At 26.5% G+C, this 72,089-nt stretch overlaps 1 protein-coding gene across 1 annotated transcript; it reads right to left on the bottom strand.

Moving 5' to 3' along the window:
- Nucleotides 1–23,937: 23,937 nt before the first annotated feature.
- LOC145849174 (putative ATP-dependent RNA helicase DHX34) lies at nucleotides 23,938–50,965 on the bottom strand. Its single transcript, XM_082954273.1, has 21 exons — nucleotides 50,912–50,965; nucleotides 49,429–49,595; nucleotides 49,152–49,226; nucleotides 48,643–48,829; nucleotides 47,862–48,046; nucleotides 46,923–47,040; nucleotides 45,452–45,673; nucleotides 45,083–45,208; nucleotides 43,401–43,591; nucleotides 39,648–39,717; nucleotides 37,690–37,854; nucleotides 36,125–36,302; nucleotides 35,600–35,793; nucleotides 33,119–33,232; nucleotides 32,710–32,819; nucleotides 26,783–26,924; nucleotides 26,484–26,612; nucleotides 26,020–26,220; nucleotides 25,099–25,327; nucleotides 24,616–24,786; nucleotides 23,938–24,435 (listed from the first exon to the last, which is right to left on the bottom strand). The coding sequence occupies exons 1-21, from the start codon at nucleotides 50,954–50,956 to the stop codon at nucleotides 24,068–24,070; spliced, it is 3,387 nt and encodes a 1,128-aa protein (XP_082810399.1). The 5' UTR covers nucleotides 50,957–50,965; the 3' UTR covers nucleotides 23,938–24,067.
- Between the last annotated feature and the right edge of the window lie 21,124 nt (nucleotides 50,966–72,089).

Below are 72,089 nucleotides of genomic sequence, written 5' to 3'. Positions count from 1 at the left end.
TAATAAGTTAATTTGTTTAAATTTTAGGAAACTACTAACTAGCAGTTTTTTAGTTAAGTATTTGTTACTCTTTTAAATTCAACTTTGTCATTTTAAACGCATACAGTCTTAAACAGAGATTTAAGTATAAGTTATAGTTTAAATTTAAGCTATTCAGTTTTTGTTCTTCTGTATAATTCTTTTGTTATAACCTTTACAGATATGTTTAAAAACCTACTTAAAAAGGTTGTATAAAGCCATTCTATTTGAATACAAAACAACAGATAAGCAGTTAGTCATTATAGCTTTTGTCTCACAATCTCGGTAGTTTATACTTTATATGCTATTTTTTCAAGTTTAAAGCAATTTAAATAATAGTTTAAAAAGCTTTTTATTTAATAGAATAAAAATTCAGCACATTTATTGAATTAAAAGTTTTAAATGCATTTGTAACTTTTTTTTTTTTTTTCTATTTCTTTGCTGTAATTTCATTGAAATTTGACATTAAAAAAGTTCCAACTAAAAAAAAATATTAGTAATTTTTTGTAAAAGAATTTTTTTTTCTCACTTAAAAACAGTATGTAAGCTATTTCTATTTTACTAAAATGTATTTTTAAATAAGGAGTAAAACTTTTATAAAATTAATCTACTTTTTAAAGATAGTAGTATATGCTTGATTATTTGATTAATTAATTTTTTTTTGTATTTGTTTTAAAGCTTAGTTAAACAAGTTTTAGTGATAAGTTTTAAGTTACTAATTTTATTTATAAACAAGCTTATTATTTTATTACAATTTTTAGTAGCTAAATCTATACTGTTTTTACATTATGTTAAATAACATCTTAAAAATATTTTTAGTTAAAGTGTTGACTAATATTGTTAAAACATTCCACTCAGTTTTATGTATATTTTCACTAGAAATCTTTAATAATTGTCAGAAACATAAATTCAACTCAGTTAATGCTATAAAAAACAGATCTAGCAGTCATAAAAAACAGTCATAATGCTGTAATATAAGATTATCTAAATCTAGCAGTTACAAAAATATTTTTTAATGAATTTGGTCATGCATAAAGCACAATGACCTACTAGTCACCAGTACAGTATATTATGTAAATAACAACTCGCTTAGATAAAAAATATTTTCACTAAGAAAAGAGGCGATATCATACCTTTTTGGAAACTATGAATTTTGCATGAAAAATTGTCAACATCAATGATTATTGCCCAAATAAGGACAATATCGCTCTTGTTTGGAAAAACTGGTTTATAAAAAATTGCTGACACAAACTATGTCAGTAATCTTTATTTTGATTTTATTGTAAAATAAAACGGAAATTTAAAAAAAGCTGTAAATGTTGTTAAAATAAATAAATCTAATACCTTTAGTTTTTACCAATTTATAAACAATACCACTATTTTTTTTCCTTCAATACTTTTAGGAAGCAAACTTATAGTCAGAACTGTAATATTAAGAAAAATATTACCTTATAAACAACATATAATCTACAAAAAAAAAGTTTTTTATAAATGTTTATAAGCGTTTAAATCATCTTATTTAAAAAGATTTGAGCAAGTTAAAATCACAGGGTTTTTGGATAAAGTTTTGAATAAACCTCACTAAGTCTTCTTTTGTCAAGAAAAATTTTTAATTACTTTATAAATCAATACGCTTAACAAAACAAAATACTTAACACACATCAAACTAATCAGGTTTTAAAAATAAGTAAAACGACAATAAAACAAATATTGAAACAATTAGTATAGCTAGAAAAAAAAAACTTTTAACCAAATTAAGATTAGTTTGAAATCTTTTACCATTATAATCAACTCACAATTAATGTTTAGGCTTTTTTAATATTTTAACTGAAGCAAATGTTCTAGTAAAATGTCGAGCAGTAAAGAAATAACGCAGTACTTGAGTAGTTTGACGGAACATTTTAATGTGATCAACATTGCAGAAAAGCAGTACTCGGATGAATACAAAAGCGAGTGCGACTCGTGCGTGAAGCTCCACGAAAACTTCATCATCATTCACAGCAGTATTTTCAACCAAGTGCCACACTTTGTCGGCGAATCCAGCCCGCGATTGGGCGACCTCGAACGCACGGTCGACTTGACATTGGCCGATTTCGATTTCGATCTCGACGTTCTGAAAACGATACTCCAATCGCTGTACAAGAAAAGAATAACTTTCGACAGCGAATCGATCGTCGACTTCATAAACCACGCCGGCTTCCTGCAACTGGAAAACCTGTTCTCTTGCTCCTGCAACCTCCTTGTGGCGAACTTGACGCCTGAGAAAGCTGCGCTCATGCTGCCAAAGATAGTAAGCGGCAAGTACGACAAGCACAGAGACGTCGTTGAAGATTTCGTGGTGAAAGAGTTCAGCAGAGTTTGGAAGAGCTCCGACTTGCGCAGGTGGAGTGCGGAGGACGTGAAGTTTTACCTGCGAAGCGACAAGCTTGCGGTCAGCGGAGAAGCGGAAGTTTTCGAATTTTTGTTAAAGTTTGCAGAGGTCACCGACGAGAACACCGAGCGAGTCCTGCCCTTGGTGGATCACGTCAGGTTTGAGTTTTGCACGCATCAGAGCGTGATCGCGCTGATAAACAAGAAAGCTTCCACCCTCGTCGTTCACGGGGGAAAATCCAGGGCGGAGTTCTTGCAAAACATAGAAAACTTTAAAGAGTTTTTCGTACTCGACCGGCGCTCTAGCTTCTATTTAAAATGCTTGGATCGGCTTAATTGCGAAGAAGACCGCATGGCGGCGTACATGAGAGGAAAAGCGAGGAACTATTGCAAAGGAGCGTACATCATAGAAGAAGTGAAAAACGAAGTGAGCGGCGAGAGGTCGATGAACTTTAAGAGGTACAGCGCAATCGACTTCTCCGTCCAGAAGTTGAATCCTCCCCCGGTTCACGACCCGTCGTTCGCCAAGTACGTTTGCGTGGCCAACAAGCTGTACGCCGTCGTCGACAACTACCACGGTGAACGCACCGACTTGCACGTGCTCGACGAAAAGCTCAACAAGTGGGAGTTGTTCCCGCCTCTGATCGTGCCGCAGCGCAGGTTTCCCGCCGTTTGCGTTTTTGGCGGGAAAATTGTCGTGGCCGGCGGGAGGTGCAGGGTTGCCGCGTATCAGAGTCAAATACCGGTAGAAGTTTTCGATCCGCAGCAAAACGAGTGGACGCTGATCTGCGGCAGCTTCACTCCGAGCGAGGAGTCGTATTCGGCGGCGATGTGTGACGTCATAAAAGTTTTCGCTTCTCCCACGAAGTTCAAAGAACAGTACTTGTCATCTTACGTTATTCACCCCAACGACGACTTTAGGGTCGAAGAGCTGGTGTTCAGCAGGAATCAAAAAGTCAACAAGTCGGTGCTGAGACCCATCTACTCGAGCTTGGAGATCGACGAAAAATCGTTGTTTTTGAAAGGAGTGGAAGAAAAACAAGTTGTTGACAAGGCTAGCGCGTTAGAAATGAACACGAAAAACTTTGGTGTCAACAAGTTGAAAACGATGCTTGAGGGCGTTCAGATAAACTTGCTCGAAAAATCAAACGTAACGAAGCGTTACAGAATTGAAGGGGTGAAAGTTTCTGTGGATTTGCAAATAGCAAAGGTTGACGACTACTACATTGCCATGTCCACTGATTTACATTCCTACAGGGATGATGGTAAAAGTAAAGAGTTTGATTACAACGTGGTGAAACTGAACTTGTGCAATGACACTTTCAAGTTTGTTGAAAATAGCGAGTACAAAAGCAGAAAAACCGCTAACTTGACTCTGCTGGGATTTAAGTTAATCAGCAATGGATTCTATGACTAAAGTTCTATGAGTTTTTTACACTTGAACTATTATTGTATAGATTTTTTTATACTAAACCTATTGCTTTTTGAAAATTTTTGAATGAAAACACACTTTGTTTCCGATAACTTATCTTTTTTCAAGTTGTCTAAAAGTGTCAGAGCAAGTAATTTTTTTTTTAAACTTCAATAATAACTTTTTTTTTTGAATTTTACTTTAACACTTAATCCTTTAATATTGTAGTAAAAACAATGTACGATTTTAGTTTTCTTTTATAAAAAAGTATTTCTAACTTTTTAAAATTTTTTTATAACTTCTGTAATAAACAAAAAAAAATGTTTATATTTTAGTTCGATTAGTTATCTTACGTATTTAAATTAAATTGCTGAAGAGCTAGTGATAACCGTAACGTAAGTTAAAAACTTTTATAAAAGTTGTTTAACTTTTGTTTATCACGTGACAAGTGAATAATTTCTTCTAAACTTAATAATCATTCAAAGATTTCAACTTAAAAAGATTGTATCAAAATGTTTTCCTTTTTTTAACCCTAGTTTAACTACTTACAAAACCCTTTTTAATGGAGTTAGCAAGTTTTAAAGGTTAAATTAATTCAAGTGTGTTATAAAAATGTCTACCAAATCTTGTTTAAAAAGGCTTCTTAAATAAAATTGTTTGCTTTAATAACATCGCTGTAAATGTACTTGTCACTTATTACCGGTAATTTATGTAAGAAAAATAAATAACAATTTTAATTCAAAAGTTAAGAATATTTTTTATCACAAAGTTAATTTTATCACAAAAGTTATAAATATTTTTGCGAGTACGTTGACTATGTTTACTTAAACTTAAGCGATTTTTAATTTTTTAAAAAAATTAGTAGAAGAAGTCTCAGAAAGGTTTGAAAACAAAACAAACGTAATAGTAAGTTAGTCATATACGATAAATTTAATTAAGTTAAGTTTATGAATACATTAAAAAAAAATTGTTTAATAGTTAATAAAAAAACATTTCTTTACTACTTTCACCGTTATAAAACACAAAAGTCAGTTACTTTATTATTGCATTTATTTATATATGTGCAGTGTATTCATATTTTGACTGTTCACTCTTGCTTATTCTTTAAAAAAGTTCTTCATTCAAGGCATTAAGACGCGGTATTTTTGAACCATATTTTCCAGCAGACTTATACACGTAGCTCCAAAATGCAGCGTCTTTTGGCTTGATGTCTTTACCGTTGATTTTCTTCAGTTTCGATGTATACTTTGCGTTGGATTTCTTTCGATGCAAATGTCCATCGTTCTTAGCTTGAGATTCTAATAAATTTTAGTTTCATTTAGAACTTTTAACATTTATACTTTATGGTTTAAATTTTAAGTGTCAGTATAAAAAAAGGCTATAAAAAAAATTTGATAAATGAAAAAAACTAACCAGTAAGAATAATTTCGTTCTGTTCATTTGTATCAATATTTTCATAACCAGCATTCAGATCTAGCTGTAATGTAAAGCATATACTTTTATTTTTTCATTAACTATTTTATAAAAAATTCTAAAAAATTATGCTATTATTAAAACAATGAGAAATTATTATAAACAAAGTAAATGAGGCCAATTACAAAGGTTATGTTTTTAAAACTCACAGTATTGTCAGCGAAAATCCTGGATATCAAGAAGCAAATTGTGCAAAAAATGCCACTAACAGCAGCACAAACCACAAGAGTTACATTTAGCATGTAGTAGCCAGTTGTTTTAAATAAAGTCATTCCGAATATGAAAGTAGTCTTAGATTTGATAAGTATTGTCTTGGATATGTCAGCAAGTATGTTTCCAACTTTATAAGCAACAAATTTTGCGATCAAAACTTGTTTCTTGGTAGATTCACACACAGTAGATACGACATAAGTAATTGCTGATTGTAGTCTAAAAATATTTAACTCTTGATGATCTTTTATTGATTTGTATATCAAAGTTCTTGTTAAAAAGTCAGATTTATTCACATTAGAAAAGAAGTTGAAGACTTTAAAATAATTATTCAATACTTTAAAACAATCGTGTAAAATAATAAACTTACATATTATAAATTATTGGAAATGTATAAAGTCCCAAGGCTAATCCAGACAAAGCAGAGTTGATATTTTTGCTTGAATCTTCAGATTGTAGAGTTTTGATTTTATTTCAACATATTTTAATATCAGGGTCGGTAGAGGTAATTCTTCCTTGACTATTGGCTTAGCATTCATTAATTCAAGTAAATCTTTCAGGGAATAATCGAAAACCGATTTTGGTTTTTCTTCAGCAGCCATCTCAGCTTCCAAATGGTGTCTCAAAGTTTCAAGATAACCTTTATCTTCAACGAGCTTTACCTCAGGTTGAGTATCAACATTGCTTAATTTGTTTGGCAGATAAATCATAGCTGTAAAGCTAGTAATGGCCATTATCGCATAAAATTTCAGATTCATCTTTATCAAATGTATCTTAGAAATCATAGAATGTTTAATTTTGGTTTTTTAGCAAAATCAATATCTAGGTATGGTAAAAACGTCATAGATAAACTTTTAGGGAAAAATTAAACAATTTTAAATAAACATAACTTTGGTACATTTCTGAAACAGATAAGTACTTGATTTTAGAAATTTATTTCTAGGAACATTAAAAACAAAAATATTATATACTAAAACCGAGAGTTGGCAGCCTTTGATAAGTCGCGGGCAAATTTTACTAGTAAAAATTGATCTCGGGCTAGACTTTATAGAAAAAATTCTTCCGCGGACCGCTGTTGTTTTATGTTACTTTAGTAACTAATATAAAATATTTTACTAAACTACAAATTTGATAAAATAAGCAATGATTTAATTTTACAAACAGGTTCTCAAAAATTACAAATTTTTAAACACTACTTTAAATAAGTTTCAGTTTAAACGAGTTTTAACTGTTTTCAAGTATTTCAAAGCATAGCTTATTTTGGTATATTTATCTAATGTTGCGTGTTAAAAAAAAAAATTGTTTATTTAGAATAAAAAACTTAATAAGAAAGTACAACCAAATCTACTAGCACAAGCAAAGTTTTTAATTAAACATTATTTTTATTACATAAAAAAAACTTTTTTTTAAATTTCAGCTTTTTCCAGGAAGCCAGTCTAAACGCGCTCTTTAAGTATTATATTGTATACAACTTAAACTGTGACTTTACTAGGTTAATGTATAGCCGTAGTAATTTTGCATAATAATAAATTCAATAGAAATTTCAAGTTAACATTTTAAATCTTTCATATCATAAACTAATATTAAATTGTAAGTTCCATAGGAAATATTACAATATTTTTAAATTACTTAGCTTTCCGATACTTAAAACTGATTATCTATTTATGTTTATATACATAAAAAACTTGAAAATTAGTAGTAGTAATTGTTTTTATTTAATAAGCTTTAAAAAATTTTAAGAATTTACTTTAAATTATATACTATAAACTTTTTTTTATATAAAAAGTTTTATTATTGATTATAACTTGAGTTAATAAAGGAAGTATATTAAATTAAAACTTTAAGTGAAAGGTTTGACTTTGAGTTTAAAATGAATTTTATTGTTGGTAATTATTGATAGACTTAGCATAAAAAACTTGAAACTTGAAAGAAAAGTATGAAAGACGTTTTTTAAATGGTAGAAAGACAATTTTGTTTCGTTAATTATAAAGGCCTTGCAGTTATTATAAGAGTTCTTTATAAAAATATTTTATTTTTGCATCATTATACACTACTGGTTGATGCTTTATCTTGTGTCTATTTTAGAAATACCAATAATTTTTTTTTGTTTTTTTTTAAACTTTGTATTTTAAAGTGTTTGATTTTATAGACGTTAAATATACAACTTTTGTGCCAGATTTCAGTTTTTGTTTTTAATTGGTAGCACGGTTTGATAGATTATAGCTATAGCCATAAAGGAAATAAGTGTTAGTAAAAATAAAAGACCTAATAAAACTAAGTAGTATTTTAATTTCATCTTTTTTAGAACACTTATATCTGCTCTAAGCTTCTGATAGTAAAACGTTATTTTTATTTTCTACAAAAGATTGCCTACTTTAAATAGTCGTAAAGAATGATCATCGGCTGGTTTACTTCATAAATTAGTGTTTAGGTAGTACTAAATTTATTAAATGACTCACCACTTTTTTGTTAACAGTTATCAGTAATTTTATGTGAATCTAAGAGAAGTTTCTTCAAAACTTAGTAATTAAGGTTTGTTTTAGGGAAGATCAAACAAAAAAAAATCAAAACATGAAACATTTCATAAAAACAAAATAGTTTAAAATATTAAAAGACGGAAAGTTTGCAAGAATCTCAACATGACTAAAAAAATTTAATTACATAAAAAATCAACCATTGTATTCTATTTTTTATTGAACAACAAAAAAATATGCTCGAAATATTTGGTCCTAGGATCTAGTGCACAAAAAAACCCTTCGGTTATCGAGTCGCACAACTTGGATACCTTTTAACGTCTTGTCCAGGACAGTAAGTTGTTAGCTTAAAGGCAAATGTTTGATAAAATTTTAAACTTAATTGTACTACTTACTTTACAAATCTTGCAGCCTCTTTGTTAGTTATAAATCCAAACTTTCAAATGTTTTAAAAAGCTAATAGAGCCTAAAGTATATATCAAAGTAACTTATAATAAATTAACTTATAATGAGTTAGGTAAAACAGGGCGCACCATTTTTTATCCTACCAAAATGAATTTAAGGGAAGTACAGTAATTTTGTTTATTTTATCTAAGCTTTTATATAGTTTATACTTGTTGATTGTTTTTATTTTAACTAACTAGGTATGAGCAGCATTGTTTTGAACTGAAATAGATTATACATTTTAGCTATGAACAGTCAGTAAAAAGAGAGACCGCAAAAAGTTTGTTTGAAACTTTTAATGTCTACATAATGGATGTTGCATACAAACAATATAAAGTTAAAATATGTAAAAAAAGCAAATAATATTTAGCATGTTTAAGTAAAACTATATTGTGAGCATTAGATAATATAAAAAGGTTCCACTTAAGCTCTTTCAATCATTTTACTTAAACAATTTGGAACTTTTAGAAAACAGACATATTTTTTTTTTTATATATGTTTAAAATTCGTATGCAAGTTTTTTTTTTCGCTAAATTTTTAATTTTTTTCAAGATAAACAAGTTGAATAAACCTAAGAATATTATTAAACGTTTTGTTTTAATTTTTAATGTATTAGTAAATAAAAAAGAATTAAATTAAAATAAACACATATTTTTGTTATTAAAAAAAAATTATGTTTCTGTTTTTTTTTTAATTTGCAAGAATTACTCATTTAAGTAAATCTAAGAATCTTATCTTTAGTTATTTTGTAAGTATTAGCAATTCTGATATTAAAATTACCAAAAACATAAAACTTTGGTTTTTAGAATTAAATGACTACTATAAATATTGATGGGTATGTGAATCTAGCAATACAATATTATTATACTTTATTGAGAGACAAAAAAAGACACTCAAATTATTTGGACCTAAGACCTGGTGCACGAAAAAACCTTTCGGTTATCAAGTCGTACACTACGGATACCTTTCAACGTCTTGTCTAGAAAGAAAAAAAAAACAGTTTTTTGTTTTGTAATATTTCAGTTAATAAAACTTAATTAAGGTTTGCAAAAGCTCCTAGCTACGTAAACTTTTAGAGTATCATTGAGAGTTTTATTGTGTATTTTAAGTGACGCATAAAATAAAGGAAAATTGAATAAAAATCTTCAGTTTATTTGGTTTTTGCAACGTTTTAACTTTTATATCATTTATTGTAAGTTTAAAAGTTAAAAAGTTATTAATTACAATAAACATGGAGCTGTATTATTGTAACTAATTTTATTTATTAAATCTAAATTATTGTAACTAATTTTATTTTATATATTTAGCTTTTATTAAATGTATTTAAACTATAAGAAAAATATCATCAAATGCAAACCTATCTGTTTAGTTTAAATAAAAGTTAATAAAACTTTAATTCAGGTTTTTAAGATCTATTAATAATATTAAGTCTTAGAGTATTATTGTAAGTTTTGATACAAATTCTAGAGTATAAAATAGTATTCAGATTATTAATTTTACGACTTTTTCTATAAAATATACACAGTAGCCTAGCTAAGACAGACCCTTTAGTTGTTTTATTTTGTCTTAAATTTTTGCCTAGTAGTTTTCGGGTGCACGTCTATTCAAATTCGAACATTTTAAGTTCAGATAGTTAATTTTCTATAAACTTTGGTATTTCTCATTATCCATGATAATAAACATTTTTTTCAAATAGTTTTTTACACTGTTCTATTGTTACCTTATTAATAACCAACGAGAGCATCTATTAGTTTTGTAAAATTATCAATACTTTTGAGATATAACAAAAATAAAATTTTAAATATAGTGATTTTTAGCTGTTTTTAGAATTCTTTTTTAATAACTATGGTTTTTCAAAAGTATTTTTACTATCTTAATCTCTTTACTAAGACCTACAAACAACTTTTTTTTTTAAATACATAACAGTTTTTGAATTGTAGCCCTTTAAACATTTTTTTAAAGAATATGAATTGTCCTAACTTGAGTTGTCATGTAACTGTAGTATTTGTATATAATAATATAATAAAAGTTTCTGCATAAACAGCTAATACAACGAAAATCTTCAAAATCAACTTATGATAAACGACATTTTTGTTTTACTAATTTTTAACAAATCATTACCAAGTAGTAAATAGTCGTATAAATTAAGCTAATTTTTCATTTATTGATATCTTTCGTAGTTAAAAGCATTGAACTTTGAATAATCAGCACATATGTATATACATGGAAAGATAAATTGTTAAGGAATACCTTCACTATTGTGCATAATTTAAAATTATACTTTACAAGTATGTTTCTACTTTTTGGAAAGAATATAACTTGTAAGTATCTAGATGTGATACTTTAGTTTACATTTAATTAATTTACAACAACTTAAAACAACTAATTGTTTAGTGAAGATTAATGTACAAATCATTTAATAACTAGTAAACTTAAGTTTGACAACATTAAATTAAATTTCTATCAAGAAAACTGACAGCCGTATACAGCACATACTAAAAGGCTAAAAATTAACGGTCAAACTGCAGCTGATTATAAAACTGTTATGTAGAATATCAATAAGGCTTTATACATTTTAACATTCCGTTTTGAATAGACAATTACCCTTTCAATCTTTAAAGTTAAAAACGATCTTTATAAGTTATAAAAAAAATAACAGTTTCTTTTACTTTTGCAATTTTTATTCAGTTTTATTTGTAAGCAAAAAGTTTTCTTTTATGTTTTTAAAGTTAACAGTTCATTAGAATTTGAAAGACCTTTTTTTTACCTAGAAATTTAGCGTTTTTAAAACAATGTTGAAAGTTGTTAATAAATGTAAAAAATAATAATGTTAATATAAAGAAAAATCCATATAAAAAACTTTTAACAACTATTAAAAACTATGCTTAATATTTTAAAAAACTTAAATCTAATTAATTTGTTTACAAGTACCAGGTTTGATTAATTCAATAAGTAAAAAGCAATAAGCTAATTTTGGTATTTATTTGTTATATACTAAACTTATAACAAAGATTTAAAAGCACCTAATCTAGTTATAAATTAAAAACACTTTTTTTGTTCTAAATGAGTTTTAAGAAAAAAATAACTAGCACTTTAGTATTTAATATGGTAAATTTATAAGTTTAAGAGTTTTTTAATTATTAAAGATAAAGGTTACAATTGTACAACAAACAGCTTGTATTTTTTTAAAGGTTTCTTAAAATGCAAGTGTTCCTTAATTTCGATGATGAATTGGGAAGGCTTGTTGTTAACAACCTACCTGTAAACGTTCTTGAAATAAAAAACATGATCGATCAACACACTGGTATACCTGCCAGAGATCAGAAGTTGTTTGATTATCCTGACTTACCGGATCAAGGACCTGGTTTGCGTTTGCTTGCGGATAATCACTTTTTTTTTCCGCGAAACGCGCTAAACGAAGTAGTTGATTTGGTGCTCACACATGGCAGAGTGTGTTCCGTGGTATATTTTTATGTCATTTACTTTCCTAGTAACGGTATAGAAGAAGTTGTAAAGTTCTCATCTCACAGATTCGCGACGATTGGTGATTTAAAAGTTCAAATTGCTCGTAAAACAGGGCTGCAGAACAACTTTCAATTGTGTCACGACCGTAATTATCCGCTAGATGACAATTTGAATATCTATGAGTGTGGTGTTCAGAACGGATCGAGTGTGTTCTGCATTTTGCTTCAGTAAAGAACGTTTTTGTTTTGTTGAATTCATTTGTGTTTAAATCACTGACAGTTATGTTATTTAGTTGATGTGTTTTTTGATGTAATTTGTTTTTCTATGTTTCAATAAACTGTTTTGTTTGTAAAATGTGTTATCACTTTTTAAATATAGTAAAATGATAAAATTCCTATTAATATTTAGTATATTAATATTATAAGGAAAAATTTCTTTTTATAAGGGACGCTTGGTTATGAACGCTAGAGCAGGCACTCTTTTAAAAAAAGAAGAAGAAAAAGTATATAGTGGTTTAGTCATATCTAGATTTTAATGTTACACTACACAAGTTTCTTTCTTTCAACTAAGTATATTTGAAATTTGAAGCATTCTGTCTTCGGTTTAAACGAATTTGATAAACATCCCCATAAAAACTAAGAAACTAAATAGGTCAGAGATATTAATCTATATAGTAAAACTAATATGATTGACTTTTTAGATGAAAAATATTAACTTTTTGTTATTATAATTGTAATGTTCAATAGCAAGAAGATTTAAATAAATATTATTTAATGTATAGTGTTAAATTTTTTTTGATAAAATGACTAATTCTGAGGAAACTTAAACAGTGAACAAGTCGACCAGTAAAGTTTGAAAAACTTCTCAAATTTAAAGCAAATTAGTCTACGATTAATTTTTAATATTTCTTTATTCCTTAAAAGTCTAATTTCTTAATTTTTGTAGACATTTAGAAATTAGAAAAAAAAAGAGTTAAATTATTTGTTAGTTTCTAAAGGACTAGATTTTAAGACAAGTTAAAAAAAAAAATTACTGTTAAATATTTGCGTACTGAAATCTGCTGTTACAAAAGTAGGGTCACTGAAATTAGTTGAATAGTTTGTCGAAATCATTTAATTAACAACATTTTAATTTAAGACCGGCAAACTACAAAGTTCAGGTAAGAACTAGCAAAACTTCTGGCTTGTTCCGTACATGTACAAAACAACAATTCTTGACAAAACTTAATATTTTATTTTTACAAATATCTAAATTCTACTTTTTCAGTAAAGAATAATATTCCAGAAGTAGACTAAAGCCTACTTCAAATGTTTTTTCATTTACCTAATCGTTACATTTCTGCTTTAAAAGTTTTATTTTAATACAGGTTACGTTGAAACTTGTATATTTTTGTAAAATGCCTATGAGAGTTTTTTTTCTCGTACAATGAATTAAAAAGTCGTAAACAAGTTGCACAATCAGCTTTTTAGCAATATGATAAAAAAAATCGTATTCATTTTAGTGTACTTATGATTTTATTATAGATATGATACAAAGTTTCATGTTACTTTGTTGGAATTAAAATATAAACTACTATAATTTAATTATGTGCCTTTTTAAAATAGGTAGTAAGTATCCAATAGGTTTTATATATATAAATTTTAGTTACATTTAAAACTAGAAACATAAGTATTAGTTCTGTTATTAAACGAATTTAACTTTTTTCGTTTTTAGACTAAAAATAAAAACCTTTGCAAAGTTTTTTTTTTGCAAAAACTGACGTTCAAGTTGTACTTTTCTGAATTGATTTTTTTAAACGAAAGTGCTATAATTTTTGATATTGCTGTGTTTGTTGAGGTTGCTATGAAGTATTTACGACTTACTTATTGTATTTTTACTTCTGTAAATTCTTTTTAGTGATATGCATAATTGCTTTTCTTAATCTAGTAAATTAATGGTTTGTAGATTAAGTACATACAATATTTTAAAGTTTATAAAAATTTTAACATACAAGTTATTTTAAGGTTCATAAGATTTTATTTAAAGTTATTAAAAGGATAAGAAAACTTTGTAAGAGTTCTATGAGATTTATTTTTCAAGACAATGTTGTCTACGTTAACAATCAAATATTTTCATGACTAAACATTTGTTTGAATTTTCTTAAACTTTTACTTGAAGTTTTTTCCCTCAAGTTAAAAATTTTACTAATGGTTATTGGACTTTTGAAACATACACTGACACTTAATGTTTGATTTTTTGTTGGTTTATCAAAGATTAAACTTTATTTTGTTTCATTTGAATTATATATATATTTATTTTTAGATATAGTAGTTTTTTTAGTTTAAAAGTTAACTAACGTGGTTATGTAAAAATAATTAAGTAATAAAACTGCTAAGCTAAAAAACAAAACTTAAGAATATTTCTACAGTCTACAAGTATCTAACAAATGCGCCTCAAAAATTCTACACAGCAGAAATTCAGGTTATAAAACCTTATATTAATGACCAAATTAATGTTAGCTTGTATAAAACTTTATTTCAATGTTTACAAAAATGTTTGTCATAATTGTTGCTTATCTTAAAGGTGGAAGGCGATTTTTGTTTTAAGCAGCGCCTATAACTTTTAGCTTAAGTTTAATATTAACTTAACTAACAACAACCTTCTTCATCAAAAAAAATGTGTATTGAGATGTAAATGCTTATTAACAACAATATATACACCAAATACCATTTTATAAACAGCTGAAATGCATTATAAAATTTATTAGTTTTATTAATTACCAGAGACAGGTATGATAAACTGATAGCCAGGGACTTTTATGAATTAGACGTTTTATAAATGAAACCTTAAGTTATTAAAAATACTTAATAAATCTTGGACCCTGAAAACTTTTTTGGTTTTATGTTTCTTTATCAATAGAGTTAATTATAAATTAACTACAGAACAGTTTTAGTAGATATACTTATTTAACGATAAAAATATTTAACATGCACTTTTAAAGAAACTAGATATTATGTGATGTTACTAAATATTTACTTTATAGTCAATCATATATATTATCGTGATAGACAATAGATAACGTTACTAATTATTTACTTTTTATTTAATCTTTATATTCATCCTAGTAGATATAATATGATATATACATTTTTTTAACAAAGTATTTAAAGTTGTAATGAATTAACTTTTTTTTAATTTGCTATTGTGTTAGCTTTGAATTGTTATAATTTTAATAGTGATAACACATTTTACTAACAGAACAGTTTATTGAAACATAGGAAAACAAATTACATCAACTTATAAACACAACTGACAATAATTATTAACTTATCGATTCTACAAAACAAAAATTTTAGTCACTACAAACAATATAAATTCGATCCGTTCTGAATGCCACCCTGATAGATATCCCAGTTCTCATTCAACGTATACCCATTGCCGTCTAGACATAACTGATAAGTGTTCACTGGCTGCCCTGTTCGACCAGAAATTTTAGCTTTGAGTTGAGCAATCGTCGCGAATCTGTGAGATGAGAACTTGTCAACCTTTTTTGGACTGTTAGGAGGAAAGTAATGGACATAGAAATATGCCACGGAACACACTCTGCCATGTGTGAGTACCAAATAAACTACTTCGTTTCGCATATTCGGATAGAAAATGTGATTATCTGCAAGCAAACGCAAACCAGTTCCTTGATCTGGTAACTGAGGAAAATCAAACAGGCTCTGATCTCTGACAGGTATACCAGTTTGATGATCGATAATTCGTTTCACACCAAGAACTTTGATAGGTAGATTGTCAACATTGAGGCTTAGCAGTTCACCATCAAAATGAATGAATACTTGCATCTTAATAAACCTTCAAAAACTATAAGCTGTTTATTATACAATTGCAAACTTTAATATCTGAATGATAGCTTAACTGTAACTTTTATAATCACAAAAACTTTTAAACTTAAAATTAATTTTTAGTTTATACTGTGTCTGCTATTAAACTGCTCTTTAATTTTTTTTAACACAATTTGGACAAAACTAATTTCTTGTATATAACTAAATTATCAGATTTTAAAAGCTTTGTTTTAATTTTGTTAAAAACAAGGAAATACAAAACTAAATTTCATTGCGTTTTACTCAATAAACTAATTAAAAAAAACAGTACTTAAAATTAAACTAATGAATTAGGTTTTAATTTTTACACCACTAAAATTTATTTCAAAAATTTGTTGGTATTTTCAAGTAGTTTTATCATATTTTAACATCTTTCAATATTATACTTTGATAGTGAAACTGCTATGTAAAACAATGTTTTAATAATTTTTTTGTATTGTAAACTTTAAGAATAAAAACTCATTATAGTCTACTAACTGATTAAAAACAACAATAAACAAAAACTTATAAGGAATGAAGTAATCTCTTTAAATTTATTGAAATTTTTGAAGATAATTTAAAAAAATGTTCAAATATTCTAAGATAATTGCCTTAATTAAACCTTAGTTTTTTTAAAATGTTCCTTTTATTGTTTTTTTTTTTGTTGTGAAGTTAGTTGCTTCTTAATTAATACATAAAAGCTAAACATATAATACTCTCATAAGATTTTTAGCTGGAGTTAAAATTTTAAATAAGTTTTTTTTTGATTTTTAGTACATGCTTTACTACAGTTTTAAGTTTTTTTATTATAGCTGTGATTTTAAATTTGTTAGATAACAACTACTTAGATTATTTTTAGTCACTTAATAATACCTTAATTTACTTTTTTATTGAAACTAGAATCATAATGATTTTGTTAAAACTGCACAATAGTAAAAAAAAAGTAACAATTTATCTTTTAATTTACATTTATATAAATGTGCTGAAGTTTCTAACTTCAATGCTTTTTACTACGAAATATATTAATAAATGAAAAAGTAATTTGATTAATACGATTACTTATTACTTAGTAATGATCAAATAAAAACCAGTTAAACAAAAATGTCGTTTATCATTATTTGATTTTGAAACTATTTGCACTTTATTAGCTGTTTATAGATAAACTATTATCATATGAAAAATTGATAAGCATAAGTTTTAAAACGAAATGAAAGAAAAAAAAGATATATCTAAGCTAGATTATTTTGCATATTTTACAAGAAAGTGTATTAAAATCAAAAGTCTTATCAATGTTAAACTAATAAAAACTAACACTTACACCGGAATTTACAATAATACTCTAAAATTTAACATTATCAATGAATAATTCTAGCTTTTTCAGATTCTAAAAGCATAGTAAAAGTTTTCGCAGCTTTAATTCTAACAAACTAAAAATTATCAGTCGATGTAATATTTTTTCTAAAATCTTAAATGTAGTTCATACAAGGTAGTTTTTATGACAGATTGATTTTATAGTTATACAGTCTAAAACATACCGCAATTGTTAGCTTTTAAAATTAAAACTTTAAGAACCTAAAATTACAAAAATGGCAATTTGTAACTTTTCTTATTTTCTCATTGTTTGATTGCGTTTTATGTAAACTTTTATAAAAACTGTTAAACATTTTAATACAAAGACCGGCAGCTTTTTTAAGTATCGAATAAATAATCCTAGAAAGTTGCTCGTGAGCCGAAGTTATTTAAAATTTCTGCAGTAGTGAATATATGGTTTGCTGTTTTAAAACAAAAAGTGTAAAACTATTTAACAAAGTTATTAGCAATTACTAGTTAAAAAAGAAAAAAAACAAATTTAAATGTTTTACCAAAGTTAATGTTGGCTGAAATCATAGTTCGGGCCTTGGATTTACCTTTTGAAGTCCGTTAATCCTTACTATAGGACTTATTATGTTAAGCAGATCTAGTGAGCCTTGGTTTTCATACTGACAAACATTTAAATAACTAGCATCTAACAATGTATCATGTTTATAAAGTTTCAACACTTGTTCATTATATTAAAACTGACTATGGTTAATTAGATAAGCAGTTTAAACAATGCTAAAATAAGACGCTTGAGTGTTATAAAATGTTAAAGGATTAAAAGTGAGTTTTACATAAGCTGCGTCAATTTAAATTAAATTTCAATAAAGTCTGACGGTCCTAAAGCTTCTTTTTTAAATGAATTATAAGCTTATTATAATTATAAATTATAAGGAAAATACTTAACTCTACGACTTTTCTTTTTTATTTTTTTATAAAAAACATTTTTAGATAAAGTGCAGGTCTTCGATTTAGGTTTTGAAGGCCGTAGACCCTGGCTCTAAAACCTTCTGTAATAAACAAATCTTGTAAGCCTTGATTTAAATAAATTAAAATTAAAGCTTAAAAGTTATCATTTTTTAGTTTAAATACAATAGCATGAAAATATGTGTCACATTTTTCAATTATATTGTTTATTGAACGACAAAAAACACTCAAAAAGTTTGGTCAAAGGATCTGGTGCACAAAAAAAACCTTTCGGTTATCGAGTCATGCACCAGAACAGTTTAACGTCAGGTTCAGTACTTTGTCTTGAATTAAAAAGTGTGTTCATTATATTGAAACTGATCAACGTCTAATTAAAATACATTGATAAGCAGTTTAAAAAATACTAAAAATGGTATGATATTTTAGCATCATAAAATGTTAAAGATTATTTTCTTTGAGTAATTTATTCGGTAGTTGTAAAAATGTATGTTATAACAAAAGTAAAAAATTCTAAGAAAGTGATTTGTTTAAAAATTTATAAACTTGTTAAAGCGACTATGATTCTTACAACTACTCATCACACTAGTATATTACTGATAGACAAATTGACACTTAAAAATATTACATATAGACATTTAAAATTTCTGCAATAAGCATTTGCAGTTGTGTACAACTAGTTTACCAAATTTACTAAAAAGTCATCATATGTGTACAAGTATACATGTATAAAGAATAAAAGTATACAAGGCCAACGTAAACTTAGTATTTCACTTAAACATAACTAATAAAGCAAATATGTAAAAATTATAAATGAAAATAAAACACACAACTCTTTTTTTAATGATATCAAGTTAAACCCTACGGTTTTATTGATTTAGTCGCAAGCTTGTATACTTTTTTTTTTCATTGTCCGTAAACAACGTAAAATTCTTGTTTAATTACCTCATTTCGGTAGTACTATTTAAATTAAAATACACTTAATGTCTTTTGTCCTTGACAATGAGGTTAAATTTTATCCAAGAGGTGTGCGACTCGATAACCAAAAGATTCTTCGTGCACCAGGTCCAAGAACCAAATATTTCGAACGTGTTTTTTCTCTCGTTCAATAAACTATAATAATCCTTTAATTATTAAACTACATTATTTACATTCTGCATTGTGAAATATTTTTCTAAAAAAATAAATATTATACAAAAGATTTGAAAACAGTATCATTTATAATTTCTTATTTAAAATAGTCGAATAGTTTTTGTTTGCAGTGATACAAAATTTCTGGAAAGACTAAAAAAAAACTATACAGTGATTTGATTCTTGAGTTTGCACTTTAAACACATTCCGTATGAGCAAGTTGGATAGGCAGGCTACTGTTTTACGTTTTTGATTTAAGATAAGCCTTTTTCAAAATGTTACGTTATGATGCATAAAATTAAAGTTCAACTAACTTAAATCGACTAAGTATAAAACTTTTAAATAAAATTAAATGAACACGTACATTAATCATTAATTTTAGCAGCTTTGTATGTTAAGGTAAACCTTTCTCCAAATTTCCATAGTAAACTAATATTATAATATAAATGTACATACGAATTTTTAGCTATAACATTGTCAAAATAACATCTTTTGCACTTTTGAATTTTACGACTAAGACACTGAAAGACTTTAAAACACTTTTGATCGCTTTAAAACGTTATAAACCATCTCGGCATAAAAATGTCCTTTTTGCTAATTAACTGATTTAAAACTTACCTTCTTTTAAAAGTAGTGATGTACCGGACTCACTATCCGGGTACGGGTCCGGCCGGATATTGCCATTTTTGTCTGATATCCGGATCCGTCCGGATTCTAATTTGAAAAAAAAGTCCGGATCCGGTTCCGGCCGGATTCTAATTTGAAAAAAAGTCCGGATCCGGTTCCGGCCGGACTCTAATTTGAAAAAAAAAGTCCAGATCCGGGTCCGGTACATCACTATTTAAAAGAAGCTTAGTGGTGCTAAATTTTTTGTTTTGCATTTGAGAACGTAGGGCAGATATGTGATATCATTCAAACTGTAGGTACCTGTGTACGTGTGCTTTTCTTTATTGATGGTGCTGCATTAAACTTTCTTCTTGAAGTAGCTGGTTTAGTTCTTTTTCTATTGATTGGAAGCGGTGGTAAATATTTCTCTGTTTGATCAAGCATGTATTTAGCATGTATCGGTTTCGTTTTGTGTAACATTTGTCTGATCAAACATTTTGTCCAGACTTTTGTTTGTTTGCTTAACTTCAGGTCTTTTTTCAATTGAACTAAATGCAAAGTCTCTATTTTTACAGGACTTGTCTTAAAGATTGTGCTCGTATTTTGATACACTGGTTTCTCTTTTATTTTTCGAGCTGAAATTTAGGCTAGACTGGTTTTATTCTTTTTACTAAATTTTGAAAGCATTTTAGTTCAAGTGTTTATCTTTAAACTGTTAATTTATTCTTCCAACTGTATGATTTCGTAGTCTTCTATAATACTTAAACGAGACACGTAATTAAGATTAATTTAAAATTCTCTACGTGATACCGCAGGTTTTATGTTCTGTAAAAACTCAGAATACAATACATTAAAAAAGTGCTATTTTAAAGTATCCTTGAAGCTAACAACTAAAACAAAAATTATTAACACGTTTAGTGTCTTTAACTGAAACAGCTACAAACTACATTTTAAAGAACTATAGATTTGTTAACAACTATATTTAAATCAACTAGTGCACCTGTATGATTTATTTTTAGGACTGACACATTTGTACTGGTAATTACCATTGTCAAGTCTTTTCTTAAAATAAGCTCTCCATTCACCCTGGTTTTTTCCAAATGCAACAACAACTTTTGCTTGGTCGATTTGATCCCAATTCTAAAACGAGTGTTATCAAGTTGTCAAGTTTTGTTGCTAGATAGTTTGTGATATCAAAGTTGTTAATGTACTGATTGTTTATGCAGCTATTTTTATTGAATTGTGCCATAAAATTATACATACCCCTAAAATCGTCATATAACCTAAAAACGTCATATGAATAACTAAAGTACGTATTGTTTTACTTTAAGTCCTTTTGTTTTCCTAAAATGCTCGTAATCAGCCTAACCTTACATTACAATTAAAAAAACTTAATATTTAAACAGAGTAAACAAATTGAACTTGTATTAAACTGTTTTAGCTTTTGTAAAAACTTACAGGAAATTTATTGTTAAGTTTTCGCAGTACGCTTTTTCTAGAGTTTAGGCTAGGAGCCATAAATAAGTCTGGAATTTGATATAAAACAAATTCGTTTTCTAATATGCTCAACTCAGAAAACTTTCAAACTTTTTGATTAAAAAAATCTTAATAATATTTGAACTGTAAAATGTTTAAAAATATTTTAGTAGAAAACGTAATAGCGAGTAATACCAACACTTCAATTAAGTACTTATAAATTGCTATTTATGTTTACATGTATGGAAAAAGGTAGTTGTTTATTTACTATTCCACTGTCATTTAAGTTGTAAGTTTCTTATCAAAATTACACTAGTCTTTATGATACTTAAGACACAAATACTCAACATGATGTAAATATGTTATTACATATGTAATTATAAACAAAAAAATATATATAAAACTGAGTTTATCCGTTTAATTAATTTACAGCACTTTATAAATTTGTATTACTTTAAATCAGGGTTTCCCAAAGTGGGCCAACAGGCAAGCAAAGGGGGAAGAGGGGGGCCATGAGCAGTAAAGGAGCCACAGGGGGGCCATGAGGCCATAACTTGAAACTTACACTAGATATTCTTGAGTTGCAGATGAAGAGCAAAAAAAAAAACAAAAAGGTCTTTGGTGTTTTTTATCGTAGTTTATGAGTAATCTTGTTGAAGGGGACCATTGCTTTTTCAATTTCTTTAAAGGGGGCCATTTGCAAAAAAATTTGGGAAACCCTGCTTTAAATTGATAATATAAGATTCATATAACCAGTTACTTCTGTTGTTAACAAAAATGGAGTTTTTATTTCTGATAATTGATAATAATTTTTTAATAATGCTAACCAGCCAAAAACAAACAGATTTTAGATTGTCATTAAAAATTATCTGTGCATTAGCTAAAAGTTAAAAAAACTTAAAAAAATTACAGAACCTTTTTTTAGTAACATTAGTTAGTTTTAGTAACTAAAAGAACATTGTATCAAAGTACGTTTGTACTTATTAAAATAAAAATGTTGTAATAAGATATTTAAAAGATACTGTACAAGTAGAACAACTATACGCTTTGTTAAATCCGTACTTATCATTTAACTCAAAACAAATTGCCAACAGTTAGACCATTAGGTATCTTATCATAACATTATTAATTCAAAAAAAGCAAAATAAATGATTTATGATATAAATTTTAAGCGTAGTAAACTATACCTTATAGTTTGCATATTTCAACTTTCGAACTTCAAGAACACTTTTAGAAAAAAATATTTGATACAATTAAATACCCTTTTAATATTTCAAAAATTAATATATCCAAGTAAGTTTCTACAAGTTTTAAACCCACTAGTGTTAAAATTTTATTAGCTACTTTTATTATTTCCTCCGAGTTACTGGTACCGTGTTTAAAAACTATTATAAAATACAAAAACTAAGGTAGTACTTAGTGTTAGTACTACACATGCCTTTTTACAGCAAACTTGAAAAAGTGGCTTGACAATAAGTTTCAGTAGACTTCAGCACTATAGCAGTTTAAATCCTTTAATATCGACTAATTAAAAAAAATATATATAAGTGTTCTTAGATTATCATGCCAAAATTTTAATTAGTTATTATTTATGTACTGAAATGATACGTCAAAATGTATTTAACGCAATCAGTTTTGGTCAAGGATGATTTAGGCCTTAGTAGTAGGTTGAAATACCGACCAAAAGTAAGGGATAAAAGTGATAGTCAAAATAAAAAAAACTTACCAAAGGTAAGGGTTAAGAGTAACCTTGATATCAAAAAAAGTAAAAGTAATAACAATAAGAAGAAAAAAAAAGTTACCGACCGATGGTAAGGGGTATCGGCGATAGTTATAATAAACAAAAAAAAAAAGAAATAATTAATTAAAAATAGTTACAATACTAATTAAAAAAAAGTTACCAACCAAGGGTAGGGTTAGGGGTAAAAGTGATAGTAAAAAAAAATTAGAAAAAAAAAAAAAATTAACCCTTTGTAAAGAATTGTTCTTCGCCCAAAAGTATCCCCTTCATGCATTTTTGACACAATAAAAATAGACTTACGACCTTACTGGACAGTGGCAGTAAATTAGTACAAAATAATTTTTAACATAAGTAATTTTTTTGTCAAGGCTAAATATATGTCAAGGCTGAATAAGGTCGGTAGTATTGAAAAATATTTTTAAGCAAACACAGATTTACAGAACAAAACTTAATTTAAAGGGAATTTTTTAAATCTTTTCAAGTGCTTAAAATTTAGGCTTTAACTCATTTATAGGGCGTGAAAAAAGATCTAGCAAAACTTAAAAACAATTACTTTGGTGTAATTAATTTTTACATTACGTTAGTTTTTATAACATTATTGTTGTAATAAATTAAGAATTAATTGAAATATGTCTGTTAATATTATTTGTTTACATATAACTAGGAAAAATATTCTTTAAGCCAAAAACTGGTTACCACGCATACACCTTATTTTTAACAAGTATAAAATTCAGCTTTACTAGGTAATAAACAAAGATTTAGCATAAGTAATAAAATATAATTACTTAAAAAAATCTACTATACTTAATATTCAACATGGTAAACTCTTCAGAAATTAAAATAATTTTTTACTTTTAGTATAAAATAGTTAAAATACATAAATTTTCATATTTTGGATTCTTAATTAATGATAAAAATACATTTTTCTCTACATTTATTCTTACTAGCATTAACACTGTGTTTGCTATATAGTGTAAACTTTGTAGACGAGCATTAAAAAAAAAGTTTTTTTTTTGAGATTTTTAAGAAGATAGGCAGTTTAAACTAGTTGAAATATTCTATAAAAAAGTACAAGCTATTAAAAACTTCTAAAAATTTCAGCTTAATAAATGATTTAATTTTACTACTTTAAACTTTTGCATTTTCTTTTATGCAACAGAAACTGCATGGGAGTCATGGACAAGTGTTTTTTACAATTTTCGCAAAAAATACCACCGCCAGACGGCGCCTCGTCTTCACTTTCCTGCTCCCCGATTGGCTCTTCTTCCACTTTGCACGTGACCTGATGACGTATCTTGTCCGACAACGTCACCAGCATCTTCTCCTTGCAGCTCGGGCACGTCCAAAACGACCTGAGGTGTTCCGAGTACTTTGAAGTTTGCGATGACTTCACGCAGTTGAACGTCATGTAGTGTGACGTCATCACTCCGCCTTTTGTCGGGTGCGGCTTTATGACGAACTCATTTGAAGTCAGTAGATTAGGAGAAGTTGCTGGGAAATAATGGATTTATGAGTAGTTAGTTGCTGCATTTATGGTAAAATTTATTGATAACAAAATTAGTAGTTTTTTAAAATACATTAGCTTTTTATAATTATATATACCACATAATTGTTTAATATGTTTTTAATTAATTGAATAATTTGAATAAATAATTTTGTACAACAACTTACAATCGATCAAGTCTTTTTCCTCGTAGAAATCGGGGCCGACGTACAAATCTTCTCTTTCTTTTCCTTTCAGCCTTCTCATCTGGTAGTTTATTTTGCTGTCGAGAAATTCCGAAAGCTTTTGTGTGAGAAATTTTTGTAGCTTCACCACTTCGTAACCCTGCTCTTCATTAACTGAAAACAAAAATAAATGACTGAGTTTAAAAAAAAACCAAAGCTAGACTTTAAAGTAATCCACTAAGTCAATTAGGCGTTTAAAAACACAAGATTAGCAACAGCTAAAATATAGATAACTTAATTAAAAACAAAAAAGATTTAAATGCACCTATTGATAATAACTTAAAATATTTAAACTATTAACCAACTTAAAGTTGTATCAAAACTAAAATTGAAAACTTAACCTTTTTTAAGTAAAAAAAAAAGTTTTGTTTTAAAACAACCTCATCTAAATCAACTACAAAGTACAAAACCACAACTCAAAACAACCTTGGTCTCCTTGCAGGTTGTTAGCCACATTTTCCTGGTGAATCTTTATTCTCATCTCGAGCAGTTTCGCCCACGCGTCCCTCAGCGTGATCGTCATGACGACGAGTCGTTCCGCCTGACCGACGTCGTCAACCGTCAGTTCGATCCAGTCGTCTGCAACCAGCTTGCTGCAATCGTTGTTGGTGTCGACGCTCCTGCTGAACAGCATCAACGTCTGCAACGCCGGCACCTGAGAAAGGATTAAACTTTTTTATGAAGAATGTTTTAATATCATTTAATTTTTGAAAATTGAACAGATCTCACAAACCGACCTGGGTTTATAGGTAAGGGTTTTGTCACCCTTCGTTTAAATTATTTCATTTGAACACTTAAATTGTTATATGTTTTGTACAATTAAAATTTGAAATTAAATTAGCACTTAAGTTTCTTTTTCTTTCTGCGTTTAAAAAGAGAAAAAGGATTTCTTACTGTGCCAAAATCTTTAAAAATTGTAAAAATAAATGAGCCTATCTTCAAAGTGAGTTTACAACAATCTAGTAAACAACAGTTTTAAACATTTATTCAGTAATGAATTTTAACTTTCCACTTAAACTGCTAAACTGAGCTACACGACTATCAACAACAATCTGATCAAAATTCTGCGACATGGATTCGTCCTCATGCTTCAGTCAAATTATACGCTTTGCCAAAGATGAACAAAATCATTACTACCATTCAAAATAAACATTACATGTAGCTTGGTTAATTTTTTCAACTGTTGAATGTTAAACTCAAATTTTAGTCACCGTCAAAACTTAAACGCAACTTCTACCACACATTGATGACTTTTACAAAAAGAATACAACCACACTTGTCACACTTTTAAAAACACCCGCTGAAAAGCATATTATCTACAAAAGAAAAACATGTTAGCCATCAAACCCGCATTGTGTTGCACAGGTAAGGCTTCTTTGTTTCCAGCAGCGAGGTGTAAGTTATCAGCTGGTGCTTGTGCGACGCGCTCTTCTCCCTTCTCTTTCCGTCCGTGACGTCATAATCGCTCGGCTGTATGACGTCGCAGTGATTGGCGAAGTAGGAGTTGGGGTGGAGGGTGGTGAACTTTTTGTTGCGGGTGTGAAGAATCTGTGATAATTTAAACAAATATTTCAACTAGCTTATCTTGACTATTTTTTCTGTTAAGCAAAATGTTTTTCAAACAAACACCAAGCAGACAATACATAAAACAAACAGATTTTACTAATCAATTGATTTTCATACGTTTTTTTTTCAAAGAAGCAAATTAATTAATTTTTTACTTAATAAGATTTTATTCAAAGATAGCAGTTTTTTTTTAATTATACTGTCAGTTCACTAGTAAAAATACTTGGCACTGGTAAATATAAAACCTGGTCAGTTCCGTTCACATAGGAATTGTTTTCGTCCAGAATGGCGTATTGAGGGTAAATCCCTGATGTGAGAACAAGTTTCAACATCAGAAGGTCTCTGTAAGTCAGGTTCCTTCGTTCACTGGATTTCTATAATAAAGTTTTTGTTCACATTTGAAATTTTACCCAGAAAGAAGCAAACAATATTTACAGATAAGTTGTTTGAGATTTTTTAAGTCTGTTTTTGCTTTACTAAAAGTGTAATGTAGGTAAATCTAGCATATTTTTGATCAGTTAATTAACAAAAGTTTAAAACATACAGAGTACATTTCATCGAGGTCGTGACGCAATCTGAACTGAAGATCTTTCTTCTCATTACTCGTCATTGTTGCGTCATCGTCCGATGACGTGTCGCCTCCTCCGTCGTTCAACTTCAATATTTTCCTCCCTCTCTGTCCGTCTCTTAAGATTTTATTTTATTTCTTTAAACTTTTGACGATTTAATTATCAAGCTGTAACTTAAATTAGAACTAAATACAATTAAACTAAAAACTATAAAAATTAGCTAAAAAGTAAAAGTTAAATCTAAAGTTTTGCTGAAAAACCTAAAAAATTGATCTAATGTTTTTAGATTTTTTAAGTGAAATATTTTTTGGTTCTAAATAAACTCTTTACCTACATTTTACACCATTTACAGTTTTTTTTTCTAATTTAAAAATAAACTCAAAAGTTAAAAAATCTAAAGTCAAGCAAAACTTTGAATATTATTCATCAAGAAATAAAATAAGTTTGTACTGTACTAAAAACTTTTATGATTCAAAATTTCAACAACTACAACTAAATAAAAGTTCTAACAAAATCGCAAGTTCCGTCTAAATGTATCTACATTTTATAATAAAAATATTAAACAAAAGTTATTTCAATTACTATAAAATTTATATTATAAGAAATAATATTGAAATAGCTTCAGAAACTAACAAACAAAATATATATAGAGAAATTTAATAACATAAAGGTTCTGAAGAACATTTATTCGATTAATCAAAAATATATCACAGATAATATTAGCTATTAACTGCTAATTAATACAAAAAAAACCTACAATGTAGTTAAACTTATTTTGATAAAAATCTATTAAAAATATAAATGTTCAATACTATCATTAAAGTCAAAAAGAAAAAAACCAAGCATCTTGGTATCGTTTTCAATAAGTTTAATCTCAATATAATGATTAAATTGATCAAATAGCTAGTTGTAGATGCAGGGTTGCCAAATGTTTTTAGCAAATTTTCTCCAGGTTTACAAAATTTCCTCGAGGTTTTTAAAAGTACACATTTTTGGGTCTATTTTTACTTTTTAGTTTAAACCTAAGTTTAAGATAAGAAAAGTGTCAATAAGTATATAAACATTGAAAAGATACTGTAAAGCTACTTTTAAATGGGACACGTTCAAAATCCACCCGCGATCAAAATCCACCCGCGTTCAAAATCCACCCGATCAAAATCCACCCGGTCAAATTCGAGAACTGCTTACCGATCGCGGGTAAGGGTTAGGGGTAACAGTGATAGTAAAATCTAAATAAAAATAAATGAAAAAAATCGGGTGGATTTTGAACGCGGATGGATTTTGATAGTATACCCTTTTAAATATGTTTTTTAATAAAACAATATGTTTGATAACGACAAAATTTTATATCTATATGATAAATTTTTTGTGCCAAATCAAAATTTCACTACATAAAATGTCAAAATTCAAGGTTTTTCTACGTTTTTTAATTTCAAAAATTTTCAAATTCCATGTTTTTTAGCCTAAATTGTCAAATTCCAGGTTTTTCTAGTTTTTTTAATTTCAAAAATTTTCAAATTCCATGTTTTTTAGCCTAAATTGTCAAATTCCAGGTTTTTTGGCAACCCTGTAGATATTAAAAGCTTAATAAAAAATAGCTTCATCAAAATTTTAGTACATATTTTTCATGTAAATAAAACAAAAACAAAAAAAATTTCAAAGGAACAAAAATTTAACAAATTGTTTCTAAATAAACATAAAAATACTTGTTAGAAATAAAATATTAACATAACTGTTATAATGCTGTTTTCAAATCCTAAACTTAATGATTAAAAGAAAAAAAATCTAAACATGCACAGCCTTGGTTGAAAATTTATAATCATTGGCGGCTTTAAAACTTAAAAAATTTGTACTTCTAATGAAAAATATGTTTTTTATCTTTAACTAATACATGAATTCTAGTTTTAACACTGTAAGTGTATATGTTAATTTTTTAATTTAAAGAACTTATTTTTTACTACATCTGCTATCTTATTGTGCTATTTTTTAAAAGCGTACCATGCTAAACCAGAATCAGCAAACTTTAACTTATAACAAGTATAAACTATATTCCAATAGAAAAATACAAAAGTAAACTAATATTTATTTTTTGTTGTTATTGTTAATTTATAGTGTCGTATTAAAACATATGGTGACTTAAACTGAAAGACACACAAAAAAGACAAAAAGAAAAGATAACACAAAAAGTTTATTTCTTATAAAATTTAAAAAATAACTTTGAACTAACAGGTAAACATAAAAACCGAAACTAATAGTATTAATAAATAAACTTTATACTAAAGGATATATGTACCAAAAAATTAAAAACAAAAATAGTGTACAAAACCACAAGTACAGTAAATACAATAGTAAATTACATCAAAAATATAATCTTTGCAATGACCAACAAAAAAACTTATAAACCAAAGGCCAAAGCACATTATCAAAATAGTGAAAACATGCATTAATAAAACTGAAGAGAGAAATATCATTATTAGAGGAAAGGCAATGCTTACAAATTAAACTAGATCCTAAAAATTTAGTCTAATGATTGATACAGGAAAAAAAATTAAACATTTAACTGTACTGATAAAAGTTTATTTGAATAAAAGTATTAAAGCTTTAATTTAATTTTTCCAACTCTTAAGATCTTTTGAGGGCAACCTTCAGGATTGGTCGTCATACTACCACATTTTCATTTATGATAATATTGTCATATTCTTTTTTAATATGAAGATAACAATTTTCTAAATAAAGAGAGGAACATTCGCTAAAAATAAAATAAGCATATTTGCTACAACTTGATTACTTACGCACTTTTGCTAAGGACGCATTGTGCTTAGAAAAGCGAGAGATTAATGTATACCGTTTTCTAAGAATCGAATTTTTGTTGAAATTTTTGAACAAACCGTAGGCTTTCATAAGCCACTTTACTAATTTATTCTTTAATTTCGTACCTCATTTACTTTTATTTAGTTTTCGGTCGTATGATCGGATAGTTTTTTTTATATACAATATTAAAAGGACTTGCATGAAAAAATCCGGTTCGTTTTTTTTAAAATTCTGCAGGTCCTTATACTTACATCAGTAGTCTTTTTTTTCAATACAGGCACTAGGGGTCGGCAAACTGCGGCCCCTCATGTATTTTTCAGCTAAAAAAATCTTTATAATATTTTTTTTATAGCAGTGCAATTTTTTATCAGTACAATTGTTTTAGATAACTTTTTCCTGCGGACTGTTTTTATACAGTGAGGTCCGCAAGCAACTTTTTTTAGTAAATTAGCCTTTCAGATGGTTGCCGACCCCAATGTACACAAATCGTGTTTTTACAATTTTTTAGTTAAAAATACCTATCAGTTACAAAATCATACAAAAATAACATAATTTTTAAAATATCCTTTTTTTTATAAAAAATTGCGTTTATGACGTTTATAGTTTTTACCTAAAAATTAGTTTTGCTCAAAACAAAAATGAAATATTTTATGATTTCTAAGATACATTTGATAAAGATGAATCTGAAATTTTATGCGATATTGGCTATTACTAGCTTTACAGCTATGATGTATCTGCCAAATAATTTGAGCAATATTGATAATCAAACTGAAGTAAAGTTTGTTGAAGATAAAGGTTATCTTGAAACTTTCAGACACCATTTGGAAGCTGAGATAGCTGCTGAAGAAAAACCAAAATCCTTTTTTGATTATTCTTTCAAAGATTTACTTGAATTGATGAGTCTTAAGCCAATAGTCAAGGAAGAACTACCTTTGCCGACCCTGATATTAAAGTATGTTGAAATAAAACTGAGAAAGACTCTCAAATCTGAAGATTCAAGCAAAAATATCAACTCTGCTTTGTGTGGATTAGCCTTGGGGCTTTTTACATATCAAATAATCTCTACTGTGTAAGTTTTTTTGTTTTACGATTGTATTAAACTAAGGCATAGTGTTGTTTAAATCTTCAACTTCTGTTTTAAAATGTAACTAAAAGTTAAGCAGTAATAACATTGTTAATTGTGAAAAATATTAGCAAATAACTGTAAGTATGCACAACTTTTTAGATTGGAGTATGCAATTACTTACGTAGTATCAACTGTATATAAAGCTACCATGAAACTAATTTTGATGGCAAAATATGTAGCTTATAAAGTTAAGGGGATACTTGCAAAGATATTCGAGGCACCTTTAAAAATTGGAAAGTGCTTAATTAAAACAGTTGGAACTTACTTTTTAAATACAACTCTTGTTATCTGTGCTATTATCAGTGGATCTTTTTGCTCGATGTGTTTCTTCATATCCAGGATTTTCGCAAGTGATACAGTTAGTTTTAAATAAATATAATTTATCAATAAAACATAAATTTCTTATGTTCCGTATGTATCAAGTACTTTAACAAGTATTTTTATATGCAGTATAATTTTTAAAAACTTTCACTAAAATTTTTTAACAAAACAAAAATAAATATATAAAATAATATTAAAACTACAGCTAGATCTGAATGCCGGTTATGAAAATATTGATACAAATGAACAGAACGAAATTATTCATACTGGTTAGTAATTTATTTAAATTAAGTATCATATTTATATAGTTTGTGTTGTTATTATGAAAACTTGTAAAACTAAAACATCATAAACAACAATTTCAGTAATTTTGAAATGAAAATAATTTCACAGAGTCTAAAAATGAACGATCAATTGATACGAACAAACAAAACGAAATTGTACTTCCTGGTAAGTTACTTGTTTATACAGATACTTGCAATTTAAAACATAAAGGTTTTTTTTTAAGCAACAAATATTTAACAGAAACTGCAAGTGGAGACAATGAACACATGCTTCGAAAGAAACCCTGCGCAAAGTATACCTCGAAACTGAAGAAAATCAACGGTAAAGACATCAAGAAAAACGATGCTGATTTTTACAACTACATGTACAGATATGCTGGAAATTACGGTTCAAAGATACCGCGTCTTAATTCCATGAACGAGCAACTTTTTTAATGAAAAACAAGCAAAAACAACAATAATCATCAAAGAAAAATTTTATGCACATAACTAAAATAATAACTACAATTTTGGTATAATAAAAATGACTGAAGTAATTAATTTGTTATCATTTTATAAAGTAAAGTAGCAAAAGTAAATTTTTCAAATTACATTTAGGATTAAAGACGTAGGAAGAGTAGTTGCTTATTTATGTTTAGCCTTAAATTTTTTTTTAATTCATTAACAATTAAAATTAATTTTACAAAAGTAAAACTTTTCAGAGTCGATAAACCGAGTATTAAGTTGTTTTCACCTAAAAACAAAATAAAAATTTATCTTAAGAATGTTTAACCTACTTTTAGAAGCTGATTTGCAAAACACGTTTTACTTTCTTTATATTTTAGCTACTCATAAGATCAAAAGGTCTTTAAAAAGTATCAAGCTGTAAAATTATTTATGCAAAGATCTTCAGTTTACTTTTAAAAATACAAAATGTAGATAATAGAAAATAAAACTAGCACAAAAAGTTTTTTTAACCAATTTTTTGTTGTCTAAACATTTTTGCTGACAAGTTGTCAATAGCAAGTAATTCATTAAATTAATATAAGTTTTTTTTTTCATAGATTTGCTGTTATTTTATTGAATAATTCACTTTCTAGTAGTTTTTAATAACATTATGTTTTAAGATACTCCAAAATATTCATTAATACATCTTTAAATAATAAAGTTATTGAAACTTCTATATTTTTATATGCAGTAGCATATTAAGGAGTAACATAGCTGTATTGGAAAACAAATTTTACTAACTTTTCCAAATGTAGTATGTTACAGTGCAAGGTTTTGTAATATTTTCGATATTTTAATTTGTAGAAACGAGTAAAATTTAAAAAGATCTGTTTGTAGAAATAATAATAACTGTTTTATGAGAAAAAAAATAAACTTATGATCTTGGTTTAGCTTTTTAAGTTTTCTTTTGTCCAAATGTCTCTGTTTTCTTTGCTGACTTGTCATCTTTTTTTCTACTTCAACTTTTCTTAGTAATGAGTTATCCTAACAAACAAAAGTTTTTTAAAATATTTTTTTTTATTAATTTTTTTTTATAATTCTACTCATTTTTAAGCGTTTCAATAAATTATTTTTTAATATTAGCTATATAAAAACATAAGTTGTTTCTACAGCTTTGGTCTGCTTCGTGTATTAACAATAAAACACAAACAATGAAACACAAAGTAAAACTAAATATAGACTTCATACTTTTAAACACTCTATTTTTGAGTTAATCAAGCTAAAATTACACCACGCTTTTAAGTGTTAACAAAAAAAAACTTTACAAATTGCAAACAAAATACTTTTAGTAGATCTTGGTATTGTTTTTTAATATTAGTGATCTCGTAGAACCGTTGTTCTTCCAGACCCCTCCTTCTGCACCATTTACTTGAAGACGTCCTTCCCTGCCCTTTTACCTGAATAAGTAATTAATATGTTCTTGTTACTTTAATTTATGGCTGATCAACAACTTTTCTTATGTTGTTGAAACGAAAAAACGCTTTAAAAGTTTAAACTTGAATTGATAAGTCAGTTTTATTCAAAAGTTTAACTTTGATCACTATAATTTTTAATGTTGTAATATTTTTGATACTTTTAGAATACTCAGTGTTTTTTATTAATTATGAACTGAATAAAAACTTGATCACGCTCAAAACAAAAACAAATGATAAGTAATTATTGCATAAAATTGTAAAGGTAACTGTTAATAGAGTTAGTTTGATAAGTTTATAGAAGAGTTTCCAAAGTGGGTGACATCGCACCTATTAGGCAACTTCGGCTATCAGGGAAATAAAGCGGAAAAAAAAATCAAATGGGGATCTGATTAGTAAAGCGACAAAATCTATTGAAAAGGGGGCGATTGTTTTTTATTTTATTTTCGCAAAGGGGTATTTTTTAAAATGAGCTTGCAAAACCCTGGTATATAGCAATCGTACAAATAAATTACATACCATTTGTTAAAAAAGTCTATACAGCTACAAACAAATAAAATATAGTTTATTTTTAAGTTATTTTCTAAATTTGATAGAAGTACCAAGTGTAATACATTTAATTAATTGATGAACCAATATTTAGTTTTACAATAGTTTGATGCTGAAAAATTAACTTTATTATTCTTAACAAACATAAAATAATTTGTTAGAAGTTCTTAAAATATAATGCGATATTTATTTTAAATTTTACATTAAATAAGTGATATAATATACCGTTGTTATTTGTTCATAGAATTATTGAAATAGTTTTAAAATTGATAACCAAAACAAGTATGTTCTTTAAACAAAAACTATTTTTTGACTTATTTAAATCTTTTTATTCTTATACTAAAGTTAACCAAGATTAAAATATTTACAAGCTTATTTTCGTTATAGAATTTCAACCAAATAAAATTTGTTAAAACTAAATTATAATACTGTTAAAGTTTTTATTTATTAATTAATGCTGTAGTACAGAGAAACGTTTTTAAAAGCATTATTAAAGTTTTTTTTCTACAAATCTTTTCTTAGTCTTTAATGGAATTAAAGTTATTTGTATCATTAACTTTTTCAATATATACTGTGTTGGTATAATTCAAATAAATAAATAATGGAAATTATTGTAACTATCAAGAATTTATGTTGTAGCTAGTAGTTACATAACAATTCAAATTTCAACAATACCAAAAAAAATAAGGGGACACACCTCAAAAAGGAGTATATATCTGAAAAAAGTAAAACATTTTAAATAGTTCCAAATCAAGGATTCCCAAAGTGGGCCATAGGCTGCAAAGGAGCCAAAGAGGGGGGCGTGACTAGTAAGGGGGTTATAATTTGAAACTTACTTAGGTATTCTGGAAATGATAATGAAGAGCAAAAAAATCTTAAGTGTATTTAAGGTAAGATATTAAACCTATATGAGATATTACGGAAAAAATTCAGAAATTTAGGGGGCCACAAGCTGTAAATGAGGGGTGCAAGGACATAATTTGAAACTTATACTAGATATTCCGGAGTTACTGGTGAAGAGCAAAAAGAAAGATTTTAGGCGTACTTAAGATCGGTTATTTGACATTTTTTATTGGAAGAGGTAATAGCTTTTTAAATTCAACTTATTTTATTTAAAAGCGGTTTATGAAAAAAAAGCTTGGAAATCTAAAAACAGTTTAAGTTTTAGAAAATAAAAAATGCTTATGTAGGTCTAATTAATAAGACTAGGCTGGTAAAATATTTATGAAGTTATGAATTCATCAGGGTTGCAACTCGTTTTTTCAAAAACTTTTCCAGGTTTTCCAAATTTCCTCAAGGTTTTTAAAAGTACACATTTTTGGGTTTGTTTTTAATCTAAAGTTAAGTTTAAGGTAGAAACTGTTTTAAATAGTATAAAAACATTAAAAAGTAATTATTTAGCTACTTTAAATGTGTTTTCTAATAAAAAATTTTTTGATGATGACAAAAAAATTTTGTCTTTATGATAGATTTTTCGTGTCAAATTGAAATTTTTCTACTTAACATGTTAAAATTGTTAAAAATTCCTTGTTTTTCCAGGTAAAGTGGCAAACCTGATTCATTAAGAGAGATATTTAATAATTATATATACAATAACTCACAATTATAAAATTTTCAAATGTCGGAGCTTCAATCGTCGTGTACCCGTAGCTTATATCAAGTTTGTACAAGATGTCTCACATATAGTAAAAAGTCAGCAACCAAGCAACTACTTTTAAATTATTTTCTAATTCGAATGCCCAACTAATCAAGTCAACAAATCAACAAACTTGTATTCTATATACTATTTATAACCGAACAAACTTGTATCCACTCGTCGAACAAATGCAGCAAGGTGATCGGGTCGCCGTGGTCGCTCTCAATGTTTCTCCTCCTGCTCGAACACTCAATGTCGCTGTGCGCCTTCCGCGTGTACACCGACTGCACGCTCAAGCACGCCGCCACCGTCATCACCTCGTCCGTGACGTTGAACAAGCTGCCCATCAGCAGCATCTTGCCTGTTGCACGTGTTTTGACTTGAGTAATATTTCAGTAAGGGTGCGGGTGTATTTAAATCTATGAGCTTGGGTAGGAAGTTGAATTTTAAGAATTAATTAAGATGGTTAATCTGTAACTGACAAAAAATAGATAATTTTTTAAATGTTTTTATGCTATGGATGATTGCATCATGTGGGGATCAAATTAGCAGTTTTACATGTATTGCGTTTTTACATAATTATTTTATCTACTTTAAATTTCACCCTATTATTAGTTAAAAAACTTATTAATTGACAATAATTCAAAACTATAAAGAATACAATAAAGTTCATAGTATATATTCAATCTCACCTATAGCGACGTCCACCGGTAACTGCGCCAGCATGCCACCTAGCGGAGTAATTTTCTCACTACCGCCATCAAGCGCCTGGTGGTTGACCAGACAGTCAATCGCTTCGTTCATCGACTGCTCCGAAGGCGTTTCGATGAAGGGAAAGTTCCTGACGTCATCAATACCCATGCTCTTCATCTGTTTATTACAGTTACTATTGATAATTGATACACTTATTATTTGCCTTCTGGGTTTAGCGTTTAACGAAAATACTAATGTTTGTTGTTTTGCTTTTTTTTATTTACAATAGATAACTTATTATGTATTTTAAATAATTTTAATTATTTTTTGATTAAAGTGCCTGACTGTTTTTTTCAAGACATAAAGAACAAGTTGTCTATCTTCCGATACAAGGTAAATGATTTTTTTATTGTTACTAAATTAGTGTGACATAATTATTAAGTAATTATTCGAATACTTAACGAAGGTTTAGTCTTATTAATTAGTATTTCTTCAACTTTCATATGAGTGCTTTATGTATTGATTTATTATTTTGTATTTTACTTTACTCTATCATAATTTAGATTTAATAATTAAAAATATTATACATTTTCATAACAGTCGGGTTTAACTTTATATATTGTATATATTATTAAACATTAATCTTAAATAATATACAGTATTTGTTCTTATTTTTAACAAATACATATATACACCTACTTTAGTTTCTATTCTTTCCTTACAGTATTTATTTTTTTACAGAGCTCCGTTGAAGAACAATGTTTAATAAAGAAAGAGTACTGTTTAAACTTGTTAAATTATAATTAACATATTACATATTTGCCTGCTGGATTCAGTTTAAATAGAACTTAGTTAAACGTTTGAGTTAGTAAAATAAAACTTTTGAATTTTTATGGTACTTTTAGATAATAAATTATTTTTATTAACTCTTTTTAATTGATAATATTTTTATAAAATTTACAGATCTTAGATAACGTTAAGAGTTTTAAGTCATTATAAATACTAAAATATTCATTAACTTACAAATATATATTTAATAATCATTTTGATAGATCCGTATTTTGTTGTTTGTATATGAGGTATTATTACTATAAAGTTTGAGGTTATTAAAATATGAAAATATAAATATATTTTAATTAAGTATTTAACAAAATAATAAAATTTAGTAATTATGAACAAAAAAATCTAACTAAATATAAAATTTTATATTTAATAACTTCTACTATATTTTTTTTCTCTTACAGGTATACATGTTGTGTATTCTTCAGTAAAACCTACACTTTGCTTACTATGTAATTTTACGGTAGTTCTACCTAATTCTATAACTAATACATTTATGTTGTAGAAACACAAATGATGTTGTATAAAAAGTTTCTTGTTGCTTAGAAAGTGTCTGTGTTTTGTATAATAAAAATAAGATTTTTAAATAGTGTTTAGTAACAGTCAAAAACAATAAACTAATGGCTGTACTACTTTTTTTGACTATACAAAACAAGCATGTTTCAATATTTAAGTTTATATGTATGCACACTTAGATAATTTTATAAAATGTATAAACAACAACCTGCAACACGAGAGAATCGAGAGGCACTCTTCTGATTTCCGGCGGCGAATAGTCAATCATTTCGTCATAGTCGTCCTGATTGTACAGCCGGAAGCAGGTTCCAGGCCCGGTTCTTCCCGCTCGACCCTTGCGCTGTTCCGCGCTCGCCCGCGATATCCACATTTCCTACGTGGTAACATGTGGAAATTTTTTAATTATCATTTAAAGTTTCATGTACATTTGAATCAATTTAAATAGGCTATAATTTTTATAAAATTAGCGTGAAGTTATACCCGGGTTGAAACTTCTATTGAGTTACTTAGTTATTCTGAATAATGAGGAGCTACACTTAGACTAGTATATAACTGTGAATTTAAATGTTAGAACAAGATGTTAAGTGAGTTTTTGTAAAAATTAAAAAATGGAATACTTTAATAACATATATGGATAGTATAGATTAAAATAGCAGTAAAACCCTTCCAGATAAGATAAATAAAATTGATTTTGGCCAAATTTTAATTTTGTTTTTAAGTTGCAGGCAAATTTTGAAAATATAACTGTCTTCAGACAACTATATTTGGTCAAAAAAAAGTATTCGATATTTCATTAAATATCGGTATAATTTACCATAACTTTAAGGTACCCGCAATAAGTAAAACTTTTATCATACAATAAATTAAAAAGAGTTTAAAACTTTAATTTATAACAAAAGTTACACTAAGAAATTTAAAAACAAAGCTTTGAACAGAAAAATACTAAGTGCACTAACAAAAAAATTCCTCAAAAATTAGCTTAAAGTTTATACTAACTATTTAAAGCAGTTTTGAATAGATGTTAAGAAGCTTTAAGTTCTAGCCCGCTAAAACATTGCGTCTATTAAATAAATACAATCTTTACAATCTAGTTATATTTTTAACAACCAACAAAACCTAAATAAAAGTACATTAGTTATTCAAACAACCTTAGAGTCAAGCTTACATACCATTAACAAAAAATCAGTCGTGTACTGATCTATTTACGTGAAACTTTTGAATTTTATACTTACTGTACAGAATATGTTTAATGCATTTTTTTAAGTTAAGTTAAAATATAAAGTCTACATCAGGGTTTCCCAAAGTGGGCGGTACCGCCCCCCTGGATGCGTTTTTAGTAAGTCAGGGACAATAACTAGTAAAGGGGCGGAAAGGGGAAGGGGGCCTTTTTTTAAATTTTGGGCAGTCATAAAATATTTAAACAAAAAAAAAAGGTCTTAGATTTTTTTAAATGGTAGATTTTTGAGTAGTCTTGTTGGAGGGTGCAATAGCCTTTTTTATTTCTTTAAAGGGGGCTATTTTAAAAAAGTTTGGGAAACCCTGGTCTACATACTAGACATGTTTGAGTATCTAATAAAAATTTTAAGTTTCAAAAACAGTTTATGTATTTTTTAATTATTAGAATTTAAACAGTCTTTGCTTTAACAATAAACTCACTGCTAAAACTATACCCATTTTAAATTAAAAAAATATTACTTTAAGTAGATATTTGAATACAAGTGGCTAATAATAGTGTTGTGATTAGTTTAAACACTTATAAAAAAGTAACTACATATTTTTGATAATGTAATAAATACATTTTAAACAGTTTCTAAAAAAGTGGTGTGGTTGTTATAACTCAAGTATTATCTTAAAATCTAAAACCAAATTAAAAAAAAGACTAAGACTCTCAAAAACTTAATATTAAAGATTTTAAACAATACTTATTGTCTAAAGATGTAAGATAAATATCAGTTTAAACAACTTTAACACAGCTTAAAAACTTAACTTAACTTTATCATTCACAATTAAATTTTAATGCCCTCTCAGATTTGTTTATATACATGAACTTAAACTGTTATACTAACTTAAAATATAAAATACATGTGCTAATCATTAAATTCAATTGAGAATGTATGAAGTTTTGAAATTAAATTACATAAACAATTATAAAACACTAATAAAAACCTGTAATTTGTTCATTTTGTTGTTGGCGTCGTAATTAAGCTGCTTGTGTTTTCCAGAATCCACTACAAACCTGAAAAGTGATATTTGATATGAGCTTTTTAATAAGCTGGTTTTGATTATTACCTTATAACAGGGGTCGGCAGGCAGTTGGTGCTTGCGGGCCAAAATTCAAATTCCCAAAATCTTCGCAGGCCGCAGTTTTAGTTTTAGTGACATTTTAATATTTTTTTGGTTTTAGTTTTCGTTACTCTACAGAAAATGTTTACTTTTAATTTTATTAATATTTATAAATGACTTTTAGCTACACATAGTTTACATTTAAATTATAAATGTTTATTGGAATAAATTTGCATTGACTAGTATACTTAAGTTTTAATAAAATACTAACTTTCATAAACACTTAATAAACTAAACTTAATGTTTTTTATTTATTTTACTTACAACCTAACTATCTATAATAACCGACTTTGAAAAATATTTTTAGGACACTTTTATACATTTTTCAAACTATGAACCACTTTTTCATATTTTAAAAATATTTACATTTGAAAACAATTTTTCGCGTCTAAAATTTTTCGTTTTCAGTTTTTTTAAAAATCAGTAATTATTTAATCAAATAAAACTAATACCTATTTGTATTATAGAAAATCTAAAACAAATTCTTTAACATAATTAATGGTCAAATGCTTAAATAAAATACATTATTAGTAATTAATTAGTTTTTTTCATGGTTGCCACTTTAAAAGCAAAAAATGTCCGAGTTATATCAAACCAGCTTAAATTTATTAAAGTTAAGAAAATTAAAAATGTGCTGTAAATCAAGGTTAAATACCTAATTAAAGTATCATCATTAAAAAATAGCACAATATTTAAAAAGACAAGAAAAAAACAATTAGTGAGCTACACTACACATAAAAATATTCTGAGATTTCGAAGATTTATTCAAAGTGTTTGAAATGGATGCTAAAAACACACTTGAGTTGTAAAAAATATCTTTAATAGGTATAAAATAGTCTGAGTTTTTCAAATTTTTAAACTAGCATGTGTGTTTGGCAACGCTGTTTAAAATAAAGTTCAAAAAATAAAGAAATGTTAAAGTTTATTAACAGTAAGTTAATAATATAGAAAAAAAAATCATAATAATTCAGCTTGAATGAACAATTAAGTTATTTAAATATTTCCAACAAAATATAAGATTTTATTAAGTCATTAATGAATTAGAAAAAACTTATTAAGCACTATAGCAATCTTTATCTGCAATAAAAATATTGTATTTAAAAAGAGTAAATGTAAAATATAAGACAAGCTACAAGAATTAAAAAACGTTAGTTAGGAGTTTTTGGAGAAACAAAAAAAAAATTGCTTAAGTCAGTTCCAACAAAGCACATGATCATTTTCAGTAACTACAGACTGATCAGTAAAATTTTCAAGGCAAATATAAAGTAGAAAGATTAACTACTAAAAATAAGTTATTCTTTAGAATTTTAAATTTATTTAAAGAATTTATGTTGGCGGTAGCAAAATATTTTTGTTTATTTCTTCAATAACAACAAGAAGTCGTGTTTAGGAAATTTCTTAAGAAGCCGCATAAATCAAATTAGGACTTTAATATTTTTTTTAATATGAAAGTACTGATACAACAAAAATTGTTCATTTAATTCTAGATTCTACTAGAATACCTACGTTCTACTAGAGGTGTTTTTATTAACTTTGATTTTTTAGAAAATTTTCTAGGTTTAGTTCAATGCAAAGCACAACAATAGGCAAAGACATTTTAAAAGCAAAAGTACGATGCAGCAATATAATTTTATTTTTTTAATTTTTTGCTTCTGTTATAACTATAAAATAAAATTAAACTGCATAACAATATTTAAAATACTGTTAAGCTACTTTAAATGTGTTTTTTTATAAAAGAATATTTGTATGGTAGATTTTATGTGTCAAAACGAAAATTCAGTACTTTACATATATAAAACGTTTAAAATTCAAGGTTTTTTTTAATTCTCAAATTTAAGATTTTTCTAGTATTTTTAAAGCATAAATTGTAATATTCAAAGCTTTTTCGGATTTCAAGTTTTTTAACAACACTGATTGTTCATACCTACGTGTATAGAGTTAATTAAATAATATTTCAAATTAAATCAGCTGCAAGATTTTAAATTTAACATATATTATAATGAAAACGAACACTGTATGTAGAACAAAAAATAAATCATTAGTTTAATTTGCCACTCTTTAAAGCAAAAAAGCCAGCTTGAGTGACAAAAAACTAGTCTGATTTTTAGTATACAAAAGGCAATTCAATCCAAAACTCTAAAAATAAAAAATTGGCCTGAAATTTGACGTCTTCAAATAGTCATAGTCTGAATATTTTCCAATATTTGGTTGTTTAATTGCTTGAATTTAAACTATTTTGATTAAAAATGTACAAACTTAATAAATTTAACATACCCAAATCTAGCTTGTGTTAAATAGCTATTTCCAAAAAACAGCAACTGTGTATATCAGTATGCAACGCATAAAAAATAACTTAATTTACAAAAAAAAAGTTGTTTGTAAAATGAAAATATACACCAGACAAAAACTATTTTAATTTATGTCTTATACATTTTTTATAATGTGGTTGTACACAACTAAATATTACATGTATAAACAACTATCTTAGAAAGTCGCGCATATACTAAACTTAATCTAACTTAGTTATTTAACAAGAATTGGTTTAAAATATATGCATCTTTGTACATTGGTGTGCATAGGAATTTATTTAAAGTGCACAAAAAACTTTTAAAAAAATCTAAACGTGTCAAAACCAAAATATAACAAACTTAATTTCTTATCACTATGTAATTTTAACTATTTCTATGCTCTCTAAAACATAATACTTAGTAAAAAACATTTACAAATAGACTTATGAATAAAATACTTAAAAAAAATATCTAAACTGTAAATAAATGACATGGAACTTAATTTGCTGTTCATTACTTTCGTACAAAATGGAAAACATTTGCATGTAGTTTATTTACTAAATACGTGTTATATAAGTAACTTACTAAAATCAAGCAATTTTAACACTGTTTTTTCAGATAATAACTTGCTGCTGTGAGAAGTAAATTGTTTTAAAACTGAGATAAAATCCTGATGGAATGCTAATCTGTCTTTTTCACGTTTTTAAGCTAAAGTAGTAAAGTCTTTTAGTTATTTTAAAATGTTATACAGGAACTAAAACGAGATAAAACAAATTAAACCAAATAACAATAATAATAATTAAAATATATTTGTGCTCAGCGGGCCACATTTACATGCTCGCGGGCCGCAAGATTTTCTTTCGAGGGCCGCATTCCATTCAAAAAAATAATGTGCTCGCGGGCCGCAGATTTATCCTTCGAGGGCCGCATTTGGCTCGCGGGCCGCAGTTTGCCGACCCCTGCCTTATAACCATGCTATTTACAAGAAGAAACGACAATTGAAAGTAGATTAGTTTTTAATTGACGAGTAAAAAAGATCCTCTTGCATGTAATAAACAAAGCCGAACAACATATCCGAATTAATTTAATAAAAATGAAAATTGTTCTTACCAACCTTTACCGCCCTCAAATGACAAATCAATGTAAAAAAATAACAATAAAGTTTGCTAAAACTAAACCTCTTGCCAATAAAACAAGTATGTCAAAATTTCATTAATATTCAAAAACTTGTAACTTGTAGTTTTGCTTCCGTATATGTGTACCCAACGATAATTATGACGTCACAAACCTGACGCCGTCGACGGTGACGGACGTTTCCGCGATGTTGGTGGACAGCACGCACTTTCTCACTCCCGGAGGAGGATAATTGAACACTTTCTGCTGCTCCTCTGATCCCAGAGTGGAGTGGAGGGGGAGGATTATCCACCTCCGAGTCTCTTCGGCGTAACTCCGCATCGCCTCCTCCACCGTCGTTATCTCCTGTTGATTTTTAAAACACGTTTACGTTGTTTTTCTTAGAACACTTCGTATTCGAAAAAGTCATGATTACACAAACTTTTCAGCTTTAAACTGGCATTCCTGAATTTAGACTCTTTTCTCATATCTTCGTTGGTCAGCGCCCAGTTGGGCTTATAACAAGATGAAAATACGTAGCCTACTAATAGTAAAATCTTAGGTGTACTTTTTATTTTTTTAACTATGAATTATCTAACTAGGAAAATATAATCAGAATTTGAGTTGCCGGAATTTAAACAGCCATGTAACTGCTACAGAAGTATTTAATAATTTGCTTTAAGAAAGCTAGCTTATTAAATCTTTTTTTATATAGCTATAGCAACATTAAATTTATGATAATAACTACACCACTTTCACTAATAAATATATTTAGTGCTTCGCAAATTATTTCTGAATATGTATTTTTTAAAGTACTTTACTGGTAAGAAAAATAAAATAAATATTAAAACCAGGTTTGAAAGGGGTTTTTTTTTGTAAATTTCTTCCAGGTCTTTAAAAAAAAATTTCTTGGCCCATTTTTAGTCTAAAAATAAACTTAAAGTAAAAAAAAAAGTGTCTTAAATAGTACAATAATATCAAAAAGGTATTTTATAGCTACTTCGAACGTATTTTTTATGAAAAAATAATAAAATATACAAGCATTTTTTCAATCCTTAATATAGATTTGTCTTATTTAATCAAAATTTTGTTACTTTACATCTAAAAGTAGTATAAAATTCTAGGTTGTTTTCAAAATTTCTCAAAATTACAGGTTTAAAGGTTTTTTTTTTCCAAAATTTTCAAGTTTAAGACTTTTCCAAGATTCCAGTTTTTTTTAGCAACCCTGTAAAACTTAATCATAATTAAGTCTGCAAAATGAAAATATTTTCATTTAACGCATTGTAATTTTATTAAAATTAAGGCATAAAAACAAAGTTTTACTTTTTTTGAAATTCACAACTTAAAATCTACAAAAAAACTTATTACAATTTCTTTTTTGAGAAAAATTAAATTTTTAAACTATAAACCACTGACATTTTACCAATATTTCCATAAATACTGATTAAGCTAGACACGTATGAACTCTGAGACTATTTGTTGTATTTTTCTGCTTTGTAATTTTTTTCAAATGTAATTTATGTTTAGTTTAACTGTACTTGTTTAACTAAAATCAAAATTTACTTCCTTGGAAAACTTTTAAATATTTTATTTTATACCCATAGATTTTGATGCTACATTAAATTTTCTCTTAACTTATCATTACCTAGTATAACTAAATAAAAAAACACTTGAAAAACAATCCTTAAAAACTTTATAGAAACAATTTAAACTTTTCATTTAAAAAGACTTTCTAGTAGAACGCTTCAAGAAAATCGACAAATAATGAAGATTCTTCAAGTAATTTTATATGTAGTTAATTTCGCAATAAAATTTAGTCAAACAAATAAACAACTATTTTTATTATTTCAAAATTACCTGCATACCGGGTAGGAACACCAAAAGATCTCCTCTCTCACTGGAGTCGTACTTCTTGTCTATAAGCTGCAGTACTCTCAAGTAGGGTGCCGGGTTCACCTTGCTCGTCTTTGTTGACTTGTCTTCCTTGAATTTAAATTGTTATTCAGTTCAATCTTTAAATTTTTTCGTATTAAAATGAACTAAATTTATACTTTTAGTTTACTGATTTAGCAGTTGAATGTGTTTCTAATGCATTAAGTTAATTTACTTAAAATTACTATTCTTAGTAGGAAAAAAAATTATAAAACAATTAGTTTGTTAGTCAAAATTATAAACAAGTCAAAATAAACTTATCATTTTATTTGCGGCTAAAACAATATAACTGACCATGGGTATGGGTCGGTACTGCAGCTCGATGGGAAACAGCCTGCCGGGCACCTGAATGCAGGGGGATCCCCTGAAATAGGAAGAAAACAGCTCCAGGTTGATGGTGGCAGACATGAGGATGATCCTCAGCTTGCTCGATTCTGATTGGCTGCTTGTAGGTTTTTCCACCAGTCGCTTCAGCAGGCCGAGCAGAAAGTCTGACTGCAGGTGGCGCTCGTGGATCTGGTAGATATTATGTTTTTTTTTTTGATATTTATAACAGTTTACTGTTAAAGCTCAGATTAGTCAACAGTTAATATTAAAATAAAATTAATAAAATCAGTATACCTAAAAAATTATAATTATTTACTAAAACAGTGATTCGTAGATTTTGAAAATTTTTATAATCTAAAAGTATACATAATTTTAAAATAAAAAATTTTAGAGTTGCTAAAAATAACAACAATATCCATAGTTATAGAAAACCTATTTAAGGTATTTTTGTTATGGGTGGCTGTCAAATCTGCACGAGCGTACAAAATTGAACGAGGGGACAATAATGCACAAGGGCTAAAAATTGCACGAAGATAATTTTGCACAATGATAAAATTGCACGAAGACACTTTTGAACGATCAGATGTTTTTGCAAGGAGACACTTTTGCACAAGCTGAGATTTTTGTTTATTAGTTTTTTTTACTGTCACTGTTACCCCTAACCCTTACCCTGGGTCGGTAACTTTTTTTTTTAATAAATTATTTTTTTTATACTATCATTGTTACCCCTAACCTAACCCTTACCCTTGGTCGGTAACTTAATTTTTTTTTTATAAATTGTTGTTTTTTTTTATAATAGCTATTTTTTTTTACTATCACTGTTACCCCTAACCCTTACCCTCGGTCAGTAACTTTTTTTTAATTAATTTATCTTTTAGTTTTTTTTCCTGTATTTTTTTAGTATTTTTTTTTACTCTTGGGCAAATTTGTTCCCTCGTGCAAATTTATTCCCTCGTGTAAATTTGTCTTTGTGCCCTCGTGTAACTTTTTCTTAGTGCAATTTTGACCCGTTCCCTTTTAATATATGTCATCACGAGAAAAACAAACATATATTTTTTGTTAAGACAGATAAGTTATGTTGAAAATTATTTTTTTTTAACGACAAAAAGTTATGTTAATAATATTTGTTCAATATCTAACAATTAAAATTAATTTAAGAAAACTAGAAAAACTGCAGACCCCTTTGGAAGCTTTAAAAAAAGCTATATTGTTGTAAGAAGAAAATTTTTCAAACTTTTACTCAAAAACAAATTCTGATAACAGTATCTTAAAATGATTGATGAAATACTTAATAGTATTTATTAAATAGCACAGAAAATAATGATAAATATACTATTGTATTAATCAAAAAATTAGAAAACTTACATAACAGTTTCAAGTTTTGTAGCAAAGAAGATTATTATAAAATCTTTCAACCCTTATTTAATATAAAATAAACCTCATCAAGAATTATGACATCGTATTGAGATAATGTTGAATCCTGCTGAAATTGTCTCAGTAATAAACCTTCAGTTAGAAACAAAATTCTCGTGTCTTTTGACTTGGTTCCTTCAAACCTGAATTAAAAATATTTTTTTAAGTATAAAATAAAACTAACAAATAATATCAAAATATAATATTCACAAGTATAAAACTATAAACAAAGAATATATGATTGATGTGAAAAAATGAATATTTAGAAAAAATATACTATACAAATAAAACATCTTTTTTCACATAAAAAACCGCAAAATTTCATCATAATCAAAAATGTTTAGACTTAATTACAAGTATTTATATAATATTTAAACTAAACTGTAAATTTTATTAACTATGTATCAAAACTACGGGTAATAACATCTTAGTACTTAATGATTTTTTCATAAGATTGTAATAGTCGTTGTTAATTCAAAACTTTCAAAATAAGTTTCAAGTCAATCTGGGAAAAACAAGTATGTATCCTTATTTATAGAATAAGATAGATATGTAAAAAAAAATTATGTTATCTGACAGTTACGTGTAAAAATCAGAATGAGAAGCATTTTAACTAAAAAAAATTAAATTTTGATATTTTGTCATAAAACAACTTCAAACTGCTTGAAATATAGAAAATAAATCTAAATAATATAAAGGAATGATGGTAAAATACATAACATTTGCTATAATTCTTTTCAGCAAAAAAACCTAAAAATTGCACTTACTTATTCAGCTAGAATTCTATACTGAACTATATTTTATTTTCTTAACAAACCTTAGTACAGTAAGTAAAACACCAAGCTACAATTAACAATGCTACAGCTAAGTGGCACTAGTTCATTACAATTTGCAAACTAATGTATAAAATTAATATGTATCAATGTATTATAAGCATAACTTTGAAATATATATAAAATTAAACCTTATTTGGTAAGCAACTTCAGATCCGTTCTGCTTCATTGATTCTAGCGCCACGCGCTTAGCCAATGAGATAGCTGCAATTCTCCTGGGCTGGGTGCAAGCGATCTTGTTGAAACCAGCCTGCATCAGGTACTGAGGCACTTGTGTTGACTTTCCACATCCCGTGTCACCAGCTATTATTACCACCTATATAAAGTTTTGTTTTGTTTGTGTTGTCACAAAAAGCAACCACATTTTTAATTTTAGAAATTATACATATATATATATAAAATTATACTAAAACTTTTTAATGATAAATACACTTGTTAGTTATTAAATGTAACTAACTTTTTTTATGTATCAACACAACATCAATAATATTTTATCAACTAACAAAAGTTGACCATGTGTATTTTTACTATTAATGGCTGTAATTGGTCAAAATCATCGTTTTCAAATAAATAATTTTTTAAAATATGAAACTAATTTAAAAATTTATTTGAATAAATAGATATACTTATATATTGTTATTTAAATTATGAGAAAACAGAATTAACTTTTGTACCACTAACTTTAAAGCAAGTTAAACACTGTTTTTTTTTACTAAATAAAATATTCTAAGAAAGATAGAATGAAATTTATTTCTAATCTAATTATAATAAATCAATAGTAGACATCAGGGCAAAAATATTTAATGTATTTGCAACAAATAGAAATAAATTATTTTAAATATTTTGTGTTGTTTAGTTTATCATAAGATAAAACCAAAACATAACTTTATATTTATCTATTTACAATCTAACTTGATTATCCATAACAGCCTTGATAATTTCCTTTTTATATTTTGCAATAGGTAGGTTTTCCTGAGCACATCTCATCTTTTTTAGTTTTTGAAAGTCTTGCTTTTGGCAAAAGTCAATGTAGTGCAAAATTGCAGACCTAAACTGTGATAGTCGTTTTTTTGGTATGCCATAGCTTCTTTCTCTTTCACTGGAAGTAAACTTTAAACTTAATAACTTTGATACTAGAACAATAAGTATACTGTATGTGTTTCTAGTAGCTAAGCTGAAGCCTTAATAAACTTTTATAGTAATTAGGTAGTAGTATAAATTTTCAAGATTATTTTTATAATTCTTTTTAAATGATATAAAATAAAAAATCTATAACAGTATTTAAAATTTGAAGTTGGTTAAGTATATTAAATTTACAAAACCTTTTAATTGTTACAATATCTATGTCAGAATTTATAAAAGTTCCATGTTTGAAATATAAATTAGAAATGAAAAAATAACACCAATAAATAAAATCATACCCTGAAGCATAGTATTTAGAATATTTTGTTAGATCCTCAATATCTTTAGTGACAATCGAACAATTTACTTTGAACCTAAAATTACAAATTCTGATAATAATAAATATACAAAAACATGGTTTACTTTCAAACTATAATATTACTCTACTAAAATATACTATAACAAAACTCTACTAATATAAACATTTTATAGTTTTCAAGAGATTATAAGTTTAAAAAATTAATTAACTATTGAAAATAATGTTCTTAAGTATTTTAACAAAGCCTGTTAAGTAACCTTGCATCATATGATTCAGGAAAATCGTCTGATTGATGCCTGTTAAACTTTGGTTTACTGGTGCTTTTCTTTTTTGATTGAAATTTTTGATAACGTTCAAAAAACAACCAAAAATCATCATAACTTTTTGATCCTTTTCTTATGAAATCTTCTTCTCGAAAAAATATCTAAAAAAGTTATTTTTTAATGTAAACAAAAAATTATACAATTCGACCTATGTAAGCTTTAATGAAATACAAAACACACTTTAAAACATTAAATAGACAATCACTGATGCTGTGTAATAGCTTTAAGGTTAAACGGGTCCAATATATTTTTTTGTTAACTAAATTTAACATAGATTAATATACTTATGCTAAAAATATAAACTACAAGTCAGTTTTTATAGAAAACAAAAATTTAATAGTTTTTGAGGTATAAGTATTTTTGAAAAAATCTCCTATTTGAACGTACCACAACTTGTTGATTGTCAAATTTCTGGGAAAATCAAATTTTAATAAAACTTTTTTTCTCCTTAATTTTTAAGCCGGAAATAATATAAATATTATTTAAATTAGCCTCAAGTTATTGTTTAAAAAGAAATCAAACATAACATAATTTCAGCTTGATGTTGGTCCAACATCATACTAGGTAACTACCAAACCCTGATATTTGGTCAGGGTTGCTACACAATCAGGATAAACTCAGGATAACAGGGTCAGTAAGGATTTTTTCTCAGACTAGTTCTTATGCAGGGTTGCCACTTTTTGGGTCAAAAAATCTTCCCTGAGTGACTAGAAAATTCCCTGAGTAACCTTAAAATTCCCTGAGTTTCCCTAATTTTTTTTTTTCAAATGCTTAAAAACTTTATCATTTATTAAAAATTACAATGTTAATTCTAAGAACATTGAAGAACTAGCCGCAAGGCTTAGAATTTTTTTAAATAAGCACTTATAAATAAATTAAATTAACTGTTTTGCACAAAATTTTGAAACGAGATTAAGTAAATCTCATTTTAGATGTAGAAAAAAATTCCCTGAGAATTTTTAATAAATCTTAAAATTTCCCTGAAATTTTTAGAAAAAATCCAAGTTTCTTAGAGTTTCCCTGTGTTTAAAAAAAAGAATCGAAATTCCCTGAGTTTCCCTGAGATTTTCTATAACTTATAAATTCCTTGAGTTCCCTGAGTGCATGGCAACTCTGTTTATGGTTTAAATTTTTTTCAGATAATATGTTTTTATTGAGTTGTTTTATTGTTATTTTAGTATTTATAAGTATTTAAGCTTGATTAACTGTATTTTTTAAGTTTTTAGCTCAAATTGATCTTTTTCCAACTTTATCATTAATTCAGACTGGCGTTTTTTGCTTCAAAGAATGTCAAATCTGATAATACTCATAAAAATAACCTGTATACTTTGAACTATGGTCAATAAACTTTATGAAAAAAGACCTTTTAATTGTTGAGTTACATGTCATGATAGCTTTCAAAATTTTATTTGTTTACCTTGTCAAGTGTGTGTTTATGTGATTTCCAATCATATTGATTCATATCTGTTAATATTTGGTTATGATTTTAGTTTTTAAATCCTTTTTTATACAAGTATCTGTTATTTAATACTTTTATACATAGCATTTATCTGTTTAAAATGTAAGTCCTACATTAGGTTATTTTTGTAGTTGACTTACTAATAAAAGAGCCATTTTAAAAGCTTGTATAAGAGATTTCACGGACTTTGAAATTTACAAATTCAAAATATTACACTATGAACTGAAAATAATATATAGACCACATGTTAGAAATTTTGCTATCAAAAGTTTTTTTCTCATTGATAAACATTTTCATTGATTTTTTTTTTACAGAACATGTACTCTTGATTAAAGTATCGCAAAGCTTTAATTGCGCAAAATTTAAGCAAAGTTAAATGGATTTTAAGTTTTTTTTGAGTGAATATTAAAGTTTGTACAAACTGTCGTTTTTATTTTTTATTTAGATTTAAAAAAGTTATTATTAACTTTAGTCGTCTTCCTATCATTAATAAAAGGTTACTATTTACAACAAAAACATTTTAAAAACTTCGTCATAGTGTATAAAAATTTTTTCGGTTATCAGCACAACCCTTGGTTGGTGGTTTTTCTATCATAATAAAACTAATAGTTTATAAACAATCGCTATCATTTCAATCAAGATTAAAAACATTTTATTTTATAAAAAACAAGCATGTTTCATCTTGAACCTCCAAAAGTCCAAAACTCAGATTTAATATTAATTCAACTATTTAAGTTCATAACTTAATTATTTTTTGGTTTTATCAATTTCAGAAATTATTTTAGTTTAATTTGTTATTTCTTGTCATCCCTGTAAGCTTTACAACATTGAACACTTTACAACATTAACGAAAAGTACCTACAAAAGAGGAAAGGAATACTTAAACTCGAAATTATAGAATTTATAAAAATGATTTATGGGCAACAAGCTTAAACTAAAATTAAAAAAAAAGATAAGAGTTTTTTTTTTTACTCTAGTATAAAAACCATTCAGAAAAATACAAACTAAGGTACAAGAATTAGCAATTTTGCTTTATTGAAGTAAGATATTTAGAAATATCTTGGTGTCACAAGTTGACAATAGTAATTATCTGACCTGTAAGTGAAAGTACTTCAAAAATATAGTTTTACTCTTAAAATTTCAATTCAAAATTTATATCAACACTTTAAAAAAAATTTTTCGGTAAAAACATAATGAAGCACATTATTATGATACAAAAAAAAAATCTTTTTTACATTTAAGTTAAGTTTTTACAAGACATAAATTTTTGTTAGTTATATACTAAAATGTTTTATTGATAAACACTACTATTGTGACTTCTCATACACTAATTTATCAAATAAAACAAACATAAAATTTAATCATCTTTTTACATTTGACATGAGTGCAATTTTCTTACATTTTTAATTTATTATTAATAATTAAAACTGTACATTAAATTTTATATTTAAATTTAACTATTTTTTAGTGCAAGGAAGCTGTGCCACGACACGACATATTGATGAAGTTTTTGCAGAAATGCAATTACATGTTAGTCAGTGTTTAAAGTATTATATTTAAGATAAAATCTTGTCAAAAAGCAACTGTGTTGTAAAAAAGTTAAAGTAGCTATTTTTTAAATGGGAATTACTTAGTCTATTGCAAATCGACTATATTTTGTTATTTAAGACGCTTTTCAAAACCTCAAATTTAAAAGTTTTAAATTTAGTCTAGTCTGTTAGCTGAAACATATGTCACTTAATAGACAAATTACATTTTATCATATTTAACAACTAAATATCTAGCTTAAGTTGTTAAACGAGTAAATACTGTGTTGGTAATGAGATTTAAAAATGTGAAGTTTAAAACAATGTGGTAATATAAATACACGATTAATCAATTTTTTTAACTAATCAAGCAGCTTCCAGTTACGTTATAGATCTGAATTGTGTTGAAATTCATAGTTTTCGCACTCAGTGAGTAAAAAGATTTTTATTGTTCAAGTGCAAGCTTTTCTAACTTTTGAAAGTATGTTACATACTTTTGATTCAGTCAATAAACCTTGTTTAAAGATGGATAAGACAGCAACAAAAAAAGAGCAAGTGACATAAAAATTGAAAACTTTCAAGTTTGCCAAATGGCAAAAAATAATGTGCCTCAATATGTTATAATGAGACAGTTTAGCATAGGCAAATCGACTTTGAAAGGTGTGATATTCCCGTAACATCTAAGTGTCCATTTTCTAACGCTGAAGCAATGCAGAAAATGGATTATTGCGTAGCGGACTATTGTTGTCAACCAAAAGCCACACCACAAAGTGTGACACAACTCATCCGATTCCGTTAGCTTTCTGCTAAGAAACGAAAAAGCTCTGTAAAACAAAACTCAATTATTTTCTTTTTCACAAACGTTCCGATAATAATTTAATTGTTTGCGACGAACTTAATTTTCATTAATTTAGTTTTGAACTTAATTTAAGTGCTGTTTCTTTTATTCTTTATCTGTTTCAATAGTTTTTTTCGGTAAAAATAATGAAAATAAAGTTAACAAACTGAAAACTTAGTGTTTTTTGTTTATTGTATGTATTGCATAATGTAAACGAGGTAAATTTTTGGAAAAATACAATGTTTTAAGTTATTCGGCCAAAATTACAAGAAAAGCTTGCCCAACATGGCCGGATAAGTGAGGAAGCACTGTACTATTAAAAATTGTTTGAGTTAATTAGGTATACTCGCTATTCCCACCCAATCAATTCCCACCCGCACAATCTTCAACCAATAAATTTTGAACTTCACTTTCAAACAGCATCAGTTTTGCATGGATGGTTAAGTTAACACATTTTTACTTTTATTTACGTGTCGCTTTTCAACGAATTATCACTCTTTTACGACTGCTCTTTTGCACAAAGCGTTGTGTTTGCATGGAGTTTATTTATCAAAGCTGCTATTTCTAACGGAAATCGTCACTTTTGACATGCAGTTGTAACGAGTGATAGTTTTGAACGGTCCAGTTTTTATTATTAATATAAAACTAAGTTGACGAAATTTATGTAATTAAATCTATAAAAACACTGTAACTCTATCTAACCTGTTTAGAAAAAAATAGGTGTTAATATAAAAAATGAATTAAAATAAAACTAAATATAACATAAAACTAATTAAAATTCATTTTAAGTAAAATAAAAAACGTTATATTGAATTTTTTAGAAAAAAACTACTAACGAGCTAGAAAACAAATTATTTAATTTTAACTATGCTTTTTTTAGACTAAGATTTCTACTTTTATTTTGATACTCAACATTTTTCTACTACTAGATCCGAATATATGCACTGAGTTATACGTTGTTAAAGCAACATCTTTCTCAATAAAAAAAACCTGACAACATTATAACTTTTGAAGATAGTTTAACTGCTGATTTTTTTTATTTCACTTGTAACATAACTACAAAATTGTATACCATTCGAACTTAGTATTCGTTTCAACATTTAAGATTACTACTTCCTAAAAAAGATAACACAAAAAAGTTCTACCAACTCCAGCCTATATTTTTAAGTTTTTTTTCAGGTATTGATTATTAATAGTTTCTAATTAAATACTGACTTAATGTAAAATATAACTAAATGGCACACTAATCAACACATACATTCCAAGAGCGTGTCTAGACTTTTTCAGTGGGGTCGCACAATTTTTCGTTCAATATTAGAGTTTTATGTTTAGCAGCATTTATTTATACTTTAAAAAATTTCATAACTTTTCACTAGTAGAAAACTGTTTAAAAATTCTCAGGTACATAAAATTGTGCCTAAACTATTTAAAAATATCAATAAACAAAAGCCTAAATCTTAAAAATAATCCAATTATTTTATTACTCGTAAAACTATTTAAAAACAAATCTAATTCCTGTTTTTATTGACAATAAGAAAATTTGAAAACATTGTGAAGCTAACATGAATAACTAAATATTTTGTACATAGAAACTAAGTACTAATAAGAATTACTAATTTAATTGTCTTAAACACGATCACTAATATTAAAACAAGTTACTTAGTCAAACAGTTGCAGTTAAAATAATTTAGCTAAAGTTCAACTTGATATTAAAAACAAAAAAATTAAAAACAAACTAATTACAGACGTAAACAACTGTTTTACAACTTCTTGAAATATAAAATTGTAAAACAAACATTTCTAATGTTGTGAAATTAAAAACAATATGTGGTTAGGTCAAAAGTTTCCAAAGTTAAAAATAAAACCTTTATTTTTAACTTTGGACTAACACAAAAATATTTTTTAAAACACTTTTGATTGGCTAATTTAAAAAAACAGTTTTATTCATCAAGTTATGCTACTTTTATAAATATTTTTTTGTTTTATAATTTTGTAATCGATAACCGAAAGGTTCATCGTACACCAGGTCCTAGGACCAAATATTTTGAGTTTATTTCATTTGTATAATAAACAATATATATAACTAATTTTATAACTTTTTTTTTTCAAAACTCAGAAGAATATAATTTAACATCATTGTTCAACATCCTGGTTTGTGTTATTGTGCGTCTATGTATGTACTAAATTTTGCATTTTCATCTTTTTAGCAAATTAAAGTCATAGTTAAATTGATTTCTACTTTAAAAAAATATAAAAGTAAAACATAAAAATATTTTAAAAGTTATTTAATTTTTTATATACTTAATTTACAAATAAGTTTAATCAGCAATGAACAGTTTTATCCAATTTAGTTTTTTTTTAGGTTTTCAAGCTTAATATTGAATAAATTAAAATTTTAAATTCAACTAATTTCTTTTGAGGTTGATGAAATTTACGTTTAACTTAATATCATTTTTGCAACATAATTTTATTTAATTTAACTAGGTTGAACTGCAAAATTTGCAACCTGTCCAAAAGTGACGACTAGTTGTAAACTGACAACATGTTTAAATGGACGTCTTACAAAAGTGAATATTCGTAAAAAAGTAGAGCTTCGAGCAAAAATTAAAACCGTGCAAAAATAAGGTCGTGCAAAAATGAAGATCCCTGCAAAATAGACGATTAACTTGGGTGGGCACTGATCGAATTGGAGTTTTGCGGTTTGGAATTGATCGGGTTGGAATTGGTTCTAATTAGAACTAGGCGTGCCCCGTTGGACTGCAAACATTTTGATTTAAATGAGGTTGCCAAGTTGTTAAGGTATTATTTGTTGATTTAAACTTTTGTAAGCATAGTTACCAGTCATTTAACCACATGTTTTGTATTTAATCGAAAAACGTTGTGTTCAAAATTTGTTTTTTATTTCTACTTATTAAAAAACAAACTTAGCAGTAGTACTACAAAATTGTTAAACTTTCAAATAAACCGTACTGTAATAAACTAAAATAAATTAAAACTAAAGGAGTCAGAGAACCAGTCATGACCTTAGAAACTGTACAAAATGCAGTACTTAAAACAAATTTATTACAATTTGTTTATTTAACGAAATTAAGGATCAGTGCAACTTGTTTTTGTGTATCCTATGATTAATAAGTAGAAATTAAAATGTCAACATGTCATACAAAATTGAGATAAACAAAAAAATGAACAGTGTAATTGACATTTACATACCCTACAATGAAACCTAAATGTTAAAATTGTATTAAAAGGTGTTATAATGAAAACAAAGTACGAACAAAAATATTTTGAACTAAGTGATATATCTGCGATTGCCTATTTATACAGTTGATTGGATGTAAAAATATTTGTTTTAAAAAATAAACCTTGAAACATAAACTTCAACAAAAAAAATAACATAACAAATCGATGAGTACGATACAAAATCTTACTTAAAGTATTTTTGAAATAAAATTTTAGTTTGAACGCTAATAATTATACAAAAATATTATCGAGATAAAACTAATTAGTGAAATATTTTTTGTCTATTTATTAAAAAACTAATTTTAAAAGTTTTTTACTTTAAGATTTAAGCAGTAATGAATAAAAAAAAACGCTTTAGTTTATTTTGCACAAATTTTGCAGCATTTATATGTGAAAACAATTTTTGTACAAACAGCTAAAACATTTGTAATAATATTAAAATCAAACTTTGATCACCGAAGCTTCTGTTAGGTTTATCAATCGATTTCTAATACTAACGGTGTAAGCTAAATTACTTGATTGTCTATTTAACATTCTAAAACAATAATGTAAGGTATGTAAGTTAGCATAACATATTTATTTTACTATTGTACAGAAAATGTACTTATTTTACTGTTGTATTAGAAAATTTTAATGTTTAGAAAATGTATCTATTTTATTATTATACTTTAGTAAAAATATAACTCTAATGATTAACAAATTATAGGAAAATACCAGTTTATGATTTCATCTAATTTCTTTAAAGTACTATTAGATTTCAACAAAAAGGCTAAAGCTAAGCATAAACTGTCAAACTGCACATAAATTTAAAAAAATATTAAATGTAAAAGTAAAAAAAATAAGGTATAATATAGTTCTGGTGTTAAAATTAATTTTTTCAATTAATTCTTTAAATAGACATTACTACTTTTTGAATGTAAAAACTTAACAATATTTTATTTTTAAAATTATTAATTGTTTCAAGCTAGTTATTTCTTAACCAAGTAATGAAAGTTTTGCACATTTTAAGAAATTTCTTCATTATAAATCTTGTAAGAAGTTTATTTGTAATTAAGTTATAAAATTACATTTGATTGAACTTTAAAAAAAATATTTACAGTTTATCAGCGTAATTGCTATGGTTTTGACAATAAGATATGAGGATGGAGTGTTCAAGTTCCCAACCCGCCACGCTGTAATGGTTTCTGATGTGAAACGTATTATCTTTCACCGCTTTGGTTTTGCCACAGACAGTCAGCTACTGCTCCATTACCCGTCTGTCACGCTCCACCCGCTACCTGGCCTGTTAGAAGCTCGCGATGAGGAAATATTGGACTACAACAGGGTGGATCTTGTACTCGTGCTCCTGCGCCTGCATGGGGCTGAAGAAACATGGATGAACTTTTACGTCTGTTTTTCACCAGTAGACGGAGGCGAGATCGTCAAAGTAAATTATTACCGAACGATGACAATTGCTGAACTCAAACGGGGTGTTGAGGCGTCCACTGGAAGGATTGTGGCGTCTCTTTATCACCCAATACAGCTCGAAATGCTTCCCGACAACTATAGTCTTCAACAGATGAATGTTGGAAACGGTACGAAACTGTACGTGCACTGATATTTATTGAGTTGACCGAAAAAATATGTTCACATTTTTTATATGTTTCGTTGTGACAATTAATTGTTTGTATCTATGTATTGTATTAGTATTCAATAAAAGTAAAAGTAAAATAGGCGGTTGCACAATTTAGTAAAAATTAAAGAAGCATAGTATAGAATATTTTTAACAGCTTTTGCAATTTGCTTCTTTTGTGTTAGTTATTTTTTTACTTATAAATCACTTTATGTACAAAATACTATTGCTTAGTTAGACACATTTTTCCAACCTATACATAAAGTAGTTTAATTAGTAATGATAGCAATTTTGTACTAAAACTTGCCACAAAGTTTTACAAATAATAAATACCATTCAAATATATTTAAGAAGAAGCATTCTCAAAATTTTGTTAGCTTATTTATCATTGATATGCGTAACACCTGATTATTGCTTAAATAATGCATACCTTGGCGTGAATCATCAAATTATCAATTTTCTTCTTGATTGTATAAATTGTATTTAGCTTCAATTTTTTTTTTCCAAAAAATTGACTTGTTAAACTAAATTTCGTTTAATTACAAAATTGTTAAAGTTAAATAAATTTGAATAAATAAAGGCTTTTTAGCTTTCTTGAAGTATTTATCAAATTTATATTTTAAACTTGTTACTACTTTAAACTTATAAAAGTTAGCCTATTAAATAAAACAAAGTAATGGCAACTATTAAAGTAAAATAAAAGCAAGTAGGGAAATTACATAATGTATTAAGCTGTTTATTCATGAAAAAGAACTAATTTTTATTTGTCCATTGTATATTATCTCTAGGATTTAAGTCTTTTAATTTTTCTTTTTCAATGTTATATTTTTAACTAAAACTTATTAAATACATTTAGTAGCTCAAACACTTCTATGCATTTAAAATCTAAAAACTAAAGTTTTTTTTAACAGACTAGTTAAGTTATACTATTTGCACACTTAACTAAAACAAAAAAGAAATAAAATAATAACAAATAAATATAAAAGACTTTCAAAAAGTTTATTATCAAAGGAAACTATTTAATTGTTCTTGTTTAAGTTAGGTTTAATAAATACGATTTACATTAAAAGATGTAAACCTCGTTTGTGACGAACAAAACAAAGAAAATTTTATCAATGAGCTTGTTTAAACTGCAAGACTAAAAATTTTAATTTATTGTTTACCTCAATAGTTTAACTTCAACTTGAAGTAAATATATTCATATGAATAGAAAAAGGTTTATTGAGTTTGTAATATTAATAAAACCTTTCAAAGTTTTGCAATTATAAAGTTTATATAGTATACATTTTAATTAAAATTATTTTATCAAGTTCACTAAAAGATTACTACAAACAAAAAGTAAATTGATAATACTTACTAATAGTAAATGTTGCCACAATTACATGTATAATGAATATTAAATGCTCTGCTTTAATATTTAATGTATCTCTAAAAATAAACTAACATTTTACAGAAATGTTTTAAGTTATTTACTTTAATATACATAAAGTAGAGATTCTAGGTATATAAAGTATGTTAAATATACTAAACCAAATGGAAGTTAAGATAGGTGTAATTTATATTATAAAGTTTAAATATTTAAAAGAAAGAAATATGTGAAAGCTTACTATTGTGGTCAATGTATTGGTATGGAGAAATATCGTTCCCTCATGAAGCCTCCCTCACACAACACCATATATTTTGTAAAGATGTTTTGAGCAGTTTTAAAAAACGAATTATTAAAAAAAAATTATGTTTTAGTTTCATTTAAATAAATTAATGAATCTAATAATTTAAAACGGTAAGCACGCCACGAAAACTCAGTTCTGCCAATACTAACCATGAAAAGCATAGTCTATCATGGGCACCACACCGTCTCCTTGGATTTTGATTTTTACGATCATGTACATTTATATTTTTCTTGTTGCTCTTTTTACAAGACCAACTACAAAAATGCATAAAACAAGTCAATAAGAAAACAAAAAAGAAAAGTAGTAAATTTATTCTTAATAAAATGTATCTTGTCTTCTAAAAATAAAAATGAGTTTAAGCACAATTTGTTATTTTAATAAAGTTTAAAGATATTTTTTTGTACGTGCTTATAAGTTTTAAAAAAGTTAAACTGTTTACTTTTATTTTTAGTATGTAAATAACTAATTTAAAATAACTAATTCTCACTCTAATAGTTGTTAGAAATATGTTTAAAAAAAATTAAATGAAAATAAACTTAGAAATATACAACTAATTATCAAAAAAGAGAACTCAACACTTACTTAATAAAAAAAAATAGCTACTAAAACTCACATGAGAGTAAATCTAAAATCAAAGAACAAACGTTCAAGATTTTTATTACTTATAGAGTGGCCACTCGTTTTTTCAAATTTTTTCCAGGTTTCAAAATACCTCCAGTTTTTTTAAGTGTTCAGATTTTTTGCTCTACTTTTAATTTAAAGTAAAAAACAGTGTTAAATAGTATAAATACATTGAAAAAATACTGTAAAGCTACTTTAAATGTGTTTTTGAAAATATTTGATGATGACCAAAAATTATCATCATGATAAACTTTTTGTGTCATATTAAAAAATTTCTACTAAACATGTAAAAATTGTTTAAAATTTCAGGTTTTTCCAGGTTTTTTACTGATTTTTGTTCAAGGTTCTACATTTTTCTAGATTTTTTCCAAAACTTTTTAAATTCCAGGTTTTTCCAGGTTTCCAGGTAAAGTGGCAACCAACCCTGTACTTATAAGTTAAATCTAACAAATATTTAAAGAAAATAAATAATCATACTAAATTATAAAACTCACATAAAAAAAAACAAATAAAACTGTACATGATCAAAAACCTTTAAAGCTTAAATAGTAAACCTAAAAACTATCTAAGAAAAAAATAACCAAATTAATTGTTAAAAGTTTTATAAAAGAATAAATTTAAAATTAAACTATAAAAGATCAAACAATTTTACTATTTTTATTCACGAAGTAGTTGTAAAAATTAACTAAAGTGATATATAAAACTAAATGTATTAATTTTAGCCATTGGAGTAAAGCCCTAAATTTTTAAATAAAGAAAAAAATTTAATCAAATCTTTTTGCTTGCATTCAGTTATCAAAGCCTGTAATGATTACCTAAAATAACTTTTTAGAGTGTTTAAAAATCTTTGTTAGACTAAAAATTACTATATATAATAAAAGTTTCAATTCTAACTGATTAAATTTTAAGTAAATCATTTTTTAGTTCAAATTAAAATGCTATTAGATTGTTTTGTTCAAAGTTTACCTTAGTTTGTACAAAAATTTTTGACTCAAATAGTACCTTGTTTTATATGAAATACCTTCAATCTAAAAAAAAAAGTTCTTAAGGCTTTAATATGTTGATACTATTTAAAACTAATTTTATTTGTGACACCGAGACATTTATAAATACTTATTTTTTTTAAGTAGATAAAATTATTAAATTTTGTATTTAAGCTTGTGTTTTTCTGAATGTCTATTATACTGGATAGAAAAAACAAATACTTTTTTTTATTTAATTTTAGTTTGAGCTTGTGGTCCATAAACCATTATTATACATTTTATAATTTTGAGTTTAGGCATTCTTTTTCTTTTTTTTAGGTACTTTTCGTTAATGTTGAAAAGTGTTTAATTTTGTAAAGCTTACCAAAAAACAAAAAAGTTTTGAACTTAAATACATAAAATATTATCATTTTTGAGTTTGTAGGTATAAGAAGAAAAATGCTTGTTTTTATAAAACTTAATATTTTTAATTTTTGAAAATGTTAGCGATTGTTTATAAGTTATGAGTTTTATTATGATAAAAAACCACCAACCAAGGGTTGTGCTGATGACCAAAAAAGTTTAATACACTATGACGAAGTTTTTAAAGTTTTTTTCGTTGATAATAATAACCTTTTGTAATACGATAGGACGAGGGCTGAAGTTTTATAAAAAAAAATTACTTACTTAAATAAAAATAAATGACAGTTTACACAACTTTTATTGTTTATAAAAAAAAACTATAACTCTTTTTAAATTTGCTTAAATTTTGAGCAATTAAAGCTTTGCGATACTTAAAACAAGAATACATGTTTTGTAAAATAAATTCAATAAAAAACATTTATCAATGAAGTAAAAAAAATTTAGAAAATTTATGTTTCGATAGGAAATGTTTAACACGTGGTCTATATATTATTTTCAGTTCATAGTGTAATATTTTGAATTTGTAAATTTCAAAGTCCGTGAAATCTCTTATACAAGCTTTTAAAATGGCTCTTTTATTAGTAAGTCAACTACAAAAATAACCTAATGTAGGACTTACATTTTAAACAGATAAATGCTATGTATAAAAGTATTAAATAACAGATACTTGTATAAAAAAGGATTTAAAAACTAAAATCATAACCAAATATTAACAGATATGAATCAATGTAATTGGAAGTCCCATAAACACTCACTTGACCAAGGTAATTTTTTTTTTAAACTATCATGGTGTGTAGCTTAATGACTAGAAGGTCTTTTTTCATACCAGTTTATTAGTATTATCAGATTTGCCATTCTTTAAGGCAAAAACACCAGTCTGAATTAATGATAAAGTTGAAAAAAAAATCAAAAATTCAAAAATACAATTAATCAAGCTTAAATACTCAGAAATACCATATAACAACAAAATGACTTAATAAATGCATATTATCTGTAAAAAATTCAAATCATAAAAACTAGCCTGATTTTTGATAAAAAATCCTAACTATCCCTGTTATCCTGAGAAGTCTGATTGCAGTTGATAAGGAAATGACCTCATCTTGTACTTGTATCCCTTGGTGACACTGGTGGCCATGTTGGAGATGTGTGAGCAGATTGTCCTGACGGCTGCAGTATCTTTCCTGCATCCAAACTATTTCTGCACCTGGACAGTTCTGTCAGCTTTCTTGGTAGTAGCTCAATTTTTAAGTGGCTGCAATCTTTGCGGAGGGTACTGTTACAACACGGCCCTGTAGTTTTACATTACTTAAAACAGCCAGTAGTTTTTAATCACTTAAAACTATTTTTATATCTTTTTTAAACATCTACTAAAAATGGACAAATGAACTACTTATAATTCTATAAATTAAAAAAAAAAACACTTGAGAAATTTCTAGTAGCCACCCTGTGAACACATATTAATTTAGCCACATATTATTAAATTAAGTAAAAAAAAAAAAACTAATTTTTGTAACATTTAACATTTATTGTAAAAAATACAGTAATTATGTTATTTTTGTATGTAATATAATATGATTCAGGTTTGATAAAAAATAACTTTTATAAAATTAAAAGTTGGAAATTATTTAGTGCATTTTTATTTGAAAAAAAAACATTTAAAGTGATTTTACAGTATTGTTTCAGTAATCTTTTACTATATAAACTTTTTATAAATTCAAATTTTATTTTATGTTTATTTAAAAAGGGAGAATAACTTTTTTTTCAAACTTTAAAAATACCTGAAAAAAAAACTAGAGTCCACTATGTTTCCATTCTTTTATGCGTTTCAGTTAATCCTAGTTAAACTTTTTATTTGTGAGTATACAGTATTAACTGTGAATTTAGAATAAAATACTGAAATTCAAAAATTATACATAGTTTTTTAATGATTTTAGTTGTTAATAATTTTTGTTTCAAGTCTTCTGTGACATTGAATATGATAAAGGTTATCACTCATTTCGGCTGCCCAGGATAATTTGAGTTTTTCAGGTGATTTAAACTTGTTTAAAGTTTTTTAGTAACACTTAGGCTGATTTGGACCTTTAATTAATCTGAGGCTTGTTTTTTATGTTTGATATCACTTATTTTTACAATAAAAATGATATTTGTTAAATATAGTTATAGTGTAAGCAGTGGATGTTGGTGCCTCACGGCCCATAGGTTCAGAGAGGTCAGGTTGACCGCCAGAGGGCGTATTGTCAACCTGATCTTTTTCCTCATGCACCTGCTGTAAACGTGCAGAGGCCCTAGTCCGCTTGCGCTTGGGGGATAGCTTAACAAGGGGCTCGTTATTACTGCTTAGGTTATTTTTACTCATAATTATTTGTTATAAGAACAGACAGGAAGTTGAAAATGGTACTATTTATATACAAAATAAAAACACACAAATAATACTGCGACACTATTTAAAAATATACTTACTAACAAAACACCTGGAAGGTGTCAAACTGAACAAGTAGTTTATATGTTTATAAACACCCAATAATTTAAACTACTTGAAATACCAAATACAAAATACAAGAGTCAGACTATAATGTATAACTCTTTATAGAACAGTTTATCTAAAACACAATAGATTAACTAAGTTAATTTTACTAAAGAATTATCAGCTGCCAATCACAATTCAATAATGCAGCTGATACTGAAAAAGCAATCAGAATATATATATTTTGTTAGGAAAAACAATATATATACTAATACTAATTACAATGTATTTGTCTATTAGTCACGCTTGACTGCACTAAAATTGCCACGTGAAATGTTCATGTTTCATAACAAACACAAAATCCGCAAGTCAGGGTTAGTGTTTGTTACAATAGATCTAATTAATACTCACAAAAACTTTTTGAGATATGGGTAAAACTACTTTTTAAGTATAGTAACTTTAAATTTTTAAAAGAGTTATCTTTTCATGTTTTTTTTTTCTAATTTTTTTACTATCATAATCTTATTGACTAGACAAAATCTACTTTTTTTTTTAATTTTTCCAAATATGTTTTACACATTTTAAATTGTGACATTTTAATTTTTCTTAAAAAATTTGAATTGTCATGTAGCTTGTAGATGCAGTTTCCAAAAACTTTAAGGTTTTAAACTTTAACAACCATTACTGATAAAAAAATATGTAATTACAAGGTTGCCACTTTACTTGCAATCTTGGAAAAACCTGGAATTTGACAATTGGGCAAAAAAACCTGGAAAAACCTGGAATTTTGATCAAAAAACCTGGAAAAACCTGGAATTTTTAAGAACTCTAACATCTTCAGTAGTAAAGTTTCTGTTTGACTCAAGAAATTTATCATATATATAAAAAATTTTAGTCATTACCCTAAAATTTTTTTATTAAAAAACACATCTTAAATAGCTTTACACTATCTTTTCAATCTTTTTATACTATTTAGCACAGTTTCTTACCTTAAATTTAACTTTAAACTAAAAATAGACCCAAAAATGTGTACTTTTAAAAACCTGGAAGAAGTTTGAAAAACCTGGAAGAAATTTTGAAAAAACGAGTGGCAACCCTGTAATTAGCTAACCTTGTTTGGAATAAAATTACAATTTAAGGGCCCACAGGGGGGTCCACCATGTTTTTTACAAGTTTATCTTATTTTGTAGAGTTTAGTTTGAGTTTATAAACCATTTGTAACTGCTTTAATAATTTCAAAGTAATTTTTATGATTTAAGTGATCAAAGTTTGTGTGCTTAAATTAAAAAACTTAATATTCTTAATCAAAAATCTATTTTTTTAGCCAATCTTCTTCAAAATTTTACAGAAAGTCTGTTATTAATATTTAAACCAACTCAATGCAAAATTTTTTTTAATTTAAAAAAATAAAAAGTTAATAAAAACGTAAATTTTTTAAATTGCAAAATTAAAAGTTTTAAAACTATAAAAGGAACTTTTCTGAAACTTTGAGGTCTCCAGCTCAAAATTAAAGGAAAAAAAAAACTTTTTATTTAAATTAATTATCCCAGAAAATTGAACAAGCTGTGGTACGTTTAAATAGATTTTTTTTTGCAAAAATACTTATACCTCAAAAACTAATTAAACTTTTCATTTGTATAAAAACTGACTTATAGTTTCTATTTTTAGCTTTAATATAATAACCAAAGTTAAACTTAGTTAACAAAATTTTTTTTAAACCCTATGACCTTAAAGCTATTACACAGCATCAGTAGTTGTCTATTTAATGCTTGAAAGTGTGTTTTGTATTTCATTAAAGCTTTCATTGGTCGTATTATATAATCTTTTAATTACATAAAAAAATGATTTTTTTAGATATTTTTTTGAGAAGAAGATTTTATAAGAAAAGTATCAAAAAGTTATGATGACTTTTGGTTGTTTTTTGAATTTTATCAAAAATTTCAACCAAAAAAGAAAAGCACCAGCAAACTAAAGTTTAACAGGCTTCAATCAAATGATTTTTTTGAATCATATCATACAAGGTTGCTAAATAGATTTTGTTAAATAGATTTTGTTAAAATACTTACAAAAACTATTTTTAATAATTATTTTGTTATTGTTCTAGTTTTAAACTTATAATCTTTTGAAAAAAAGGTAGAGTTTTATTGCAGTATATTTTAGTCGAGTATCATTATAGTTTTAAAGTAAAAATTTTTTTGTAAACTTACTTTTATCAGAATGTGTAATTTTAGGTTCTAAATAAATTGTTCAAGAGTCACTAAAGATGTTGAGGATCTAGCAAAACATTCTAAATACTATGCTTCAGGGTATGTTTTTATTTATTTGTGTTATTTTGTCATTTGTAATTTATAATTAAACATGCAACTTTAATTCTCACATATTGTAACGATTAAAAGTTTTGTAAATTAAATATACTTAACCAACTTCAAATTTTAAATACTGTGATAGATTTTTTATTTTATATCATTTAAAAACAATAAAAAAAATAATCTTGAAAATTTATACTACTACCTAATTACTATAAAAGTTTATTAAGGCTTCAGCTTAGCTACTAGAAACACATACAGTATACTTATTGTTCTAGTATCAAAGTTATTAAGTTTAAAGTTTACTTCCAGTGAAAGAGAAAGAAGCTATGATATACCAAAAAAATGACTATCGCAATTTAGGTCTGCAATTTCGCATTACATTGACTTCTGTCAAAAGCAAGACTTTCAAAAATTTGAAAAGATAAGATGTACTCAGGAAAACCTACCTATTGCGAAATATAAAAAGGAAATTATCAAGGCTGTTATGGATAATCAAGTTAGATTGTAAATAGATAAACGAAAAGTTATAGTTTTGGTTTTATCACAAACTAAACAGCTCAAAATATTTATAATAATTTGTTTCTATTTGTTGCAAATACGTTAAATATTTTTGCCCTGATGTCTACTATTGATTTATTATAATTAGATTAGAAATAAATTTCATTCTATCTTTCTTAGAATATTTTATTTATCAAAAAAAAAGTGTTTAACTTACTTTAAAGTCAGTGGTACATAAGTTTCTATTTTCTCAAAATTTAAATTACAATATATAGACATATCTATTTATTCAAACAAATTTTTAAATTAATTTCATGTTTATTTAAAACTTATTTATTTGAAAACGATGATCTTGACCAATTATAGCCATTGGTAGTAAAAATACACAGCTCAACTTTCGTTAGTTGATAAAATCTCATTGATGTTGTATTTATACATTAAAAAGTTAGTTATAATTCATAATTAACAATTGTATTTATAATTTAGAAATTCAAGTATAACTTTTTTTATCTATGTAATTTCTAAAACTAAAAATGTGGTTGCTTTTTTTGATAACACAAAAAAACAAAACAAAACTTTATATAGGTGGTAATAATAGCTGGTGACACGGGATGTGGAAAGTCAACACAAGTGCCTCAGTACCTGATGCAGGCTGGTTTCAACAAGATTGCTTGCACCCAGCCCAGGAGAATTGCAGCTATCTCATTGGCTAAGCGTGTTGCACTGGAATTAATGAAGCAGAACAGATCTGAAGTTGCTTACCAAATAAGGTTTAATTTCGCATTGATTTACAAATTTTGGAGATTATATTGATGCAAATTGCTTTTATACATTTGTTTAAAATTTTTGATAAGTAAATGCCACTTAGCTGTTGTTTTGTTTATTGTCACTTGATGTCTCATTTACTGAGCTAATGTTTGTAAGGAAAATAGAAGTGTAGTTCGGTACAGAATTCTAGCTAAATAAGTAAGTACAGTCTTGAAGTTTTATAAGTAAAATTTTTAGATTTAATTGCGTTTTATTTTTCATATTTCAAGCTGTTTTAGATAATTTTTTATTGGTAACAAATTATCAAAATTTCAAATCTTGTCAGTATATAGCCAAAGTGCTTATTAGTTTGTTTTTAACATGTAAATATCTTATAAGATAAAGTTTTTAAATATCCATTTTGTTTAACTTGTTTTTCCTAGTTTGACTTGAAATTTCTTTTAAAAGTTTTGATTTTATAACAACTAACCAAGCTTATAAAAAGTTCTAAAATAAAATATTTTATTATCCTTAGTTTTTTATACTTCGTAAATAGTATATATCAATTCAAATTAAGTATGATATTAGTACTGGTAAATAAGTTAAAATGATTTTTTTTATTTCGTTAAATTTTTGGGTATTTGATGAGAAAAAATTAAAAGTTTTATTGGTTAAGTGGAAATTTTTTAAAGACAATTGATTTTTATATCACTTATGTAAACTTTGTTGCAGTTAATTATTTTATACTTAATTTTTTTTATTTTGTATAAAAAATAATTTTAAACTAAGGTTTGAGGGAACTAAGTCGAAAGATACAGGAATTCTGTTTTTAATTGAAGGATTATTACTGAGACAGTTTCAGCAGGATTCAACATTATCTCAATATGACGTCATAATTCGTGATGAGGTTTTTTTGTTTGATATAACTATTTAAAAAGTATATAATAATCTTCTTAACTACAAAACTCAAAAGTATTTGGTGTTTTTTAATATTTATTTATAAAACAGTTCTCTTATTAGTATGTAATATTTGTTTAATTGTATTATAATAGTGAAAAAAGAATTCGTTTTTTAGTATAAATTTACTTTTTTTTTACATTTATATAGCAAGATCTTTTTGAAAGCCTAAAATCAAAGCGGTCTGTCTACATTATTTTTTGAGTATATTAAATTAATTCGACCTATTAGAGATTACAGAAACTATATTAATTGAGAACAATTTTTCTGTTGTTAAGTGATAATTTTATTTTTGCAACTGTTTTTATAGTTTATCTAAATAAACATTTATTTTTATATTCATTCTGTAGACAATCATTAAAAATACTTTAAAAACTGATTTCAATATCTTTTGATAGAAGTATTACTAAGTTACATGACAATTTAAATTACAATAATATAAATTCTTAGAAAAACATTTACAAGACAATATTTCAAAAAGTAATAGGTATTAAAAATAAAAGAAACATGTAGGTATGTATCATTAATATCTACAAGCAATTTTTTTAAATTTTGTAAAATTTCAAGTATTTTTGGAGATGTTTAAAAATTACTAAAAAATTACAATAGTTTTAAACTTATTTCTATCATATCTCAAAAAAAATTTAAAGCCATACATAAAAGAAAAAATGGCTTGAAGATATTAATAAGATCTACTTACTTTTTTTTTCTTAAAATAAAATATTGCTTTTCGAGTTATACCCCTTTATTTATTATTTTTTAATTTGAATTGTCGTGCACCCATAATACAATGTTTTTCTTATATTTTAATCAACTTTTAATTTTTGTTATTTTCATCATTTTTAACATGAATATTTTCTTACTAATAAAATTTCACAATTTCCTATATCTTAGAACCACTGCATTAGTTTAAACTGTGTTTTATTTTTTAACCTTGACTGGTATACAGTTTTTTATAAAAAAAAGAAAATTAATAATTATGTTCTGACCAGTAGCTTAAACAATAAACTGTTATAAGTACAAATTTAAATGATTTTTTTTTATTTCACCAGATCCACGAGCGCCACCTGCAGTCAGACTTTCTTCTCGGCCTGCTGAAGCGATTGGTGGAAAAACCTGCAAGCAGCCAATCAGAATCGAGCAAGCTGAGGATCATCCTCATCATTAACCTATTTAATTTATTTCATTGTTTCAAAGGTGTCCGTATTTACTTTAATATAACATAATTGAAAAAAAACTTATAATAGAAACTTATGTGTAAACTACATGCTAACCTGAACTAAGTATGAATTAAAATTTTGGTGTCTAAAGTGAGTAACTGTGTAGCATTATCGGCATAGATATTAAATTGTTGTCCACAGAAAGTTCATTGAAAAAAATTGTGTTAAAATAAACTTTTTTACCATGTGTCATATTCTTATTTTGTTTTAAGTTTTAATGTGCACACTTGAAGATAATATGTAGTGACAAAATAAATATAATACTAATATAAAACAGATACTTTTGTTTTAACTCTTATAGATATAAAGTTTACTGTAAATAGTAAAAAAATACTTTTGTTTAGTAAGTTTATATTTGTGAAAGTATAAATAGTTCTAATGAAGTCTTTATTTTTTCTAAAAAGTTTAATTTTGAAATATATAAGTAATTTTTTTAGAACAATAACTTCAAATTTATTTTATTTATTAAAATTGTTACAATATGTTAGTTGAAAAATTTCTTTTTATAGATAATTACAAAAGTCTTTAGTTAGGGAATTTTTTGAGAAAAAAATTTGCACTCTCCCTGACCGAAGTACCATGCTACGCCACTAATGCGTAGGAATCAATTTAAAAATAATAGCTGGTTTAATTTTTTCTTATAATTAAATTATTTCAAATGTTTCTGTGTACACTTTAATAGCGTGTAAATTTTTAACATCTATAATAAAAAAATTAGGTATTAGTTCCTTGAATTGAGCCAAGTACCTAGATTGTAAAGATATGAAACTATACTAATTGAAATGCATTTCTTTTTTACACAACGGAAAACATTTGCTAAGTTAAGTTATGTAAAATGTATCACGTAAACAACTCACTTTATCCAAGTACTTTTAAACCTGTGTAAAAATTAAGCAGCATTTTTTTTAAATTGTTATTTGAGTAAAGATGAAAAAATGCAAATATTTTTTTTTTCAAGCCAAACTAGTAATTATTTTTGGTTATTAAACATTATTTAGAACTTAAAAGCATAAAAATCAAAATATAGCATTTTTACCGCAAAGTAAAGTAACTTTAAAAGTAGTTTTATTTGACGGGTCACATTTACATGCTCGAGGGACCCAGATTTTTCCTTTGCGGGCCGCATTCAATTAAACATAAAACATGCTCACGGACCGCAGATTGGCTCGCAGGCCGTAGTTTTATTTACCCTAATTTAATACAACGCGAACATTTTCAAAATCAAACTATGATAAACAACACTTTAGTTTTACTAAATTCAATAAATCATTCTCAGATAATAAATAGTGGTATGATACAAACTACTTTATAAATATCAATATCTTTCTTATTATAAAGCATTGAACTTTGAATAATTAGCACATATGTATGTAAATGAAAAGATAAGTTATTAAAGAAAACCTTTAATATAGTGCAAAATTTAAAAATAAACTTAACTAGTATGTTTCTACTTTCTTCAAAGAATTCTTTAACTTGTGATAATTTAGTAGTATTAAGAACTTAGCTTTACATCTTATTAAATTAATAAAATTTAAGGAAAGTAATTATTTATTTAAGATTACTGTATAAAAACATCTAAAATTTATTATTAATTAACTTTGACTTCATTTAATTTTTACCAAAAAATTACATCTGTAAATACTATAAGGTAAACTAAAGCTGAATGCTTTATTAAGCTGTTATGTAGAACATTATTCAGGCTTTTTATATAATTTTTTACAATCTGTTTTTAAAAACCTTTAAAGTCTAAAAAGTTAAAAATAAACTTAATACTATGTAACTTTTTTTAAACATTTTTCATTATTATTTTTTAGAAGTTTAATAAAACATTAACAGTTTCCTTTACTTCCAAAATTTTTGTTTAATATCATTTGTGAGCAAAATATTCTTTTTTTGAAAGACATTATTTTCACCTTGAAATTTTATATTAAAATAAAGATATTGTAAGTTGTTGATACATTTAAAAAGTAATTGTACTGTTACCCAAAAATACTTTATCAAAAAGTCTACAATAACTATTTGAAATATTTTCCACTAGTTTTAAAATTT

The sequence above is a fragment of the Thalia democratica genome, chromosome 1 (genome assembly GCF_965202585.1).
Source record: "Thalia democratica chromosome 1, ktThaDemo2.hap1.1, whole genome shotgun sequence".
In the NCBI taxonomy this organism is placed as follows: Eukaryota; Metazoa; Chordata; class Thaliacea; order Salpida; family Salpidae; genus Thalia; species Thalia democratica.
The sequence above is the reverse complement of the archived record's forward strand: the minus strand, read 5'-3'. Positions and strand labels throughout refer to the sequence as shown.

Coding starts and splice junctions, on each gene's coding strand:
- LOC145849174 (XM_082954273.1), bottom strand. CDS start 50,956: ATGAATCAATATGATTGGAAATCACATAAACACACACTTGACAAG. Junction 48,047..48,642: donor AGGCTGTTATGGATAATCAA/GTTAGATTGTAA, acceptor AACTTTATATAG/GTGGTAATAATAGCTGGTGA. Junction 25,328..26,019: donor ACCTGTGCAACACAATGCGG/GTTTGATGGCTA, acceptor ATCCTTTCTCAG/GTGCCGGCGTTGCAGACGTT.